Below are 72,089 nucleotides of genomic sequence, written 5' to 3'. Positions count from 1 at the left end.
AATACAAAAATAACAGACTTAATATATAGTTTCTAGAGCTGGACTATCCCCATGGTATCTAAAATCAAGGGAGTAAATCATTTGAAACTAATTGTAGATAGTATATAAATAATACAATGCCATTTATTTTTTATTTTTTTAATTTCCCTGTCATCTATCCAATATAGACAATATATAAAAAAAAAACTTAAAAACAACCCAACACAATATTATATTTAACAATTAGTGATGGGTGTAAAAGTCCGGATCCACGCGGTTTCAAACTTACCCAAGTGCCAGGCCCAGGAATCTGGGTGTTGATGTGAATCCAGTACTCTGGTAATAAAAAAAATAAAAAAATGGAAAAATATAGAAAACAAGAAGGAAGTAAGCACATCATATTTACCAAGGCTCAGGAATCGCTATACACTGCTCCCGCAACCTCTCCTTCACTTTCTGGGTCGCTCATTAGGCTCATCCATATGCACTGATTTCCCCGCCCACCGACAGTCCAGGCGTCTGTCATTGGTTGCAGTCAGATGTGTGTGCCCCCAGCCTGTGTCAGCGTCTGACTGCAACTAATCTCAGGTGCTGTCTGTATTGTGGTGTAAAAATAAATAAAACAATTGGTGCTGCGACCCCTCATATTATGATACCCAGCACAGATAAAGCCATGCACTTATCTTGGCTGTGTATTAAAATATGAGGAACCGCATGCGGCTTTTCTTTTCAATTATTTAAATAAATCATTTTAAAAACTGGCATGCGGTCCCCCCAATTTTGGTACCCAGCCAAGATAAAGCCAAACAGTTGGAGGCTGGTATGCTCAGACTGAGGAGGTCTATGGTTATTAGGCTGCCCCCAACCTAAACATAGCAGCCTACAGCTGTCTGGGAATTAGTTACATAGTTACATAGTTACTTAGGTTGAAAAAGACCTAGGTCCAACTAGTTCAACCTTCCTTTATTAGATGCGACAAGCCTGACACCCCGCTCTTTTCGATTCCCCTGGTGGGGTGGCAATTGGTGTAATGAGGGGTTAACAACAGCCCACAGCTGCCTCTAAGACCTAGATTAGTGACAGGGAGGGTCTATGAGACCCCCCCCCCATCACTAATCTGTAACTTAAAGTAAATAAACACAAACACCAAAAAAATCCCTTAATTTGTAAAAAAATATAAGAAAACACCTCTTTCTCCACTTTATTAACCCCTAAAACACCCCTGCAGGTCCGAAATAATACACACGAGATCCCACAACAATTCAGATGTGCTACATATCTGAAGTCAGAGCGTGTGATCATGGAACATGTTCGCAAGTTGTAACTGCAGACAGAGACTGAGCCGCTATCAGTGGTGACATCACTCAGGTTAGTTGCAGTCATAACAGAAGGAGGACTGTGGGAACCTGTCTGCTGTGACTGCAACTTACCTAAGTAACATCATCACTGATCTCAGTTTAGTGTCTACCTCCAGTTACAGCATGCAGACATTTTCCGTGATCACGAGCTGTGATTTCCGATGTAGCAGGGCTGAATCGTCGTTGGACCTCGTGTGGATTGTGTCGGACTTTCAGGGGTGTTTTAGGGGTAAATGAATTGGTGAAAGAGAGTGTTTTTTTGTATTTTTTTCCAAATAAACGATTCTTTCAGTGTTTCTTTTTATTTACTTTTACTTTCCCAGCATTTTACTCAGCTCTTCCTGATTGCCCTGGTGCGGTGGCAATCAGAGTAATATAACAGGGTAATGGCAGCCCACAGCTACCACTAAGCCCTAGATTAGAAATGCACAAAAATGATTTTTCAGCCGTTTGGATGCAGTTTTTTACCAGGAGATGAAAATTTGGTGCTGAAATTTGGTGCAGACATTTCAGCACCAAATATGCACCTCCTAAAAGAAAACAGTTTTTGTGCACTTTTTGCCAAGAAATGCAGATTTGGTGCTGTAATTTGTACACCATATTCCTGCACCCAATCTACACCTCCTCACAAAAAACACATTAGTACTGCATCATAACAAATACGATAGTGATGCATTTTTTTTGCCAGGAGTTGTAGATTGGGTGAAAGGATATGAAGTTAAAATTTCAGTCCCACATCTGCATCTCTTTGCAAAAAAAAATGGCAGTTTTCTGCCACGAGATGCAGGTCTGTGAACTCAGTGAGAGTTCATTGAGGTTACCTAGGGTCAGGATATGTGCGATCACAGGTGGAGGACCATGGAAACCTCCAGCTGTGACCGCAACCAACCTAAGTGATGTCACCGCTTATCGCGGCTCAGTCTCTGCTTGAACCTCACAGCGTTTAGTCATGTTCAATGAATAAGCACTGTACTTTCAGTAATGTACAAAGCTGGAATTGTCGTGGGACTTCATGTGGATTACGTCGGACCTGCAGAGGTGTTTTGGGGGTTAATAAAGTGATGAAAGAGGGTGGCTTTTTGTCTTTTAGTTCAAAGAAATGATTTTTTCAGTTTATGTGTTTATGTCTTTTCACGTACAGATTAGTAATTGAGGTGTCTCATAGACACATCCCATTACTAATCAAGGTCTCAGTGACAGCTGTGGGCTGTAATTAACCTCTTATAGTACCCCGATTGCTACTGCACTAGCAATCGAGAAGAGCCAGGTAAAGTGCTGGGATTGTTGCATCTAATGGATGCAACAATCCTGGGCAGCTGCAGGCTGCTATTTTTAGGCTGGAGGTGGCCCAATAAGCATGAACCAACCCAGCCTGAGAATACCAGCCCCCATCTGTTAGGCTTTGTCATGGCTGGGTATCTTAATTGGAGGGAACCCACGCTGTTTTATAAAATTATTTATTTAAATAATTAAATCTACAAATCCACATGTGATTCCTCATATTTTGATACACAGCCAAGATAAGCGCACGGCTGGGGGCTGGTAGCCATATGCTTTATCTGTGCTGGCTATGATAATATGGGGGGACCCTATGAAAATTTTTTAATTTATTTATTTTTACTTTATGCTATAGAGCCGCAGATCAGGTCTGTTTTTGGAAGCATCAGACAGGGTGTCACACAGGCTGGGAGCACATCTGATTGCAACCAGTCATAGATTGTAATACTATTGTATGTTTTGAGGATTTCGATAGCGTTAGGGCAATGACAGCCAGAGACGAGTTTGTGGTACAAGATGTTTATGATATGTAACCACGGTAGATACACAACGGAAATACACAGTATAACAAACACATGAAAATACCTTTCCGAAACGGAGCGAAGGGGATTCCCGGGGCCACGCACCGGACTCCCCCAGGGAGACCACCAGAGCGAACCCCTATACAGGGACTGTCCGGCAATCAACCCCGGAAGGCCTAAATGCGCCGCAGCCGGGACACAAGGGGCAAGCGGTAAAGTCCAGAAGTGTCCGTACGGGATGAAAGTCCAGAATGGTTATGAACCGGAAGAAACCGGGCAGACGTGCTGACCAAAGACGGCAGACGGAGTCCGGGCACAGTTTGAAGAAACCGGGTATGGTCCAGAGTCGGTCGGTAGATTTTCAGGAGGATCCAAAGGTAATCAAGTAGCAGCAGCAGCAAAGCAGGAGCACACAGCAAGCAGTATACTCAGGCACTGGACTAGGCTTAGAGGCGGCCTTTTAAGCAGCTGGACAGGAAGTAGGGCAACAGAACATAAAACTCCATGTTAACCGAGGGCAAGCTCTTTCAAAAGAGGACTGGAAAACCCGGAAACCTGACATTACTCCCCCCCCAGAAACGGCCTCAGGACGGGTCAGGGCCCGACTTGTCCGGGTACCGTCGATGAAACTGAGCGATCTTCCGGGGTGCTCGAATGTTACCCACCGGTTCCCAGGAATCGCCCTCGGGGGCGTACCCCTGCCAACGTACCAGATACTGAAGCCGACGACGATGGAGCCGGGAGTCAATAATGTCCTCAACCACGAACTGCTCCTCGCCGTCGACCATCACAGGCGGAGGAGGAGGCACGACACGACCATGAAACGTATTGGGAGAGACGGATTTGAGGAGAGAAACATGAAAGACCGGGTGTACCTTCAGATGGTGCGGTAACCGCAGCCGACAGGCCACAGGGCTCACGATCCCGGTGATCTTGAACGGACCGATGAATTTTTGTCCCAGCTTCTGCGAAGGGACACCCAATCTCAGGTTCTTGGTGGACAACCATACAGAGTCCCCTACCTTATACATGGGTGCCGGTTTCCGGTGAGCGTCTGCCGACCTCTTGTAACGCTCCTGAGCTGTAGCCACAGTGTCCTTCAGAACCTCCAGATTTTGTCATAGCTCTGTCAATCGGTCCTCCACCGCAGGCACTGAGACCGCAACCGGTGACCTAGGCAAAATAGTCGGATGGTAACCCAAGTTAGCAAAGAAGGGCGTTACCTTAGTGGAGCTGCTCTGAGTGTTGTTATACGATAACTCCGCCAACGGAAGCATCTTCAACCAATCGTCCTGCAGATGGCTGACATAACAGCGAAGGTATTGTTCCAGGGTTTGATTGGTTCGTTCGGTTTGCCCATTTGTCTGAGGATGGTATGCAGAAGACAAACAGACATCAATCTGGAGTGCCGTACAAAACCCCTTCCAGAACCTAGACGTGAACTGCACGCCCCGGTCAGAGATGATCTCGTCTGGTACCCCATGCAATCGGAATACGTTCTGGATAACCAGATCCACTGTCTCTGCGGCTGAGGGAAGACCGGCACACGGAATAAAGTGAGCAGCTTTAGTCAACTGATCCACCACCACTAAAATGGTATTGTGACCGTCTGAGACGGGCAACTCCACAATAAAATCCATTGAGATAGACCCCCAAGGGCGAGATGGCACGGGTAACGGTTGGAGGAGTCCTGTAGGAGCCACACGAGGGACCTTGCACCGGGCACAAACCACACATGAGTGGACATAGTCCTTTACATCCTTTAAACAGGTAGGCCACCAGAAAAAACGGTTCAGAAATTCCTGCGTCTTCTGTACCCCCCTATGACCAGCCAACACGGAGTCATGGACCAACTTGAGAACCCGAAGTCTTACGGCCTCCGGGACATAAATGCGTCGCTCTCTCAACCACACACCATTCCGAAGAACAAGAGTTACATCATTCGGGGGGGCAGCAAGAAATACGTCACCATCATAGGCCAGCTTGATGTCCTTCCACAAGTCCTGGTCCTGGATTACTCCAACGAAATTGGCATCCGATAACACGGTCTGAGACGGGGTTCCAGGCACGGAGTCCACGGCGTGGATTCGGGACAAGGCATTGGCTTTCCCATTACGTGAACCTGGACGGTATGTAACGACAAAATTGAACTGGTTAAGGAATAGGCTCCAACGGGCTTGCCGTGGAGACAGGCACCTGGCAGACTTAAGAAATTCCAGATTACGATGATCTGTGAGTACTATCACTTGCTGCGCGGCTCCCTGTAAGTGGTGTCTCCATTCCTTGAAAGCGGAAATAATCGCTAACAATTCCTTGTCCGCAATGTCATAGTTCCTTTCTGCAGGGGACAACCGGCGGGAAAAGAAAGCACACGGATGTAAGAGACTCTTGTCCCCAGTCCTTTGAGAAAGGATGGCCCCTAATGCGTAGTCGGAAGCGTCGACTTCCACGATAAAGGGAAGTGCGGGATTCGGATGTACTAATATAGGCGCTGAGGTAAAACAAACCTTGAGACGATGGAAAGCTTCCTGGGCCTGGGCGGACCACACAAACTTCTGTCCTTTCTTGGTTAACAGAGTGATGGGACGAACGATCTCTGAAAAATTACGGATAAAACGTCGGTAAAAGTTGGCAAAACCGACAAAGCGTTGTACCTCTTTGATGTTCCCCGGTTCCGGCCAGTCTAGAATTGCTTGTATCTTGCCAGACTCCATGTTCAGTCCCTGAGGAGAGATGACATAACCTAAGAATTGTATTTGTGAGCAATGGAATTTGCATTTCTCCAGTTTGATGTACAGGTGGTTTTCCCTCAGCCGGGTAAGTACGGTCTTGACGTGTTCCTGGTGTTCCTGTAGGGAATCAGAAAAGATTAGGATATCGTCCAGATAAATCACCATGAATTGGTCCATGATATCCCTAAAAATATCATTAACTAGATGTTGGAAAGTCGCGGGAGCGTTACAAAGTCCAAAAGGCATCACTAGGTACTCAAAATGTCCATACCGACATCGGAACGCGGTCTTCCACTCGTCTCCGGGACGTATACGGAGTAGATTGTATGCCCCACGGAGATCCAATTTGGTGAATATTTTTGCCTGTTGGACCCTCTCTAATAGCTCAGGAATCAACGGTAACGGATACCGGTTCCGGATAGTTATTTTATTCAGTTCCCGGTAGTCAATACAGGGTCTCAGAGTCCCCTCTTGCTTTTTCACGAAAAAGATGGGTGCCCCTGCTGGTGAGGTAGACGGACGAATAAATCCCTTAGCTAGACTTTCATCAATGTATTCTTTTAGTGCTTCTAGCTCAGGTGCCGCCAACGGGTAGACATGACCAAACGGGATCTCCGCCCCTGGGAGTAAGTCTATGGGGCAATCATACGGTCTATGCGGGGGAAGCCGATCGGCTTTTTTTTTGTCGCATATATCCGCAAAGTCGTTATACACCGGGGGTAGAACAGGTACCTGTACAGTGCCTTCCGCATTCGGTGTTACTGGAACCGGAACAGTTGGATTAATGGTCGGAATACTCTGCGGTGGGAAGGATATTTCCTTAGTTTCCCAATCGATGACCGGATTTGTAGACCGTAGCCACGGAATACCTAGAATAATCGGAAAATGAGGAGAAGAAATTAACATGAAAACAAGGGTCTCCTGCTGACCTGGCTTCATGACGCATTCTAGCGGTACGGTTTCCCGATCAACTGGTCCAGAGATTAACGGAGATCCGTCAACCGTCTCCATGGTAACAGGTGAGGATCTTTGCTGAGTCCGGATACCGTGTTTCCTGGCAAAATTTCCCCCTGCCCCAGAATCTATCATTGCAGAGGTAGGCATTAGCTGTCCCTCCCACCGGATCTGAATGGGGAGCGAGCAATGGGTATATTTCCCTTCCGAGTCCTTCGGTGAGGTTGACATTACAGTCAAGGGAAATACCGCATCCAAGTGTCCGCTTGCCTCAGAGATATCGGACTCTGCGTCCGTGTTGTCACACTCTGCCATGGCTGCCAATACCTTATTTGGGCGATTCGGACGTTTCGGGCAGTCGATCAAGAAATGGTCTGATTGACCGCAATAGAAACACAAACGCTTACGGAGTCGGTGTTCGCGACGTTCATTGGTCTCTCGCTTTTGCAGAGAGTCCACTTGCATAGGAACGTCCTCGGCCTCCCGTGGCGTCCTGAGAGCGGGTTCTCTGGAAGGAAATGCAAAGTTGTTCACACGGTTTACAGCTGCCCATTTTTCCTGTCTACGTTCCGTCAAGCGGGTATCAATACGCACACAGTGCTGGAGAAACAGTTCAAAATCCCCTGGAGATTCGGAACGGGCTAACTCGTCTTTGATGGTACCGGACAAACCCTTTCTGAAAACAGACAATAATGCATTGTTTCCCCAGTCGGTGTCTACCACTAACCTCTTAAATTCAGTGGCGTATTCAACGACAGAACGCTTTCCCTGACGTAAGGAAAGGAGAGCCGATTCAGCGGTAGCACGGCGATTCGGATCATCAAACATCTGCGCCATTGCGGTCAGAAAGTCCTCCAGGTGATTTAAACGGATGTCCCGGTTCTCTATCATAGGATTAGCCCAAGCCAGTGCTCGTGAGGTTAATAACATAATTATACATAACACCTTGGACCGGTCAGAACGGTAATAATCAGCATGTACATCAAAAAACAGTATACATTGGTTCACAAATCCACGAAACTGACTACGGTCACCATTGAAACGGAATGGGGGTAACCTAGGCATACCGGCAGCTGATACGGACGTAGTGGGGCCGGCTTCCTGAGCCTCCACTCTGACTTGCAAATCCTGTATAGCCGGACCCAGTACCTGGTGATCATGGCCCAGCTGTGTCTCCACATCTCTAAGTTTAGTCTGCACCACCTCCATCTCCTGCTGCAAGGAGTTAATCATAGAAAAGAGCTGATCTACTCGTGTCTCAGTCATTGCCCCAGCGAAATCCTCTTAGTGGCCTGAGTATAATGTAATACTATTGTATGTTTTGAGGATTTCGATAGCGTTAGGGCAATGACAGCCAGAGACGAGTTTGTGGTACAAGATGTTTATGATATGTAACCATGGTAGATACACAACGGAAATACACAGTATAACAAACACATGAAAATACCTTTCCGAAACGGAGCGAAGGGGATTCCCGGGGCCACGCACCGGACTCCCCCAGGGAGACCACCAGAGCGAACCCCTATACAGGGACTGTCCGGCAATCAACCCCGGAAGGCCTAAATGCGCCGCAGCCGGGACACAAGGGGCAAGCGGTAAAGTCCAGAAGTGTCCGTACGGGATGAAAGTCCAGAATGGTTATGAACCGGAAGAAACCGGGCAGACGTGCTGACCAAAGAAGGCAGACGGAGTCCGGGCACAGTTTGAAGAAACCGGGTATGGTCCAGAGTCGGTCGGTAGATTTTCAGGAGGATCCAAAGGTAATCAAGTAGCAGCAGCAGCAAAGCAGGAGCACACAGCAAGCAGTATACTCAGGCACTGGACTAGGCTTAGAGGCGGCCTTTTAAGCAGCTGGACAGGAAGTAGGGCAACAGAACATAAAACTCCATGTTAACCGAGGGCAAGCTCTTTCAAAAGAGGACTGGAAAACCCGGAAACCTGACATAGATGCTGCCAGTGGGTGGAGGAAGCAGTGCATATGCATGAGCCTAATGCATGGCCCTGGAAGGGAATGGGCGGCTGTGGCAGCAGTGTACAGCCACACCGTAGCCTCGGAAAGTATGAAGTGCTTTCTCCTGTCCCCATATCCCTTCTGCCACCATTTTTAATCGCTGAATTCTGGTCCCCTTAGACTTATATGGGGACCGGGGTCCAGCCAGATATCTGGGATCAATTCTGGGTTGAACCAGATTTTTTTTCAAAGTGTGGTTAGTCCTGCCGATCCCGGATATCTGAGAATTTGCCCATCACTACTTCCTACTGATTGGGGACAGTTGTTACCTTCAGAAAATTTAGTTATAAGCTTTCTCTGTGCTACAGTCATTGTGGTTCTTTAACCTCTTCACGCTACATGACGCACTGGGTATGCCATGGATTGTGTCACTATGATCGCCGCGGGCTGCTATAGGCAGGCCGTGGCGATCGGCACACATATCAGCTGATTTAAATAGCTGATGGGTGCCTGCTATCGTGTTCCACCCACAACTATTAAACCCTTACATCTCGCTGCCAAAATCTGGCAGCAAGATGTATATGCGTGCAGCCATAACGGTAACTGACCCGCCCACATCGGAAGTCACGTGACATGATCACGTGACTTCTGGTGGTTGCCATGGTAGCACAGGGTCATGTGATGATGCATGTAACCTTTATAAGTCACTTTCTCTCACTGCCGGCAGAGAGCAGTGTGTGAGAGGAGAGCTGATTTTCTCCAGATCTCAGCTGTGTAGCTGTGATCTGGCGAAATGGAAGAGCGATCAGATTGCTGATCATTATAGTCCCCTAAGGGACCTAGTAAAATAAAAAAAAAGTTAAAATAAAGTTTAAAAAATAAAAAAAAGTAAAAGACCTAAAAGTTCAAATCACCCTTCATTCGCCCCATTAAAAATTAAAGGGTTAAAAAATAAAAAATATTCACATATTTGGTATCGCCGCGTTCAGAAATGCATGATCTATAAAAATATAAAATCAATTAATCTGATCAGTAAACTGCATAGCAGCAAAAAATTCCAAACACCAAAATTACGTTTTTTGGTTGCCGCAAATTCTGCGCAAAATGCAATAACAGGCGAACAAAATGTAGCATTTGCGCAAAAATTGTAAGATTAAAAACGTCAACTTAAGATGCAAAAAATAAGCTATCAATGAGTTATAGATCCCAAAAAATGAGAACGCTACGGGCGTTGGAAAATGGCGCAAAACGTGCACCACTTTTTTTGGACAAAATTGTGAATTTTTTTTAATCCCTTAGATAAAAGTAAACTTATACATGTTTGGTGTCTACAAACTCGCACTGACCTCAGTCATCCCAACAAAACATCAGTTGTACCACATAATAAACATGGTGAATAAAATATCTCAAAAACTATTGTGCAATTGCACTTTTTTTGCAGTTTTTCCACACTTAAATTTTTTTTGCTGTTTTTAGTACTCTATATGGTAAAACTTATGGTTTCATTTAAAAGTAAAACTTGTCCCACAAAAAACAAGCCCTCATATGGGAAGATAAACAGAAGAATAAAAAAGTTATGGCTCTCGGAAAAAGGGGAGCAAAAAAACCCCTGGAAAAACGCCCGGTGGTGAAGGGGTTAATTATAATCATCATATTTTGGGCATGATGAATAAGAACATTTGTAATTTCATACATCGAATCATTTTTTATTATTAATTATTAAATTTCTCTTTAACTGTTCGTCAACACAACACTTTCATTTTATTTCATTTGACAAATTAGCCTAGTTTTTTATGTGTATCAAGATATAGGTTGATATCTCATTTGTTTCACTCTTAAGGCCACTTTATGTCAATGTCTCTAGCGAAAGCACCCGCCCCCGTCATTTGTGCGTCATGGGCAAATCATTGCCTGTGGCGAACAATATCGCTGGTACGCGTCACACATACTTACCTTCCTAGCGACGTCGCTGTGGGCGGCGAACAACCTTTTTTTAAGTGGGAGGTTCATGCACCGTCACAGCGACGTCACACAGTGGCCCGCCAATAGAAGCGGAGGGGCGGAGACCAGCCGCATTAACGACACGCCCACCTTGTTGCCGGAGGACGCAGGAACGCTGTTGTTCGTCGTTCCCGGGGTGTCACACGTAGCGATGTGTGCTGCCTCAGGAATGACGAACAACCTGCGTCCACACCAGCAACGATATTTGGGAAAGGAACGACGTGTCAACCATCATCGATTAGGTATTTTTGATTGTTAGCAGTCGCTCGTAGGTGTCACACGCAACGACGTCGCTAATGAGGCCGGATGTGCGTCATCAATTCCGTGACCCCAGCGATATCTCGTTAGCGATGTTGTTGCGTGTAAAGCGGCCTTTAGACTCTTGAGGTGGCTCTTTGGGTTTGTTTGCCTTGTTGATCCTATCGAGTCTAGTCCATTCTGTTTTCTTATTTTTGAGTTCGAACCCTACAGAGTATAATTTTAAAAACAGATGATTTCAAGTAAATACCATATTTTTACTATTTCATTTTCCTTACAGATTTGATGTATGACATTACAAATGTTCTTATACCTTATTGTATAAATAATGTTTTTTTAAATGTCCTTTTATTGCCTTTTTTTTGTGATCTGAGTCACACCTGAAAGATACTGACGAGCCTTTCTTGAATGATCTAGCCTGTCCCTCTCTCCTCCTATATATACCCCGTTATATGTCTGATGTTTGTATATGATTTGTCTTGAGGGAGAACCCATAAGGCTTTGAAACGCGTAGACAAATAAAATCATTCCTTCTACATAGATCCTCCTGTCTACAGCAGTGCGGATTATTAACCCTTTTATCTCCATATTCGAACTGCATCTCCACGTGGGTTCTGCTGCAGCCGTATTTACGCCATTACAGTGGTTGTGACTCTCATAACCACACCAGGTGAGTCTACCCTTACAGCACTTTTGCTATCAGTGTTTTAGGATAAGACCCTATTTGTGCTTACTGTCTCTTCCAGCACTTATACAGTAAGTCTAAGTTCACACACTGCGTTTTTTTGACGCTGCGTTTTTTGTGCGATTTTTAAGGCAAAAAATGCACAAAAACGTACCCGCGGCAAAAACACATGCGTTTTTACTGCGTTTTGGTGCGTTTCTGACTGCGATTTCATGCGTTTTTTTTATCAGTGAACAATGTCATTAAAGATTGTTGAAAAAAAAAGGTCTGATGTCATTTCCTTCTTCAATATGTTCTTCATTCTCCACTAGTGTATGCAGGAGAGCAGACAGCTGCAGAACTACAAGGCTTAGCATGCTCCATCCAGGAGTGTATGCTGGAGGGAGAGGCAGGGGGAGCAGAACTACAAGGCTCAGCATACTCCATCCAATAGTGTATGCAGGAGACAGACAACAGCTGCAGAACTGCAAGGCTCAGCATCCTCCATCCAGGACTGTATGCAGGAGTTTTTTGCCCCCCCCCCAAAAAATGATGTGGGCTTCGCCATATTTTTGTATGCTAGCCAGATACAACAGGCAGGTACGGGCTGCCCCCAACCCCCAGCTGCCCATTTGTACCCAGCTGGGTAACAAAAATATAGGGAAGCCCATTTTTTTTTAATTATTTCATGAATTTCATGAAATAATTTAAAAAAAAAAATGACATGGGTTTCGCCCAATTTTTGAGTCCAGCCAGGTACAACTAGGCAGCTGGGGATTGGAGTCCATAGTGCAGTGTGCCCAAGCTTTCTGGGCACCCCTGCTGCGAATTGCAGTCCGCAGCCACCCCAGAAAATGGCGCTTTCATAGAAGCGCGATCCTCTGGCGCTGTATCCAACTTTTCCAGCTGCCCTGGTGACGGGTGGCTAGCTGGGTAATGATGAGGTTAGGGCTAGCTGTATATTATCAGCTGGCCCTAAGCCTGATATTCATGGTGTCATGCCAATATTAGACATGGCCACCATGAATATCTAGTAAAAATAAAAAAAAAACACAATACACAGAAAAATATTTTTATTAGAAATAAAACACAACACAATTAGTGACTCCATCTTTATTGAAATAAGGAACCCCACCTCCGCAGTAATCCTGGGTCAAGGTCTCGCGATGTCCAATCCAGATCCAATATCATCTGATCGGTTTGCTGTAAGGCAAAACGATCAGATGATGTCAGGTTCTAGGATGTGAATCACATCACAGATCAGCTGATTATATAAACGGCTTTTATATAATCAACTGATGAATCAGTGCAAAAAAAAAAAAAAATACACACTTCCGTGCTGACTCCCGTCTGATCGCTGCAGGAGCTGCCGGTAATCAGCTGAGGAAGTCTCCTGACGGCATCAGCTGATTGGTTAAGCCGGTGGGGCGGTAAAAAAACACCGCGAGACGTCTGATCAGCTGATGCATGAGATCCTGCAGCTATCAGAAGTCTGCACACAGCCGGAGCGGCGGTACCGGGAAGAGGAGCTGGGAGCGGACATGGCACCGGGAGTCTGCAGACAGGTGAGTATGACATTTTTTTTTCTACTGTTCACTTTGATTTAACAGGTGCTTCCACCTCCCGCCCGGCCATGGCACCGTACGGGAGCAGACATGGCGCCGCATGGGAGGTGGAAGCAGGGGTGGCGATACCGGGAGGATTCACGCTTCTGTGTTTACCAACAGAAGGAATCCTCTTCCTGTGCATGTCACTTTACTACCCACCCCTTGCGTTTATAGCTGTGTTTTAGTCATAGAAACGCACTAAAATGCAGCTATATTTGCAATTTGCATTTTTCATTGCATTTTTGAACATCTCATTGAACTCAATGGGTGGAAAATGCAGTGAAAAACACAAAAATAATTCACATGCTGCGTTTTTGTGGGCACCACAAAAACGCAGCTTAAAATAAACACTGTGCAGACAGCTAAAATGAAAACTCATAGACTTTGCTGGGGAACCAAAGTCATGTAGTTTTATGAGCAAAAACGCACCCGAAAAATGCGCAAAAACGCAGCGAAAAACCCACTTTGTGAACTTACCCTAAAGTATCGTTCCTGTTTCCACAATATTTAGGGTTTCACAGCCTGACTTGTGCTGTCTGTCCACAGCAAGCCACATTCATATGTTGCTAGTGGCTTTTGCAAATACAAAGCAGGACTCTACCATTTTGTGCTGTCTGGTACAAAGTACTCACTTGTACTTTTTTCACAATATTATTGAGGTCAAAGTTTTCTTGGCTTCGGCTATCAACATCTGCAAATATGTCAGCAAAACCCAAAATGACAAAAAAGGGAGTTGTTAAGAAACATGGGCGTGGTGTTGTCAGTGGTGGGAGACAAGGCACTGAGTCTGTGTCAGGTCAGAAGAAGCTTGATGCATTCTCTATGTTCCTTGCCAAATTTCCTGGTCTGGAACCTAAAAGTGTGTGGAAGCCAGAAGAGGTAGAGCAGATTATGTCTTGGATGGCAGACAAGGCCTTTTCGCATTTGTCAAGCAACAACCAATCTTCCATGACAACACAGTCTACTGTGGATACACAAAAGGCTGGCCCAACCAATCCTTAACCTGTTCCTCCTTCGTCCCCCCTTCATCAGTCACAGGAGACATATGACCCTAATCTTGGCCACTCTGAGGATCTGTTTTGCACAGACCCATTGGTTGGCTTTGGCCTTTCGCCATGCAGCATGGAAGAGCGACATGAGGAAGTGGCATGCGTTAATGAGCAAGTATTTGAGGACCTACGGCCAGAAGAAAGCCCTTTTGAGGAACCTAATTTACTTTCTCCTGAAGTGGAGGCTGATGATGACAAGACACAGTTGCCATCGGGTCAGCCTACAAATTTAGGTGGGAAGGAGGATGAGATGGAAGGCGAGGTGGTTGATGATGAGTCCACTGATCTGACCTGGACTGTTGACATGCATAGCCAGCACAGCAACACAGAGGAAGATGGATATGTAGCCCCAACACAGGAACGAAGGGGTAGTAGTTTGCCCAGCGTGAGAACTGGGTCACCTGTTCCCAAGAGCCCAAGTCATTGCAAGGGGGCGTTAAGCCGCTGTCTGGAATTTTTTCTGAAAGTCCTTCAGAGAAAAACATTGTAATCTGTAGCATCTGCCATACCAAGTTGAGCAGAGGTCAGGGGAAGGCAACCTGAGCACCACCAGTATGCGGAATCACATGACAGCCAAGCACCCCAGTAGGTGGGCCAAACACCAGGTTACCAAATTTGTGTCTGCAGGTCAAACCACTGCCATGTCGCCTGTGCTACGTTCTTTACAATCTGCTGTCCAGGAAGCAGTCATTTATACATCCTGCCCACAAGGTGCAATTGCACAGACACAGAAAACATCAACCACATCCACTGTCTTGTCCCAGGGAAGCATTCAGTTGTCCGTGCCTGAGATCTTGGAAAGGAAGCAGAGCTGTGGCAAGGTATAAAAGAGCAAGCCAATCAGTGGCTCTTCCCGCTGCATCTCCAACCCGGCCTGGTCATTTGCAACAATGGTCGTAACTAGAAATGAGCCACCCCCCTAGTGTTCGAGTTCGGTTCGGTTCATCGAACAAAGGCTCCGTTCGACGAACCAATTCGAACCCCATTGAAAACAATGGCAGGCAAACACAAACACATACAAACACATAGAAAACACCTTCTAAGGTGTCCAAAAGGTGACAAACAACTCACAAGACACCACAAACACATGGAAAAATGACAAGTACATATACTCATGTTGAAAGAAAAGAGCTGGACGAGAAAAAGGAGGAGGAGACACAGATGTAGTAGTATCTCCAAATGAACATCAATGCCATGACTGTTCAACTGGAGCCTTGCTCATTATGGGCTTCCAATCTAGAAAAATGGCCTGAGCTCGCCACTTACGCTTGGAGATCTTATCGTGTCCCGCAGCCAGCGTTCTCTCAGAATGTTTAATCAGTGCTGCTGGGGGAGTGCTGACAGATTACTTCACGCGTCTGTCCAGTGACAATGTGGACAAACTAACGTTCGTCAAGATGAATAAGTCATGGATCAGAGAGGACTTTTCTACCCCTGTGTCATCCTAGGGAGGCAAAAGGCTGATGGATTTTTGATAGTGGTTCATGCAAATCATCTTTTTAAGTTTGCAACTGGGGGACAATTGATGCCAGTGAAGTGGTGTGTGTGTGGCCCAATTTTTGGAAAAGAAGGAGACTCTGTTTGGAGTCCCCTTTTTTTTGAAAAATGAACCAAGATGAAGAAGTCATGGATCAGAGAGGACTTTTCTACCCCTGTGTCATCCTGGGGAGACGAAAGGCTGGTGGATTTTTGATAGTGCTTCATGCAAATCAACATGTCAAGTTTACAACTGGGGGACAACTAGATGCCAGAGAAGTGGTGTGTGTGGCCCAATTTTTGGAAAAGAGGGAGACTTTGGTTGGAGTCCCCTTTTTTTGGAAAAATGAACCAAGATGAAGAAGTCATGGATCAGAGAGGACTTTTCTACCCCTGTGTCATCCTGGGGAGACAAAAGGCTGGTGGATTTTTGAATATGCTTCATGCAAATCAACCTTTTAAGTTTGCAACTGTGGGACAATTGATGCCACTAAAGTGGTGTGTGGTCCAATTTTTGGAAAAGAGGGAAACTGTGGTTGGAGTCCCCTTGCTGTGTTTTACATGATTTTAGAAGGGCATGACATGCCTAAGAGGTTGACTTTCAGCATCTGCAAGCTGTTGGCTACACAAAAGCTGCCTTTTCACCCGGTGGACACAGAGGATTTTCGAGACCTTATGCCCATCGCAGTGCCCCAAGAGCAGATGCCCAGTCGCCACTCCTTCTCCAAGAAAGGCGTGCCTGCGCTACACCAGCATGTAGCACACAACATCACCGCTTCCTTGAGAAACTCTGTGTGTGACAGGGTGCATTTCACTACAGATACTTGGACCAGTAAGCATGGACAGGGGCGTTACATGTCGCTGACTGCTCACTGGGTAACTATGGTGAGAGATGGAGAAGGGTCTGCTCTACAAGTCTTTCCATCTCCACGAGTTGTGTCAATCCTTCCTTTGTATGTAGAAGTTCCTCCACTGCTTCTGCCTCCTCAACCTCCTGTGGGTCCTCAACCTACACTCAAAACATGTCTGGTAAGGCCACCCGTGTTGTAACTGTGCACAAGGAATCCCGCACACCTCCTTACTAGAGATGAGCGAACCGGTCCCGGTTCGGCTCGAGGTTGGTTCGCCGAACGGAGCTCCCGTTCGAGTTCGGCTCGTCGAACGTTCGACGAACCGAACTCGAACTGCATAGGAAACAATGGCAGGCAATCACAAACACAGAAAAACACCTAGAAAACACCCTCAAAGGTGTCCAAAAGGTGACAAACAACTCACAACACAACACAAACACATGGGAAAGTGACAAGGACATATACTCATGCGAAAACAAAAGAGCTGGACAAGGAAAAAGAGGAGGACACAAAGATATATGAGTATATGCAAGGAAACATCGATTCCATTATTGTGCAACTTGAGCCCTGCTCATTTTAGGCTTCCAATCTTGATAAATTGCCTGAGCTCGCCACGTACGCCTTGGGGATCTTGTCGTGTCCTGCAGCCAGCGTTCTCTCGGAACCTGTCTTCAGTGCTGCTGGGGGTCTGCTGGCAGATAAGCACACGTGTCTGTCCACTGACAATGTGGACATGGCTCTCAGAGGACTTTTTTTCCCCTGGGTCAGCCAGGGGACGGGAAAGGCACGCGTATTTTTGAGAGTGCTTCATGCAAAGCATCTTTTTCATCTTGAAAATTGGGTCAACCAATGCCAGTCAAGTGGGGTGTGTGTGGCCCAGTTAGTGGAAACGAGGGAGACTGTGGTTAGAGTCCCCTCGCTGTGTTTCTAAAAGAACCAAGATGAACAAGTCATGGCTCTCAGAGGACTTTTCTTCCCCTGGGTCAGCCAGGGGACGGGAAAGGCACGCGTATTTTTGAGAGTGCTTCATGCAAAGCATCTTTTTCTTTTTCAAAAGGGGGCTCAACCGATGCCAGTCAAGTGGGGTGTGTGGCCCAGTTAGTGGAAACGAGGGAGACTGTGGTTGGAGTCACCTCGCTGTGTTTCTAAAAGAACCAAGATGAACAAGTCATGGCTCTCAGAGGACTTTTCTTCCCCTGGGTCATCCAGGGGACGGGAAAGGCACGCGTATTTTTGAGAGTGCTTCATGCCAAGCATCTTTTTCTTTTTCAAAAGGGGGGGTCAACTGATGCCAGTCAAGTGGGGTGTGTGTGGCCCAGTTAGTGGAAACGAGGGAGACTGTGGTTGGAGTCCCCTCGCTGTGTTTCTAAAAGAACCAAGATGAACAAGTCATGGCTCTCAGAGGACTTTTCTTCCCCTGGGTGATCCAGGGGACGGGAAAGGCACGCGTATTTTTGAGAGTGCTTCATGCAAAGCATCTTTTTCATCTTGAAAATTGGGTCAACCGATGCCAGTCAATTGGGGTGTGTGTGGCCCAGTTAGTGGAAACGAGGGAGACTGTGGTTGGAGTCCCCTCGCTGTGTTTCTAAAAGAACCAAGATGAACAAGTCATGGCTCTCAGAGGACTTTTCTTCCCCTGGGTAAGCCAGGGGACGGGAAAGGCACGCGTATTTTTGAGAGTGCTTCATGCAAAGCATCTTTTTCTTTTTCAAAAGGGGGGGTCAACTGATGCCAGTCAAGTGGGGTGTGTGTGGCCCAATTAGTGGCAACGAGGGAGACTGTGGTTGGAGTCCCCTCGCTGTGTTTCTAATAGAACCAAGATGAACAAGTCATGGCTCTCAGAGGACTTTTCTTCCCCTGGGTCATCCAGGGGACGGGAAGGCACGCGTATTTTTGAGAGTGCTTCATGCAAAGCATCTTTTTCATCTTGAAAATTGGGTCAACTGATGCCAGTCAAGTGGGGTGTGTGTGGCCCAGTTAGTGGAAACGAGGGAGACTGTGGTTGGAGTCCCCTCGCTGTGTTTCTAAAAGAACCAAGATGAACAAGTCATGGCTCCCAGAGGACTTTTCTTCCCCTGGGTCATCCAGGGGACGGGAAAGGCACGCGTATTTTTGAGAGTGCTTCATGCAAAGCATCTTTTTCATCTTGAAAATTGGGTCAACTGATGCCAGTCAAGTGGGGTGTGTGTGGCCCAGTTAGTGGAAACGAGGGAGACTGTGGTTGGAGTCCCCTCGCTGTGTTTCTAAAAGAACCAAGATGAACAAGTCATGGCTCTCAGAGGACTTTTCTTCCCCTGGGTAAGCCAGGGGACGGGAAAGGCACGCGTATTTTTGAGAGTGCTTCATGCAAAGCATCTTTTTCTTTTTCAAAAGGGGGCTCAACCGATGCCAGTCAAGTGGGGTCTGTGTGGCCCAGTTAGTGGCAACGAGGGAGACTGTGGTTGGAGTCCCCTCGCTGTGTTTCTAAAAGAACCAAGATGAACAAGTCATGGCTCTCAGAGGACTTTTCTTCCCCTGGGTCATCCAGGGGACGGGAAAGGCACGCGTATTTTTGAGAGTGCTTCATGCAAAGCATCTTTTTCATCTTGAAAATTGGGTCAACTGATGCCAGTCAAGTGGGGTGTGTGTGGCCCAGTTAGTGGAAACGAGGAAGACTGTGGTTGGAGTCCCCTCGCTGTGTTTCTAAAAGAACCAAGATGAACAAGTCATGGCTCTCAGAGGACTTTTCTTCCCCTGGGTAAGCCAGGGGACGGGAAAGGCACGCGTATTTTTGAGAGTGCTTCATGCAAAGCATCTTTTTCTTTTTCAAAAGGGGGGGTCAACTGATGCCAGTCAAGTGGGGTGTGTGTGGCCCAATTAGTGGCAACGAGGGAGACTGTGGTTGGAGTCCCCTCGCTGTGTTTCTAAAAGAACCAAGATGAACAAGTCATGGCTCTCAGAGGACTTTTCTTCCCCTGGGTCATCCAGGGGACGGGAAGGCACGCGTATTTTTGAGAGTGCTTCATGCAAAGCATCTTTTTCATCTTGAAAATTGGGTCAACTGATGCCAGTCAAGTGGGGTGTGTGTGGCCCAGTTAGTGGAAATGAGGGAGACTGTGGTTGGAGTCCCCTCGCTGTGTTTCTAAAAGAACCAAGATGAACAAGTCATGGCTCTCAGAGGACTTTTCTTCCCCTGGGTCATCCAGGTGACGGGAAAGGCACGCGTATTTTTGAGAGTGCTTCATGCAAAGCATCTTTTTCATCTTGAAAATTGGGTCAACCGATGCCAGTCAAGTGGGGTGTGTGTGGCCCAGTTAGTGGAAACGAGGGAGACTGTGGTTGGAGTCCCCTCGCTGTGTTTCTAAAAGAACCAAGATGAACAAGTCATGGCTCTCAGAGGACTTTTTTCCCCTGGGTCATCCAGGGGACGGGAAAGGCACGCGTATTTTTGAGAGTGCTTCATGCAAAGCATCTTTTTCATCTTGAAAATTGGGTCAACCGATGCCAGTCAAGTGGGGTGTGTGTGGCCCAGTTAGTGGAAACGAGGGAGACTGTGGTTGGAGTCCCCTCGCTGTGTTTCTAAAAGAACCAAGATGAACAAGTCATGGCTCTCAGAGGACTTTTCTTCCCCTGGGTCATCCAGGGGACGGGAAAGGCACGCGTATTTTTGAGAGTGCTTCATGCCAAGCATCTTTTTTTTTTTTCAAAAGGGGGGGTCAACTGATGCCAGTCAAGTGGGGTGTGTGTGGCCCAATTAGTGGCAACGAGGGAGACTGTGGTTGGAGTTCCCTCGCTGTGTTTCTAAAAGAACCAAGATGAACAAGTCATGGCTCTCAGAGGACTTTTCTTCCCCTGGGTCAGCCAGGGGACGGGAAAGGCACGCGTATTTTTGAGAGTGCTTCATGCAAAGCATCTTTTTCTTTTTCAAAAGGTGGCTCAACCGATGCCAGTCAAGTGGAGTGTGTGTGGCCCAGTTAGTGGAAACGAAGGAGACTGTGGTTGGAGTCCCCTCGCTGTGTTTCTAAAAGAACCAAGATGAACAAGTCATGGCTCTCAGAGGACTTTTCTTCCCCTGGGTCATCCAGGGGACGGGAAAGGCACGCGTATTTTTGAGAGTGCTTCATGCCAAGCATCTTTTTCTTTTTCAAAAGGGGGGGTCAACTGATGCCAGTCAAGTGGGGTGTGTGTGGCCCAATTAGTGGCAACGAGGGAGACTGTGGTTGGAGTCCCCTCGCTGTGTTTCTAAAAGAACCAAGATAAATAAGGCATGGCTCTCAGAGGACTTTTCTTCCCCTGGGTCATCCAGGGGACGGGAAAGGCACGCGTATTTTTGAGAGTGTTTCATGCAAAGCATCTTTTTCATCTTGAAAATTGGGTCAACTGATGCCAGTCAAGTGGGGTGTGTGTGGCCCAGTTAGTGGAAACGAGGGAGACTGTGGTTGGAGTCCCCTCGCTGTGTTTCTAAAAGAACCAAGATGAACAAGTCATGGCTCTCAGAGGACTTTTCTTCCCCTGGGTAAGCCAGGGGACGGGAAAGGCACGCGTATTTTTGAGAGTGCTTCATGCAAAGCATCTTTTTCTTTTTCAAAAGGGGGGGTCAACTGATGCCAGTTAAGTGGGGTGTGTGTGGCCCAATTAGTGGCAACGAGGGAGACTGTGGTTGGAGTCCCCTCGCTGTGTTTCTAATAGAACCAAGATGAACAAGTCATGGCTCTCAGAGGACTTTTCTTCCCCTGGGTCATCCAGGGGACAGGAAGGCACGCGTATTTTTGAGAGTGCTTCATGCAAAGCATCTTTTTCATCTTGAAAATTGGGTCAACTGATGCCAGTCAAGTGGGGTGTGTGTGGCCCAGTTAGTGGAAACGAGGGAGACTGTGGTTGGAGTCCCCTCGCTGTGTTTCTAAAAGAACCAAGATGAACAAGTCATGGCTCTCAGAGGACTTTTCTTCCCCTGGGTCATCCAGGGGACGGGAAAGGCACGCGTATTTTTGAGAGTGCTTCATGCAAAGCATCTTTTTCATCTTGAAAATTGGGTCAACTGATGCCAGTCAAGTGGGGTGTGTGTGGCCCAGTTAGTGGAAACGAGGGAGACTGTGGTTGGAGTCCCCTCGCTGTGTTTCTAAAAGAACCAAGATGAACAAGTAATGGTTCTCAGAAGACTTTTCTTCCCCTGGGTCAGCCAGGGGACGGGAAAGGCACGCGTATTTTTGAGAGTGCTTCATGCAAAGCATCTTTTTCTTTTTCAAAAGGGGGCTCAACCGATGCCAGTCAAGTGGGGTGTGTGTGGCCCAGTTAGTGGCAACGAGGGAGACTGTGGTTGGAGTCCCCTCGCTGTGTTTTTAAAAGAACCAAGATGAACAAGTCATGGCTCTCAGAGGACTTTTCTTCCCCTGGGTCATCCAGGGGACGGGAAGGCACGCGTATTTTTGAGAGTGCTTCATGCAAAGCATCTTTTTCATCTTGAAAATTGGGTCAACTGATGCCAGTCAAGTGAGGTGTGTGTGGCCCAGTTAGTGGAAACGAGGAAGACTGTGGTTGGAGTCCCCTCGCTGTGTTTCTAAAAGAACCAAGATGAACAAGTCATGGCTCTCAGAGGACTTTTCTTCCCCTGGGTCATCCAGGGGACGGGAAAGGCACGCGTATTTTTGAGAGTGCTTCATGCAAAGCATCTTTTTCATCTTGAAAATTGGGTCAACCGATGCCAGTCAAGTGGGGTGTGTGTGGCCCAGTTAGTGGAAACGAGGGAGACTGTGGTTGGAGTCCCCTCGCTGTGTTTCTAAAAGAACCAAGATGAACAAGTCATGGCTCTCAGAGGACTTTTCTTCCCCTGGGTCATCCAGGGGACGGGAAAGGCACGCGTATTTTTGAGAGTGCTTCATGCAAAGCATCTTTTTCATCTTGAAAATTGGGTCAACTGATGCCAGTCAAGTGGGGTGTGTGTGGCACAGTTAGTGGAAACGAGGGAGACTGTGGTTGGAGTCCCCTCGCTATGTTTCTAAAAGAACCAAGATGAACAAGTCATGGCTCTCAGAGGACTTTTCTTCCCCTGGGTCAGCCAGGGGACGGGAAAGGCACGCGTATTTTTGAGAGTGCTTCATGCAAAGCATCTTTTTCTTTTTCAAAAGGGGGCTCAACCGATGCCAGTCAAGTGGGGTGTGTGTGGCCCAGTTAGTGGCAACGAGGGAGACTGTGGTTGGAGTCCCCTCGCTGTGTTTCTAAAAGAACCAAGATGAACAAGTCATGGCTCTCAGAGGACTTTTCTTCCCCTGGGTCATCCAGGGGACGGGAAAGGCACGCGTATTTTTGAGAGTGCTTCATGCAAAGCATCTTTTTCATCTTGAAAATTGGGTCAACTGATGCCAGTCAAGTGGGGTGTGTGTGGCCCAGTTAGTGGAAACGAGGAAGACTGTGGTTGGAGTCCCCTCGCTGTGTTTCTAAAAGAACCAAGATGAACAAGTCATGGCTCTCAGAGGACTTTTCTTCCCCTGGGTCATCCAGGGGACGGGAAAGGCACGCGTATTTTTGAGAGTGCTTCATGCAAAGCATCTTTTTCATCTTGAAAATTGGGTCAACCGATGCCAGTCAAGTGGGGTGTGTGTGGCCCAGTTAGTGGAAACGAGGGAGACTGTGGTTGGAGTCCCCTCGCTGTGTTTCTAAAAGAACCAAGATGAACAAGTCATGGCTCTCAGAGGACTTTTCTTCCCCTGGGTAAGCCAGGGGACGGGAAAGGCACGCGTATTTTTGAGAGTGCTTCATGCAAAGCATCTTTTTCTTTTTCAAAAGGGGGGGTCAACTGATGCCAGTCAAGTGGGGTGTGTGTGGCCCAATTAGTGGCAACGAGGGAGACTGTGGTTGGAGTCCCCTCGCTGTGTTTCTAAAAGAACCAAGATGAACAAGTCATGGCTCTCAGAGGACTTTTCTTCCCCTGGGTCATCCAGGGGACGGGAAGGCACGCGTATTTTTGAGAGGGCTTCATGCAAAGCATCTTTTTCATCTTGAAAATTGGGTCAACTGATGCCAGTCAAGTGGGGTGTGTGTGGCCCAGTTAGTGGAAATGAGGGAGACTGTGGTTGGAGTCCCCTCGCTGTGTTTCTAAAAGAACCAAGATGAACAAGTCATGGCTCTCAGAGGACTTTTCTTCCCCTGGGTCATCCAGGGGACGGGAAAGGCACGCGTATTTTTGAGAGTGCTTCATGCAAAGCATCTTTTTCATCTTGAAAATTGGGTCAACCGATGCCAGTCAAGTGGGGTGTGTGTGGCCCAGTTAGTGGAAACGAGGGAGACTGTGGTTGGAGTCCCCTCGCTGTGTTTCTAAAAGAACCAAGATGAACAAGTCATGGCTCTCAGAGGACTTTTCTTCCCCTGGGTCATCCAGGGGACGGGAAAGGCACGCGTATTTTTGAGAGTACTTCATGCAAAGCATCTTTTTCATCTTGAAAATTGGGTCAACCGATGCCAGTCAAGTGGGGTGTGTGTGGCCCAGTTAGTGGAAACGAGGGAGACTGTGGTTGGAGTCCCCACGCTGTGTTTCTAAAAGAACCAAGATGAACAAGTCATGGCTCTCAGAGGACTTTTCTTCCCCTGGGTCATCCAGGGGACGGGAAAGGCACGCGTATTTTTGAGAGTGCTTCATGCCAAGCATCTTTTTCTTTTTCAAAAGGGGGGGTCAACTGATGCCAGTCAAGTGGGGTGTGTGTGGCCCAATTAGTGGCAACGAGGGAGACTGTGGTTGGAGTCCGCTCGCTGTGTTTCTAAAAGAACCAAGATGAACAAGTCATGGCTCTCAGAGGACTTTTCTTCCCCTGGGTCATCCAGGGGACGGGAAGGCACGCGTATTTTTGAGAGTGCTTCATGCAAAGCATCTTTTTCATCTTGAAAAAAGGGGCAACTGATGCCAGTCAAGTGGGGTGTGTGTGGCCCAGTTAGTGGAAACGAGGGAGACTGTGGTTGGAGTCCCCTCGCTGTGTTTCTAAAAGAACCAAGATGAACAAGTCATGGCTCTCAGAGGACTTTTCTTCCCCTGGGTCAGCCAGGGGACGGGAAAGGCACGCGTATTTTTGAGAGTGCTTCATGCAAAGCATCTTTTTCTTTTTCAAAAGGTGGCTCAACCGATGCCAGTCAAGTGGAGTGTGTGTGGCCCAGTTAGTGGAAACGAAGGAGACTGTGGTTGGAGTCCCCTCGCTGTGTTTCTAAAAGAACCAAGATGAACAAGTCATGGCTCTCAGAGGACTTTTCTTCCCCTGGGTCAGCCAGGGGACGGGAAAGGCACGCGTATTTTTGAGAGTGCTTCATGCAAAGCATCTTTTTCTTTTTCAAAAGGGGGCTCAACCGATGCCAGTCAAGTGGGGTGTGTGTGGCCCAGTTAGTGGCAACGAGGGAGACTGTGGTTGGAGTCCCCTCGCTGTGTTTCTAAAAGAACCAAGATGAACAAGTCATGGCTCTCAGAGGACTTTTCTTCCCCTGGGTCATCCAGGGGACGGGAAAGGCACGCGTATTTTTGAGAGTGCTTCATGCAAAGCATCTTTTTCATCTTGAAAATTGGGTCAACTGATGCCAGTCAAGTGGGGTGTGTGTGGCCCAGTTAGTGGAAACGAGGAAGACTGTGGTTGGAGTCCCCTCGCTGTGTTTCTAAAAGAACCAAGATGAACAAGTCATGGCTCTCAGAGGACTTTTCTTCCCCTGGGTCATCCAGGGGACGGGAAAGGCACGCGTATTTTTGAGAGTGCTTCATGCAAAGCATCTTTTTCATCTTGAAAATTGGGTCAACCGATGCCAGTCAAGTGGGGTGTGTGTGGCCCAGTTAGTGGAAACGAGGGAGACTGTGGTTGGAGTCCCCTCGCTGTGTTTCTAAAAGAACCAAGATGAACAAGTCATGGCTCTCAGAGGACTTTTCTTCCCCTGGGTAAGCCAGGGGACGGGAAAGGCACGCGTATTTTTGAGAGTGCTTCATGCAAAGCATCTTTTTCTTTTTCAAAAGGGGGGGTCAACTGATGCCAGTCAAGTGGGGTGTGTGTGGCCCAATTAGTGGCAACGAGGGAGACTGTGGTTGGAGTCCCCTCGCTGTGTTTCTAAAAGAACCAAGATGAACAAGTCATGGCTCTCAGAGGACTTTTCTTCCCCTGGGTCATCCAGGGGACGGGAAGGCACGCGTATTTTTGAGAGTGCTTCATGCAAAGCATCTTTTTCATCTTGAAAATTGGGTCAACTGATGCCAGTCAAGTGGGGTGTGTGTGGCCCAGTTAGTGGAAATGAGGGAGACTGTGGTTGGAGTCCCCTCGCTGTGTTTCTAAAAGAACCAAGATGAACAAGTCATGGCTCTCAGAGGACTTTTCTTCCCCTGGGTCATCCAGGGGACGGGAAAGGCACGCGTATTTTTGAGAGTGCTTCATGCAAAGCATCTTTTTCATCTTGAAAATTGGGTCAACCGATGCCAGTCAAGTGGGGTGTGTGTGGCCCAGTTAGTGGAAACGAGGGAGACTGTGGTTGGAGTCCCCTCGCTGTGTTTCTAAAAGAACCAAGATGAACAAGTCATGGCTCTCAGAGGACTTTTCTTCCCCTGGGTCATCCAGGGGACGGGAAAGGCACGCGTATTTTTGAGAGTGCTTCATGCAAAGCATCTTTTTCATCTTGAAAATTGGGTCAACCGATGCCAGTCAAGTGGGGTGTGTGTGGCCCAGTTAGTGGAAACGAGGGAGACTGTGGTTGGAGTCCCCTCGCTGTGTTTCTAAAAGAACCAAGATGAACAAGTCATGGCTCTCAGAGGACTTTTCTTCCCCTGGGTCATCCAGGGGACGGGAAAGGCACGCGTATTTTTGAGAGTACTTCATGCAAAGCATCTTTTTCATCTTGAAAATTGGGTCAACCGATGCCAGTCAAGTGGGGTGTGTGTGGCCCAGTTAGTGGAAACGAGGGAGACTGTGGTTGGAGTCCCCACGCTGTGTTTCTAAAAGAACCAAGATGAACAAGTCATGGCTCTCAGAGGACTTTTCTTCCCCTGGGTCATCCAGGGGACGGGAAAGGCACGCGTATTTTTGAGAGTGCTTCATGCCAAGCATCTTTTTCTTTTTCAAAAGGGGGGGTCAACTGATGCCAGTCAAGTGGGGTGTGTGTGGCCCAATTAGTGGCAACGAGGGAGACTGTGGTTGGAGTCCGCTCGCTGTGTTTCTAAAAGAACCAAGATGAACAAGTCATGGCTCTCAGAGGACTTTTCTTCCCCTGGGTCATCCAGGGGACGGGAAGGCACGCGTATTTTTGAGAGTGCTTCATGCAAAGCATCTTTTTCATCTTGAAAATTGGGTCAACTGATGCCAGTCAAGTGGGGTGTGTGTGGCCCAGTTAGTGGAAACGAGGGAGACTGTGGTTGGAGTCCCCTCGCTGTGTTTCTAAAAGAACCAAGATGAACAAGTCATGGCTCTCAGAGGACTTTTCTTCCCCTGGGTCAGCCAGGGGACGGGAAAGGCACGCGTATTTTTGAGAGTGCTTCATGCAAAGCATCTTTTTCTTTTTCAAAAGGTGGCTCAACCGATGCCAGTCAAGTGGAGTGTGTGTGGCCCAGTTAGTGGAAACGAAGGAGACTGTGGTTGGAGTCCCCTCGCTGTGTTTCTAAAAGAACCAAGATGAACAAGTCATGGCTCTCAGAGGACTTTTCTTCCCCTGGGTCAGCCAGGGGACGGGAAAGGCACGCGTATTTTTGAGAGTGCTTCATGCAAAGCATCTTTTTCTTTTTCAAAAGGGGGCTCAACCGATGCCAGTCAAGTGGGGTGTGTGTGGCCCAGTTAGTGGCAACGAGGGAGACTGTGGTTGGAGTCCCCTCGCTGTGTTTCTAAAAGAACCAAGATGAACAAGTCATGGCTCTCAGAGGACTTTTCTTCCCCTGGGTCATCCAGGGGACGGGAAAGGCACGCGTATTTTTGAGAGTGCTTCATGCAAAGCATCTTTTTCATCTTGAAAATTGGGTCAACTGATGCCAGTCAAGTGGGGTGTGTGTGGCCCAGTTAGTGGAAACGAGGAAGACTGTGGTTGGAGTCCCCTCGCTGTGTTTCTAAAAGAACCAAGATGAACAAGTCATGGCTCTCAGAGGACTTTTCTTCCCCTGGGTCATCCAGGGGACGGGAAAGGCACGCGTATTTTTGAGAGTGCTTCATGCAAAGCATCTTTTTCATCTTGAAAATTGGGTCAACCGATGCCAGTCAAGTGGGGTGTGTGTGGCCCAGTTAGTGGAAACGAGGGAGACTGTGGTTGGAGTCCCCTCGCTGTGTTTCTAAAAGAACCAAGATGAACAAGTCATGGCTCTCAGAGGACTTTTCTTCCCCTGGGTAAGCCAGGGGACGGGAAAGGCACGCGTATTTTTGAGAGTGCTTCATGCAAAGCATCTTTTTCTTTTTCAAAAGGGGGGGTCAACTGATGCCAGTCAAGTGGGGTGTGTGTGGCCCAATTAGTGGCAACGAGGGAGACTGTGGTTGGAGTCCCCTCGCTGTGTTTCTAAAAGAACCAAGATGAACAAGTCATGGCTCTCAGAGGACTTTTCTTCCCCTGGGTCATCCAGGGGACGGGAAGGCACGCGTATTTTTGAGAGTGCTTCATGCAAAGCATCTTTTTCATCTTGAAAATTGGGTCAACTGATGCCAGTCAAGTGGGGTGTGTGTGGCCCAGTTAGTGGAAATGAGGGAGACTGTGGTTGGAGTCCCCTCGCTGTGTTTCTAAAAGAACCAAGATGAACAAGTCATGGCTCTCAGAGGACTTTTCTTCCCCTGGGTCATCCAGGGGACGGGAAAGGCACGCGTATTTTTGAGAGTGCTTCATGCAAAGCATCTTTTTCATCTTGAAAATTGGGTCAACCGATGCCAGTCAAGTGGGGTGTGTGTGGCCCAGTTAGTGGAAACGAGGGAGACTGTGGTTGGAGTCCCCTCGCTGTGTTTCTAAAAGAACCAAGATGAACAAGTCATGGCTCTCAGAGGACTTTTCTTCCCCTGGGTCATCCAGGGGACGGGAAAGGCACGCGTATTTTTGAGAGTGCTTCATGCAAAGCATCTTTTTCATCTTGAAAATTGGGTCAACCGATGCCAGTCAAGTGGGGTGTGTGTGGCCCAGTTAGTGGAAACGAGGGAGACTGTGGTTGGAGTCCCCTCGCTGTGTTTCTAAAAAAACCAAGATGAACAAGTCATGGCTCTCAGAGGACTTTTCTTCCCCTGGGTCATCCAGGGGACGGGAAAGGCACGCGTATTTTTGAGAGTGCTTCATGCCAAGCATCTTTTTCTTTTTCAAAAGGGGGGGTCAACTGATGCCAGTCAAGTGGGGTGTGTGTGGCCCAATTAGTGGCAACGAGGGAGACTGTGGTTGGAGTCCGCTCGCTGTGTTTCTAAAAGAACCAAGATGAACAAGTCATGGCTCTCAGAGGACTTTTCTTCCCCTGGGTCATCCAGGGGACGGGAAGGCACGCGTATTTTTGAGAGTGCTTCATGCAAAGCATCTTTTTCATCTTGAAAATTGGGTCAACTGATGCCAGTCAAGTGGGGTGTGTGTGGCCCAGTTAGTGGAAACGAGGGAGACTGTGGTTGGAGTCCCCTTGCTGTGTTTCTAAAAGAACCAAGATGAACAAGTCATGGCTCTCAGAGGACTTTTCTTCCCCTGGGTCAGCCAGGGGACGGGAAAGGCACGCGTATTTTTGAGAGTGCTTCATGCAAAGCATCTTTTTCTTTTTCAAAAGGTGGCTCAACCGATGCCAGTCAAGTGGAGTGTGTGTGGCCCAGTTAGTGGAAACGAAGGAGACTGTGGTTGGAGTCCCCTCGCTGTGTTTCTAAAAGAACCAAGATGAACAAGTCATGGCTCTCAGAGGACTTTTCTTCCCCTGGGTCATCCAGGGGACGGGAAAGGCACGCGTATTTTTGAGAGTGCTTCATGCCAAGCATCTTTTTCTTTTTCAAAAGGGGGGGTCAACTGATGCCAGTCAAGTGGGGTGTGTGTGGCCCAATTAGTGGCAACGAGGGAGACTGTGGTTGGAGTCCCCTCGCTGTGTTTCTAAAAGAACCAAGATAAATAAGTCATGGCTCTCAGAGGACTTTTCTTCCCCTGGGTCATCCAGGGGACGGGAAAGGCACGCGTATTTTTGAGAGTGCTTCATGCAAAGCATCTTTTTCATCTTGAAAATTGGGTCAACTGATGCCAGTCAAGTGGGGTGTGTGTGGCCCAGTTAGTGGAAACGAGGGAGACTGTGGTTGGAGTCCCCTCGCTGTGTTTCTAAAAGAACCAGATGAACAAGTCATGGCTCTCAGAGGACTTTTCTTCCCTTGTGTCAGCCAGGGGACGGGAAAGGCACGCGTTTTTTTGAGAGTGCTTCATGCAAAGCATCTTTTTCTTTTTCAAAAGGGGGCTCAACCGATGCCAGTCAAGTGGGGTGTGTGTGGCCCAGTTAGTGGAAACGAGGGAGACTGTGCTTGGAGTCCCCTCGCTGTGTTTCTAAAAGAACCAAGATGAACAAGTCATGGCTCTCAGAGGACTTTTCTTCCCCTGGGTCATCCAGGGGATGGGAAAGGCACGCGTATTTTTGAGAGTGCTTCATGCCAAGCATCTTTTTCTTTTTCAAAAGGGGGGGTCAACTGATGCCAGTCATGTGGGGTGTGTGTGGCCCAATTAGTTGCAACGAGGGAGACTGTGGTTGGAGTCCGCTCGCTGTGTTTCTAAAAGAACCAAGATGAACAAGTCATGGCTCTCAGAGGACTTTTCTTCCCCTGGGTCATCCAGGGGACGGGAAGGCACGCGTATTTTTGAGAGTGCTTCATGCAAAGCATCTTTTTCTTTTTCAAAAGGGGGGGTCAACTGATGCCAGTCAAGTGGGGTGTGTGTGGCCCAATTAGTGGCAACGAGGGAGACTGTGGTTGGAGTCCCCTCGCTGTGTTTCTAAAAGAACCAAGATGAACAAGTCATGGCTCTCAGAGGACTTTTCTTCCCCTGGGTCATCCAGGGGACGGGAAGGCACGCGTATTTTTGAGAGTGCTTCATGCAAAGCATCTTTTTCATCTTGAAAATTGGGTCAACTGATGCCAGTCAAGTGGGGTGTGTGTGGCCCAGTTAGTGGAAATGAGGGAGACTGTGGTTGGAGTCCCCTCGCTGTGTTTCTAAAAGAACCAAGATGAACAAGTCATGGCTCTCAGAGGACTTTTCTTCCCCTGGGTCATCCAGGGGACGGGAAAGGCACGCGTATTTTTGAGAGTGCTTCATGCAAAGCATCTTTTTCATCTTGAAAATTGGGTCAACCGATGCCAGTCAAGTGGGGTGTGTGTGGCCCAGTTAGTGGAAACGAGGGAGACTGTGGTTGGAGTCCCCTCGCTGTGTTTCTAAAAGAACCAAGATGAACAAGTCATGGCTCTCAGAGGACTTTTCTTCCCCTGGGTCATCCAGGGGACGGGAAAGGCACGCGTATTTTTGAGAGTACTTCATGCAAAGCATCTTTTTCATCTTGAAAATTGGGTCAACCGATGCCAGTCAAGTGGGGTGTGTGTGGCCCAGTTAGTGGAAACGAGGGAGACTGTGGTTGGAGTCCCCACGCTGTGTTTCTAAAAGAACCAAGATGAACAAGTCATGGCTCTCAGAGGACTTTTCTTCCCCTGGGTCATCCAGGGGACGGGAAAGGCACGCGTATTTTTGAGAGTGCTTCATGCCAAGCATCTTTTTCTTTTTCAAAAGGGGGGGTCAACTGATGCCAGTCAAGTGGGGTGTGTGTGGCCCAATTAGTGGCAACGAGGGAGACTGTGGTTGGAGTCCGCTCGCTGTGTTTCTAAAAGAACCAAGATGAACAAGTCATGGCTCTCAGAGGACTTTTCTTCCCCTGGGTCATCCAGGGGACGGGAAGGCACGCGTATTTTTGAGAGTGCTTCATGCAAAGCATCTTTTTCATCTTGAAAATTGGGTCAACTGATGCCAGTCAAGTGGGGTGTGTGTGGCCCAGTTAGTGGAAACGAGGGAGACTGTGGTTGGAGTCCCCTCGCTGTGTTTCTAAAAGAACCAAGATGAACAAGTCATGGCTCTCAGAGGACTTTTCTTCCCCTGGGTCAGCCAGGGGACGGGAAAGGCACGCGTATTTTTGAGAGTGCTTCATGCAAAGCATCTTTTTCTTTTTCAAAAGGTGGCTCAACCGATGCCAGTCAAGTGGAGTGTGTGTGGCCCAGTTAGTGGAAACGAAGGAGACTGTGGTTGGAGTCCCCTCGCTGTGTTTCTAAAAGAACCAAGATGAACAAGTCATGGCTCTCAGAGGACTTTTCTTCCCCTGGGTCAGCCAGGGGACGGGAAAGGCACGCGTATTTTTGAGAGTGCTTCATGCAAAGCATCTTTTTCTTTTTCAAAAGGGGGCTCAACCGATGCCAGTCAAGTGGGGTGTGTGTGGCCCAGTTAGTGGCAACGAGGGAGACTGTGGTTGGAGTCCCCTCGCTGTGTTTCTAAAAGAACCAAGATGAACAAGTCATGGCTCTCAGAGGACTTTTCTTCCCCTGGGTCATCCAGGGGACGGGAAAGGCACGCGTATTTTTGAGAGTGCTTCATGCAAAGCATCTTTTTCATCTTGAAAATTGGGTCAACTGATGCCAGTCAAGTGGGGTGTGTGTGGCCCAGTTAGTGGAAACGAGGAAGACTGTGGTTGGAGTCCCCTCGCTGTGTTTCTAAAAGAACCAAGATGAACAAGTCATGGCTCTCAGAGGACTTTTCTTCCCCTGGGTCATCCAGGGGACGGGAAAGGCACGCGTATTTTTGAGAGTGCTTCATGCAAAGCATCTTTTTCATCTTGAAAATTGGGTCAACCGATGCCAGTCAAGTGGGGTGTGTGTGGCCCAGTTAGTGGAAACGAGGGAGACTGTGGTTGGAGTCCCCTCGCTGTGTTTCTAAAAGAACCAAGATGAACAAGTCATGGCTCTCAGAGGACTTTTCTTCCCCTGGGTCATCCAGGGGACGGGAAAGGCACGCGTATTTTTGAGAGTGCTTCATGCAAAGCATCTTTTTCATCTTGAAAATTGGGTCAACCGATGCCAGTCAAGTGGGGTGTGTGTGGCCCAGTTAGTGGAAACGAGGGAGACTGTGGTTGGAGTCCCCTCGCTGTGTTTCTAAAAGAACCAAGATGAACAAGTCATGGCTCTCAGAGGACTTTTCTTCCCCTGGGTCATCCAGGGGACGGGAAAGGCACGCGTATTTTTGAGAGTGCTTCATGCAAAGCATCTTTTTCATCTTGAAAATTGGGTCAACCGATGCCAGTCAAGTGGGGTGTGTGTGGCCCAGTTAGTGGAAACGAGGGAGACTGTGGTTGGAGTCCCCTCGCTGTGTTTCTAAAAAAACCAAGATGAACAAGTCATGGCTCTCAGAGGACTTTTCTTCCCCTGGGTCATCCAGGGGACGGGAAAGGCACGCGTATTTTTGAGAGTGCTTCATGCCAAGCATCTTTTTCTTTTTCAAAAGGGGGGGTCAACTGATGCCAGTCAAGTGGGGTGTGTGTGGCCCAATTAGTGGCAACGAGGGAGACTGTGGTTGGAGTCCGCTCGCTGTGTTTCTAAAAGAACCAAGATGAACAAGTCATGGCTCTCAGAGGACTTTTCTTCCCCTGGGTCATCCAGGGGACGGGAAGGCACGCGTATTTTTGAGAGTGCTTCATGCAAAGCATCTTTTTCATCTTGAAAATTGGGTCAACTGATGCCAGTCAAGTGGGGTGTGTGTGGCCCAGTTAGTGGAAACGAGGGAGACTGTGGTTGGAGTCCCCTCGCTGTGTTTCTAAAAGAACCAAGATGAACAAGTCATGGCTCTCAGAGGACTTTTCTTCCCCTGGGTCAGCCAGGGGACGGGAAAGGCACGCGTATTTTTGAGAGTGCTTCATGCAAAGCATCTTTTTCTTTTTCAAAAGGTGGCTCAACCGATGCCAGTCAAGTGGAGTGTGTGTGGCCCAGTTAGTGGAAACGAAGGAGACTGTGGTTGGAGTCCCCTCGCTGTGTTTCTAAAAGAACCAAGATGAACAAGTCATGGCTCTCAGAGGACTTTTCTTCCCCTGGGTCATCCAGGGGACGGGAAAGGCACGCGTATTTTTGAGAGTGCTTCATGCCAAGCATCTTTTTCTTTTTCAAAAGGGGGGGTCAACTGATGCCAGTCAAGTGGGGTGTGTGTGGCCCAATTAGTGGCAACGAGGGAGACTGTGGTTGGAGTCCCCTCGCTGTGTTTCTAAAAGAACCAAGATAAATAAGTCATGGCTCTCAGAGGACTTTTCTTCCCCTGGGTCATCCAGGGGACGGGAAAGGCACGCGTATTTTTGAGAGTGCTTCATGCAAAGCATCTTTTTCATCTTGAAAATTGGGTCAACTGATGCCAGTCAAGTGGGGTGTGTGTGGCCCAGTTAGTGGAAACGAGGGAGACTGTGGTTGGAGTCCCCTCGCTGTGTTTCTAAAAGAACCAAGATGAACAAGTCATGGCTCTCAGAGGACTTTTCTTCCCTTGTGTCAGCCAGGGGACGGGAAAGGCACGCGTATTTTTGAGAGTGCTTCATGCAAAGCATCTTTTTCTTTTTCAAAAGGGGGCTCAACCGATGCCAGTCAAGTGGGGTGTGTGTGGCCCAGTTAGTGGAAACGAGGGAGACTGTGCTTGGAGTCCCCTCGCTGTGTTTCTAAAAGAACCAAGATGAACAAGTCATGGCTCTCAGAGGACTTTTCTTCCCCTGGGTCATCCAGGGGATGGGAAAGGCACGCGTATTTTTGAGAGTGCTTCATGCCAAGCATCTTTTTCTTTTTCAAAAGGGGGGGTCAACTGATGCCAGTCATGTGGGGTGTGTGTGGCCCAATTAGTTGCAACGAGGGAGACTGTGGTTGGAGTCCCCTCGCTGTGTTTCTAAAAGAACCAAGATGAACAAATCATGGCTCTCAGAGGACTTTTATTCCCCTGGGTCAGCCAAGGGACGGGAAAGGCACACGTACTTTTGAGAGTGCTTCATGCAAAGCATCTTTTTCATCTTGAAAATTGGGTCAACTGATGCCAGTAAAGTGGGGTGTGTGTGGCCCAATTAGTGGCAACGAGGGAGACTGTGGTTGTAGTTCCCTCGCTGTCTTTCTAAAAGAACCAAGATGAACAAGTCATGGCTCTCAGAGGACTTTTCTTCCCCTGGGTCATCCAGGGGACGGGAAAGGCACGCGTATTTTTGAGAGTGCTTCATGCCAAGCATCTTTTTCTTTTTCAAAAGGGGGGGTCAACTGATGCCAGTCAAGTGGGGTGTGTGTGGCCCAATTAGTGGCAACGAGGGAGACTGTGGTTGGAGTCCGCTCGCTGTGTTTCTAAAAGAACCAAGATGAACAAGTCATGGCTCTCAGAGGACTTTTCTTCCCCTGGGTCATCCAGGGGACGGGAAGGCACGCAAATTTTTGAGAGTGCTTCATGCAAAGCATCTTTTTCATCTTGAAAATTGGGTCAACTGATGCCAGTCAAGTGGGGTGTGTGTGGCCCAGTTAGTGGAAACGAGGGAGACTGTGGTTGGAGTCCCCTCGCTGTGTTTCTAAAAGAACCAAGATGAACAAGTCATGGCTCTCAGAGGACTTTTCTTCCCCTGGGTCAGCCAGGGGACGGGAAAGGCACGCGTATTTTTGAGAGTGCTTCATGCAAAGCATCTTTTTCTTTTTTAAAAGGTGGCTCAACCGATGCCAGTCAAGTGGAGTGTGTGTGGCCCAGTTAGTGGAAACGAAGGAGACTGTGGTTGGAGTCCCCTCGCTGTGTTTCTAAAAGAACCAAGATGAACAAGTCATGGCTCTCAGAGGACTTTTCTTCCCCTGGGTCATCCAGGGGACGGGAAAGGCACGCGTATTTTTGAGAGTGCTTCATGCCAAGCATCTTTTTCTTTTTCAAAAGGGGGGGTCAACTGATGCCAGTCAAGTGGGGTGTGTGTGGCCCAATTAGTGGCAACGAGGGAGACTGTGGTTGGAGTCCCCTCGCTGTGTTTCTAAAAGAACCAAGATAAATAAGTCATGGCTCTCAGAGGACTTTTCTTCCCCTGGGTCATCCAGGGGACGGGAAAGGCACGCGTATTTTTGAGAGTGCTTCATGCAAAGCATCTTTTTCATCTTGAAAATTGGGTCAACTGATGCCAGTCAAGTGGGGTGTGTGTGGACCAGTTAGTGGAAACGAGGGAGACTGTGGTTGGAGTCCCCTCGCTGTGTTTCTAAAAGAACCAAGATGAACAAGTCATGGCTCTCAGAGGACTTTTCTTCCCTTGTGTCAGCCAGGGGACGGGAAAGGCACGCGTATTTTTGAGAGTGCTTCATGCAAAGCATCTTTTTCTTTTTCAAAAGGTGGCTCAACCGATGCCAGTCAAGTGGGGTGTGTGTGGCCCAGTTAGTGGAAACGAGGGAGACTGTGCTTGGAGTCCCCTCGCTGTGTTTCTAAAAGAACCAAGATGAACAAGTCATGGCTCTCAGAGGACTTTTCTTCCCCTGGGTCATCCAGGGGATGGGAAAGGCACGCGTATTTTTGAGAGTGCTTCATGCCAAGCATCTTTTTCTTTTTCAAAAGGGGGGGTCAACTGATGCCAGTCATGTGGGGTGTGTGTGGCCCAATTAGTGGCAACGAGGGAGACTGTGGTTGGAGTCCCCTCGCTGTGTTTCTAAAAGAACCAAGATGAACAAATCATGGCTCTCAGAGGACTTTTATTCCCCTGGGTCAGCCAAGGGACGGGAAAGGCACGCGTACTTTTGAGAGTGCTTCATGCAAAGCATCTTTTTCATCTTGAAAATTGGGTCAACTGATGCCAGTAAAGTGGGGTGTGTGTGGCCCAATTAGTGGCAACGAGGGAGACTGTGGTTGTAGTCCCATCGCTGTCTTTCTAAAAGAACCAAGATGAACAAGTCATGGCTCTCAAAGGACTTTTCTTCCCCTGGGTCATCCAGGGGACGGGAAGGCACGCGTATTTTTGAGAGTGCTTCATGCAAAGCATCTTTTTCATCTTGAAAATTGGGTCAACTGATGCCAGTCAAGTGGGGTGTGTGTGGCCCAGTTAGTGGAAACGAGGGAGACTGTGGTTGGAGTCCCCTCGCTGTGTTTCTAAAAGAACCAAGATGAACAAGTCATGGCTCTCAGAGGACTTTTCTTCCCCTGGGTCATCCAGGGGACGGGAAAGGCACGCGTATTTTTGAGAGTGCTTCATGCAAAGCATCTTTTTCATCTTGAAAATTGGGTCGACCGATGCCAGTCAAGTGGGGTGTGTGTGGCCCAGTTAGTGGAAACGAGGGACACTGTGGTTGGAGTCCCCTCGCTGTGTTTCTAAAAGAACCAAGATGAACAAGTCATGGCTCTCAGAGGACTTTTCTTCCCCTGGGTCATCTAGGGGACGGGAAAGGCACGCGTATTTTTGAGAGTGCTTCATGCAAAGCATCTTTTTCATCTTGAAAATTGGGTCAACCGATGCCAGTCAAGTGGGGTGTGTGTGGCCCAGTTAGTGGAAACGAGGGAGACTGTGGTTGGAGTCCCCTCGCTGTGTTTCTAAAAGAACCAAGATGAACAAGTCATTGCTCTCAGAGGACTTTTCTTCCCCTGGGTCATCCAGGGGACGGGAAAGGCGTGCGTATTTTTGAGAGTGCTTCATGCCAAGCATCTTTTTCTTTTTCAAAAGGGGGGGTCAACTGATGCCAGTCAAGTGGGGTGTGTGTGGCCCAATTAGTGGCAACGAGGGAGACTGTGGTTGGAGTCCCCTCGCTGTGTTTCTAAAAGAACCAAGATGAACAAATCATGGCTCTCAGAGGACTTTTATTCCCCTGGGTCAGCCAAGGGACGGGAAAGGCACGCGTACTTTTGAGAGTGCTTCATGCAAAGCATCTTTTTCATCTTGAAAATTGGGTCAACTGATGCCAGTAAAGTGGGGTGTGTGTGGCCCAATTAGTGGCAACGAGGGAGACTGTGGTTGTAGTCCCCTCGCTGTCTTTCTAAAAGAACCAAGATGAACAAGTCATGGCTCTCAGAGGACTTTTCTTCCCCTGGGTCATCCAGGGGACGGGAAAGGCACGCGTATTTTTGAGAGTGTTTCATGCCAAGCATCTTTTTCTTTTTCAAAAGGGGGGGTCAACTGATGCCAGTCAAGTGGGGTGTGTGTGGCCCAATTAGTGGCAACGAGGGAGACTGTGGTTGGAGTCCGCTCGCTGTGTTTCTAAAAGAACCAAGATGAACAAGTCATGGCTCTCAGAGGACTTTTCTTCCCCTGGGTCATCCAGGGGACGGGAAGGCACGCGTATTTTTGAGAGTGCTTCATGCAAAGCATCTTTTTCATCTTGAAACTTGGGTCAACTGATGCCAGTCAAGTGGGGTGTGTGTGGCCCAGTTAGTGGAAACGAGGGAGGCTGTGGTTGGAGTCCCCTCGCTGTGTTTCTAAAAGAACCAAGATGAACAAGTCATGGCTCTCAGAGGACTTTTCTTCCCCTGGGTCAGCCAGGGGACGGGAAAGGCACGCGTATTTTTGAGAGTGCTTCATGCAAAGCATCTTTTTCTTTTTCAAAAGGTGGCTCAACCGATGCCAGTCAAGTGGAGTGTGTGTGGCCCAGTTAGTGGAAACGAAGGAGACTGTGGTTGGAGTCCCCTCGCTGTGTTTCTAAAAGAACCAAGATGAACAAGTCATGGCTCTCAGAGGACTTTTCTTCCCCTGGGTCATCCAGGGGACGGGAAAGGCACGCGTATTTTTGAGATTGCTTCATGCCAAGCATCTTTTTCTTTTTCAAAAGGGGGGGTCAACTGATGCCAGTCAAGTGGGGTGTGTGTGGCCCAATTAGTGGCAACGAGGGAGACTGTGGTTGGAGTCCCCTCACTGTGTTTCTAAAAGAACCAAGATAAATAAGTCATGGCTCTCAGAGGACTTTTCTTCCCCTGGGTCATCCAGGGGACGGGAAAGGCACGCGTATTTTTGAGAGTGCTTCATGCAAAGCATCTTTTTCATCTTGAAAATTGGGTCAACTGATGCCAGTCAAGTGGGGTGTGTGTGGCCCAGTTAGTGGAAACGAGGGAGACTGTGGTTGGAGTCCCCTCGCTGTGTTTCTAAAAGAACCAAGATGAACAAGTCATGGCTCTCAGAGGACTTTTCTTCCCTTGTGTCAGCCAGGGGACGGGAAAGGCACGCGTATTTTTGAGAGTGCTTCATGCAAAGCATCTTTTTCTTTTTCAAAAGGGGGCTCAACCGATGCCAGTCAAGTGGGGTGTGTGTGGCCCAGTTAGTGGAAACGAGGGAGACTGTGCTTGGAGTCCCCTCGCTGTGTTTCTAAAAGAACCAAGATGAACAAGTCATGGCTCTCAGAGGACTTTTCTTCCCTTGTGTCAGCCAGGGGACGGGAAAGGCACGCGTATTTTTGAGAGTGCTTCATGCAAAGCATCTTTTTCTTTTTCAAAAGGGGGCTCAACCGATGCCAGTCAAGTGGGGTGTGTGTGGCCCAGTTAGTGGAAACGAGGGAGACTGTGCTTGGAGTCCCCTCGCTGTGTTTCTAAAAGAACCAAGATGAACAAGTCATGGCTCTCAGAGGACTTTTCTTCCCCTGGGTCATCCAGGGGATGGGAAAGGCACGTGTATTTTTGAGAGCGCTTCATGCCAAGCATCTTTTTCTTTTTCAAAAGGGGGGGTCAACTGATGCCAGTCATGTGGGGTGTGTGTGGCCCAATTAGTGGCAACGAGGGAGACTGTGGTTGGAGTCCCCTCGCTGTGTTTCTAAAAGAACCAAGATGAACAAATCATGGCTCTCAGAGGACTTTTATTCCCCTGGGTCAGCCAAGGGACGGGAAAGGCACGCGTACTTTTGAGAGTGCTTCATGCAAAGCATCTTTTTCATCTTGAAAATTGGGTCAACTGATGCCAGTAAAGTGGGGTGTGTGTGGCCCAATTAGTGGCAACGAGGGAGACTGTGGTTGTAGTCCCCTCGCTGTCTTTCTAAAAGAACCAAGATGAACAAGTCATGGCTCTCAGAGGACTTTTCTTCCCCTGGGTCATCCAGGGGACGGGAAAGGCACGCGTATTTTTGAGAGTGTTTCATGCCAAGCATCTTTTTCTTTTTCAAAAGTGGGGGTCAACTGATGCCAGTCAAGTGGGGTGTGTGTGGCCCAATTAGTGGCAACGAGGGAGACTGTGGTTGGAGTCCGCTCGCTGTGTTTCTAAAAGAACCAAGATGAACAAGTCATGGCTCTCAGAGGACTTTTCTTCCCCTGGGTCATCCAGGGGACGGGAAGGCACGCGTATTTTTGAGAGTGCTTCATGCAAAGCATCTTTTTCATCTTGAAAATTGGGTCAACTGATGCCAGTCAAGTGGGGTGTGTGTGGCCCAGTTAGTGGAAACGAGGGAGACTGTGGTTGGAGTCCCCTCGCTGTGTTTCTAAAAGAACCAAGATGAACAAGTCATGGCTCTCAGAGGACTTTTCTTCCCCTGGGTCAGCCAGGGGACGGGAAAGGCACACGTATTTTTGAGAGTGCTTCATGCAAAGCATCTTTTTCTTTTTCAAAAGGTGGCTCAACCGATGCCAGTCAAGTGGAGTGTGTGTGGCCCAGTTAGTGGAAACGAAGGAGACTGTGGTTGGAGTCCCCTCGCTGTGTTTCTAAAAGAACCAAGATGAACAAGTCATGGCTCTCAGAGGACTTTTCTTCCCCTGGGTCATCCAGGGGACGGGAAAGGCACGCGTATTTTTGAGAGTGCTTCATGCCAAGCATCTTTTTCTTTTTCAAAAGGGGGGGTCAACTGATGCCAGTCAAGTGGGGTGTGTGTGGCCCAATTAGTGGCAACGAGGGAGACTGTGGTTGGAGTCCCCTCGCTGTGTTTCTAAAAGAACCAAGATAAATAAGTCATGGCTCTCAGAGGACTTTTCTTCCCCTGGGTCATCCAGGGGACGGGAAAGGCACGCGTATTTTTGAGAGTGCTTCATGCAAAGCATCTTTTTCATCTTGAAAATTGGGTCAACTGATGCCAGTCAAGTGGGGTGTGTGTGGCCCAGTTAGTGGAAACGAGGGAGACTGTGGTTGGAGTCCCCTCGCTGTGTTTCTAAAAGAACCAAGATGAACAAGTCATGGCTCTCAGAGGACTTTTCTTCCCTTGTGTCAGCCAGGGGACGGGAAAGGCACGCGTATTTTTGAGAGTGCTTCATGCAAAGCATCTTTTTCTTTTTCAAAAGGGGGCTCAACCGATGCCAGTCAAGTGGGGTGTGTGTGGCCCAGTTAGTGGAAACGAGGGAGACTGTGCTTGGAGTCCCCTCGCTGTGTTTCTAAAAGAACCAAGATGAACAAGTCATGGCTCTCAGAGGACTTTTCTTCCCTTGTGTCAGCCAGGGGACGGGAAAGGCACGCGTATTTTTGAGAGTGCTTCATGCAAAGCATCTTTTTCTTTTTCAAAAGGGGGCTCAACCGATGCCAGTCAAGTGGGGTGTGTGTGGCCCAGTTAGTGGAAACGAGGGAGACTGTGCTTGGAGTCCCCTCGCTGTGTTTCTAAAAGAACCAAGATGAACAAGTCATGGCTCTCAGAGGACTTTTCTTCCCCTGGGTCATCCAGGGGATGGGAAAGGCACGTGTATTTTTGAGAGCGCTTCATGCCAAGCATCTTTTTCTTTTTCAAAAGGGGGGGTCAACTGATGCCAGTCATGTGGGGTGTGTGTGGCCCAATTAGTGGCAACGAGGGAGACTGTGGTTGGAGTCCCCTCGCTGTGTTTCTAAAAGAACCAAGATGAACAAATCATGGCTCTCAGAGGACTTTTATTCCCCTGGGTCAGCCAAGGGACGGGAAAGGCACGCGTACTTTTGAGAGTGCTTCATGCAAAGCATCTTTTTCTTTTTCAAAAGGGGGCTCAACCGATGCCAGTCAAGTGGGGTGTGTGTGGCCCAGTTAGTGGAAACGAGGGAGACTGTGGTTGGAGTCCCCTCGCTGTGTTTCTAAAAGAACCAAGATGAACAAGTCATGGCTCTCAGAGGACTTTTCTTCCCCTGGGTCAGCCAGGGGACGGGAAAGGCACGCGTATTTTTGAGAGTGCTTCATGCAAAGCATCTTTTTCTTTTTTAAAAGGTGGCTCAACCGATGCCAGTCAAGTGGAGTGTGTGTGGCCCAGTTAGTGGAAACGAAGGAGACTGTGGTTGGAGTCCCCTCGCTGTGTTTCTAAAAGAACCAAGATGAACAAGTCATGGCTCTCAGAGGACTTTTCTTCCCCTGGGTCATCCAGGGGACGGGAAAGGCACGCGTATTTTTGAGAGTGCTTCATGCCAAGCATCTTTTTCTTTTTCAAAAGGGGGGGTCAACTGATGCCAGTCAAGTGGGGTGTGTGTGGCCCAATTAGTGGCAACGAGGGAGACTGTGGTTGGAGTCCCCTCGCTGTGTTTCTAAAAGAACCAAGATAAATAAGTCATGGCTCTCAGAGGACTTTTCTTCCCCTGGGTCATCCAGGGGACGGGAAAGGCACGCGTATTTTTGAGAGTGCTTCATGCAAAGCATCTTTTTCATCTTGAAAATTGGGTCAACTGATGCCAGTCAAGTGGGGTGTGTGTGGACCAGTTAGTGGAAACGAGGGAGACTGTGGTTGGAGTCCCCTCGCTGTGTTTCTAAAAGAACCAAGATGAACAAGTCATGGCTCTCAGAGGACTTTTCTTCCCTTGTGTCAGCCAGGGGACGGGAAAGGCACGCGTATTTTTGAGAGTGCTTCATGCAAAGCATCTTTTTCTTTTTCAAAAGGTGGCTCAACCGATGCCAGTCAAGTGGGGTGTGTGTGGCCCAGTTAGTGGAAACGAGGGAGACTGTGCTTGGAGTCCCCTCGCTGTGTTTCTAAAAGAACCAAGATGAACAAGTCATGGCTCTCAGAGGACTTTTCTTCCCCTGGGTCATCCAGGGGATGGGAAAGGCACGCGTATTTTTGAGAGTGCTTCATGCCAAGCATCTTTTTCTTTTTCAAAAGGGGGGGTCAACTGATGCCAGTCATGTGGGGTGTGTGTGGCCCAATTAGTGGCAACGAGGGAGACTGTGGTTGGAGTCCCCTCGCTGTGTTTCTAAAAGAACCAAGAGGAACAAATCATGGCTCTCAGAGGACTTTTATTCCCCTGGGTCAGCCAAGGGACGGGAAAGGCACGCGTACTTTTGAGAGTGCTTCATGCAAAGCATCTTTTTCATCTTGAAAATTGGGTCAACTGATGCCAGTAAAGTGGGGTGTGTGTGGCCCAATTAGTGGCAACGAGGGAGACTGTGGTTGTAGTCCCCTCGCTGTCTTTCTAAAAGAACCAAGATGAACAAGTCATGGCTCTCAAAGGACTTTTCTTCCCCTGGGTCATCCAGGGGACGGGAAAGGCACGCGTATTTTTGAGAGTGCTTCATGCAAAGCATCTTTTTCATCTTGAAAATTGGGTCGACCGATGCCAGTCAAGTGGGGTGTGTGTGGCCCAGTTAGTGGAAACGAGGGAGACTGTGGTTGGAGTCCCCTCGCTGTGTTTCTAAAAGAACCAAGATGAACAAGTCATGGCTCTCAGAGGACTTTTCTTCCCCTGGGTCATCTAGGGGACGGGAAAGGCACGCGTATTTTTGAGAGTGCTTCATGCAAAGCATCTTTTTCATCTTGAAAATTGGGTCAACCGATGCCAGTCAAGTGGGGTGTGTGTGGCCCAGTTAGTGGAAACGAGGGAGACTGTGGTTGGAGTCCCCTCGCTGTGTTTCTAAAAGAACCAAGATGAACAAGTCATTGCTCTCAGAGGACTTTTCTTCCCCTGGGTCATCCAGGGGACGGGAAAGGCATGCGTATTTTTGAGAGTGCTTCATGCCAAGCATCTTTTTCTTTTTCAAAAGGGGGGGTCAACTGATGCCAGTCAAGTGGGGTGTGTGTGGCCCAATTAGTGGCAACGAGGGAGACTGTGGTTGGAGTCCCCTCGCTGTGTTTCTAAAAGAACCAAGATGAACAAATCATGGCTCTCAGAGGACTTTTATTCCCCTGGGTCAGCCAAGGGACGGGAAAGGCACGCGTACTTTTGAGAGTGCTTCATGCAAAGCATCTTTTTCATCTTGAAAATTGGGTCAACTGATGCCAGTAAAGTGGGGTGTGTGTGGCCCAATTAGTGGCAACGAGGGAGACTGTGGTTGTAGTCCCCTCGCTGTCTTTCTAAAAGAACCAAGATGAACAAGTCATGGCTCTCAGAGGACTTTTCTTCCCCTGGGTCATCCAGGGGACGGGAAAGGCACGCGTATTTTTGAGAGTGTTTCATGCCAAGCATCTTTTTCTTTTTCAAAAGGGGGGGTCAACTGATGCCAGTCAAGTGGGGTGTGTGTGGCCCAATTAGTGGCAACGAGGGAGACTGTGGTTGGAGTCCGCTCGCTGTGTTTCTAAAAGAACCAAGATGAACAAGTCATGGCTCTCAGAGGACTTTTCTTCCCCTGGGTCATCCAGGGGACGGGAAGGCACGCGTATTTTTGAGAGTGCTTCATGCAAAGCATCTTTTTCATCTTGAAAATTGGGTCAACTGATGCCAGTCAAGTGGGGTGTGTGTGGCCCAGTTAGTGGAAACGAGGGAGACTGTGGTTGGAGTCCCCTCGCTGTGTTTCTAAAAGAACCAAGATGAACAAGTCATGGCTCTCAGAGGACTTTTCTTCCCTTGTGTCAGCCAGGGGACGGGAAAGGCACGCGTATTTTTGAGAGTGCTTCATGCAAAGCATCTTTTTCTTTTTCAAAAGGGGGCTCAACCGATGCCAGTCAAGTGGGGTGTGTGTGGCCCAGTTAGTGGAAACGAGGGAGACTGTGCTTGGAGTCCCCTCGCTGTGTTTCTAAAAGAACCAAGATGAACAAGTCATGGCTCTCAGAGGACTTTTCTTCCCCTGGGTCATCCAGGGGATGGGAAAGGCACGTGTATTTTTGAGAGCGCTTCATGCCAAGCATCTTTTTCTTTTTCAAAAGGGGGGGTCAACTGATGCCAGTCATGTGGGGTGTGTGTGGCCCAATTAGTGGCAACGAGGGAGACTGTGGTTGGAGTCCCCTCGCTGTGTTTCTAAAAGAACCAAGATGAACAAATCATGGCTCTCAGAGGACTTTTATTCCCCTGGGTCAGCCAAGGGACGGGAAAGGCACGCGTACTTTTGAGAGTGCTTCATGCAAAGCATCTTTTTCATCTTGAAAATTGGGTCAACTGATGCCAGTAAAGTGGGGTGTGTGTGGCCCAATTAGTGGCAACGAGGGAGACTGTGGTTGTAGTCCCCTCGCTGTCTTTCTAAAAGAACCAAGATGAACAAGTCATGGCTCTCAGAGGACTTTTCTTCCCCTGGGTCATCCAGGGGACGGGAAAGGCACGCGTATTTTTGAGAGTGCTTCATGCAAAGCATCTTTTTCATCTTGAAAATTGGGTCGACCGATGCCAGTCAAGTGGGGTGTGTGTGGCCCAGTTAGTGGAAACGAGGGAGACTGTGGTTGGAGTCCCCTCGCTGTGTTTCTAAAAGAACCAAGATGAACAAGTCATGGCTCTCAGAGGACTTTTCTTCCCCTGGGTCATCTAGGGGACGGGAAAGGCACGCGTATTTTTGAGAGTGCTTCATGCAAAGCATCTTTTTCATCTTGAAAATTGGGTCAACCGATGCCAGTCAAGTGGGGTGTGTGTGGCCCAGTTAGTGGAAACGAGGGAGACTGTGGTTGGAGTCCCCTCGCTGTGTTTCTAAAAGAACCAAGATGAACAAGTCATTGCTCTCAGAGGACTTTTCTTCCCCTGGGTCATCCAGGGGACGGGAAAGGCATGCGTATTTTTGAGAGTGCTTCATGCCAAGCATCTTTTTCTTTTTCAAAAGGGGGGGTCAACTGATGCCAGTCAAGTGGGGTGTGTGTGGCCCAATTAGTGGCAACGAGGGAGACTGTGGTTGGAGTCCCCTCGCTGTGTTTCTAAAAGAACCAAGATGAACAAGTCATGGCTCTCAGAGGACTTTTCTTCCCCTGGGTCATCCAGGGGACGGGAAGGCACGCGTATTTTTGAGAGTGCTTCATGCAAAGCATCTTTTTCATCTTGAAAATTGGGTCAACTGATGCCAGTCAAGTGGGGTGTGTGTGGCCCAGTTAGTGGAAACGAGGGAGACTGTGGTTGGAGTCCCCTCGCTGTGTTTCTAAAAGAACCAAGATGAACAAGTCATGGCTCTCAGAGGACTTTTCTTCCCCTGGGTCAGCCAGGGGACGGGAAAGGCACGCGTATTTTTGAGAGTGCTTCATGCAAAGCATCTTTTTCTTTTTCAAAAGGTGGCTCAACCGATGCCAGTCAAGTGGAGTGTGTGTGGCCCAGTTAGTGGAAACGAGGGAGACTGTGGTTGGAGTCCCCTCGCTGTGTTTCTAAAAGAACCAAGATGAACAAGTCATGGCTCTCAGAGGACTTTTCTTCCCCTGGGTCATCCAGGGGACGGGAAAGGCACGCATATTTTTGAGAGTGCTTCATGCCAAGCATCTTTTTCTTTTTCAAAAGGGGGGGTCAACTGATGCCAGTCAAGTGGGGTGTGTGTGGCCCAATTAGTGGCAACGAGGGAGACTGTGGTTGGAGTCCCCTCGCTGTGTTTCTAAAAGAACCAAGATGAACAAGTCATGGCTCTCAGAGGACTTTTCTTCCCCTGGGTCATCCAGGGGACGGGAAAGGCACGCGTATTTTTGAGAGTGCTTCATGCAAAGCATCTTTTTCATCTTGAAAATTGGGTCAACCGATGCCAGTCAAGTGGGGTGTGTGTGGCCCAATTAGTGGCAACGAGGGAGACTGTGGTTGTAGTCCCCTCGCTGTCTTTCTAAAAGAACCAAGATGAACAAGTCATGGCTCTCAGAGGACTTTTCTTCCCCTGGGTCATCCAGGGGACGGGAAGGCATGCGTATTTTTGAGAGTGCTTCATGCAAAGCATCTTTTTCATCTTGAAAATTGGGTCAACTGATGCCAGTCAAGTGGGGTGTGTGTGGCCCAGTTAGTGGAAACGAGGGAGACTGTGGTTGGAGTCCCCTCGCTGTGTTTCTAAAAGAACCAAGATGAACAAGTCATGGCTCTCAGAGGACTTTTCTTCCCCTGGGTCAGCCAGGGGACGGGAAAGGCACGCGTATTTTTGAGAGTGCTTCATGCAAAGCATCTTTTTCTTTTTCAAAAGGTGGCTCAACCGATGCCAGTCAAGTGGAGTGTGTGTGGCCCAGTTAGTGGAAACGAGGGAGACTGTGGTTGGAGTCCCCTCGCTGTGTTTCTAAAAGAACCAAGATGAACAAGTCATGGCTCTCAGAGGACTTTTCTTCCCCTGGGTCATCCAGGGGACGGGAAAGGCACGCGTATTTTTGAGAGTGCTTCATGCCAAGCATCTTTTTCTTTTTCAAAAGGGGGGGTCAACTGATGCCAGTCAAGTGGGGTGTGTGTGGCCCAATTAGTGGCAACGAGGGAGACTGTGGTTGGAGTCCCCTCGCTGTGTTTCTAAAAGAACCAAGATGAACAAGTCATGGCTCTCAGAGGACTTTTCTTCCCCTGGGTCATCCAGGGGACGGGAAAGGCACGCGTATTTTTGAGAGTGCTTCATGCAAAGCATCTTTTTCATCTTGAAAATTGGGTCAACTGATGCCAGTCAAGTGGGGTGTGTGTGGCCCAGTTAGTGGAAACGAGGGAGACTGTGGTTGGAGTCCCCTCGCTGTGTTTTTAAAAGAACCAAGATGAACAAGTCATGGCTCTCAGAGGACTTTTCTTCCCTTGTGTCAGCCAGGGGACGGGAAAGGCACGCGTATTTTTGAGAGTGCTTCATGCAAAGCATCTTTTTCTTTTTCAAAAGGGGGCTCAACCGATGCCAGTCAATTGGGGTGTGTGTGGCCCAGTTAGTGGAAACGAGGGAGACTGTGCTTGGAGTCCCCTCGCTGTGTTTCTAAAAGAACCAAGATGAACAAGTCATGGCTCTCAGAGGACTTTTCTTCCCCTGGGTCATCCAGGGGACGGGAAAGGCACGCGTATTTTTGAGAGTGCTTCATGCCAAGCATCTTTTTCTTTTTCAAAAGGGGGGGTCAACTGATGCCAGTCAAGTGGGGTGTGTGTGGCCCAATTAGTGGCAACGAGGGAGACTGTGGTTGGAGTCCCCTCGCTGTGTTTCTAAAAGAACCAAGATGAACAAATCATGGCTCTCAGAGGACTTTTCTTCCCCTGGGTAAGCCAGGGGACGGGAAAGGCACGCGTATTTTTGAGAGTGCTTCATGCAAAGCATCTTTTTCATCTTGAAAATTGGGTCAACCGATGCCAGTCAAGTGGGGTGTGTGTGGCCCAATTAGTGGCAACGAGGGAGACTGTGGTTGTAGTCCCCTCGCTGTCTTTCTAAAAGAACCAAGACGAACAAGTCATGGCTCTCAGAGGACTTTTCTTCCCCTGGGTCATCCAGGGGACGGGAAGGCACGCGTATTTTTGAGAGTGCTTCATGCAAAGCATCTTTTTCATCTTGAAAATTGGGTCAACTGATGCCAGTCAAGTGGGGTGTGTGTGGCCCAGTTAGTGGAAACGAGGGAGACTGTGGTTGGAGTCCCCTCGCTGTGTTTCTAAAAGAACCAAGATGAACAAGTCATGGCTCTCAGAGGACTTTTCTTCCCCTGGGTCATCCAGGGGACGGGAAAGGCACGCGTATTTTTGAGAGTGCTTCATGCCAAGCATCTTTTTCTTTTTCAAAAGGGGGGGTCAACTGATGCTAGTCAAGTGGGGTGTGTGTGGCCCAATTAGTGGCAACGAGGGAGACTGTGGTTGGAGTCCCCTCGCTGTGTTTCTAAAAGAACCAAGATGAACAAGTCATGGCTCTCAGAGGACTTTTCTTCCCCTTGGTCATCCAGGGGACGGGAAGGCACGCGTATTTTTGAGAGTGCTTCATGCAAAGCATCTTTTTCATCTTGAAAATTGGGTCAACTGATGCCAGTCAAGTGGGGTGTGTGTGGCCCAGTTAGTGGAAACGAGGGAGACTGTGGTTGGAGTCCCCTCGCTGTGTTTCTAAAAGAACCAAGATGAACAAGTCATGGCTCTCAGAGGACTTTTCTTCCCCTGGGTCAGCCAGGGGACGGGAAAGGCACGCGTATTTTTGAGAGTGCTTCATGCAAAGCATCTTTTTCTTTTTCAAAAGGTGGCTCAACCGATGCCAGTCACGTGGAGTGTGTGTGGCCCAGTTAGTGGAAATGAGGGAGACTGTGGTTGGAGTCCCCTCGCTGTGTTTCTAAAAGAACCAAGATGAACAAGTCATGGCTCTCAGAGGACTTTTCTTCCCCTGGGTCATCCAGGGGACGGGAAAGGCACGCGTATTTTTGAGAGTGCTTCATGCCAAGCATCTTTTTCTTTTTCAAAAGGGGGGGTCACCTGATGCCAGTCAAGTGGGGTGTGTGTGGCCCAATTAGTGGCAACGAGGGAGACTGTGGTTGGAGTCCCCTCGCTGTGTTTCTAAAAGAACCAAGATGAACAAGTCATGGCTCTCAGAGGACTTTTCTTCCCCTGGGTCATCCAGGGGACGGGAAAGGCACGCGTATTTTTGAGAGTGCTTCATGCAAAGCATCTTTTTCATCTTGAAAATTGGGTCAACTGATGCCAGTCAAGTGGGGTGTGTGTGGCCCAGTTAGTGGAAACGAGGGAGACTGTGGTTGGAGTCCCCTTACTGTGTTTTACATGCTTTTAGAAGGGCATGACATGGCTTAGAGGTTGACTTTCAGCATCTGGAAACTGTTGGCTACCAAAATGCTGCCTTTCCAACCTTTTTAACCGAGGATTTTCGAGACCTTATGCCCATCGCAGTGCCCCAAGAGCCGATGCCCAGGCGCCACTCCTTCTCCAACAAAGGCGTGCATGCGCTACACCAGCATGTCGCACTAAACATCACTGATTCCTTGAGAAACTCTGTGTGACAGGGTGCATTTCACCACAGATAATTGGCCCAGTAAGCATGGACAGGGGCGTTACATGTCGCTGACTGGGCAATGGGTTACTGTGGGGAGAGATGGAGAAGGGTCTGCTGTACAAGTCTTGCCGTCCCCACGAGTTGTGTCAATCCTTCTTCTGTATGTAGAAGTTAATACACTGCTTATGCCTCTTCAACCTCGTGTGGGTCCTCCACCTTGGCGCAAACCCTGTGTGGTCAGGCCACCCTTCCTTGTAACTGCGCACAAGGACTACCACACACCTCCTTACTATGCTGGCAGCAGAGCTCAATGCCATCAGGCGGTCAAAGGTTTACTTTGAAATGTATGGGAAATGTGAGTCACACCGCTGAGAAGTTGTGGACGGTTAGCTCTGGAGATCGAGTTTCATCAATGGTTGTCTCCACTCAACCAGCAGCCAGGGAAGGCCGGGTGCGACAATGATGCAAACATGGGTGCGGCCCTTCGCTGTGACAATGTGACACACGTGCCTTGTGTGGTTCACGTGTTGAACCTGGTTGTCCAGCAATTTTTAAAGCACTATCCTGGCACACATGGCCTTCTGCAGAGAGCACGGTGTAACGCCTTCCTTGATCCACACACTCAGATGGGCTGTAAATGATAGGCTAGAGGGAAGCCACTCACCAAGCAGGACCCCTAGAACCCTGAAACCCTTTAACCCCTATACAGGGATTAGGAATTACACAGGGCCCAAGGTGATTAATACCTGTGGAAGGCTGCAGTTCCAGAGAATAGTAGTCAGGCAGGGTCAAAACATTAATTGAGGAACAGGAACAGAATGGGACGGCCAGGACTTAATCAGAAAACAAGCAGAGGTGAAATGCGGATCGGCCAACAAGGTACATAAACAGCAAGCAGGAAAAGTAGTCCGGTAACAAGCACACAAAATCATAAAACTGAACTGGGGGTAAAATTAACCAGAGGTTCATAGCTATGTCTGGCAGTGGTCTGCAGACAGGATGGCCATAAAAAAGGGTGTGGTGTCTTCACATTGGTTGTAGCTGAATGATGGTATTTCATCTGTGAGATACCCACCAGCTACATTCAGCCAGAGATTCTGCATCTGTCAAGGTAATGCAGCCCAGTGGGTGAGCATAACCTGCGTTCACCTGCGCCGCTGGCATCGACTCCTCTCCCATCATCAGCACTATGCATGAAAGGAACACGTTGTCACCTGGCAACCGGAGTACAAATTGACGGAGCGTACTCCGTTGGTGACTTAACAGCCGTGTGCGGCAATGATGCAAACCTGGCTGCGGGCCATCGTCAGGGCAATGTGACACACGTGCCTTGTATGGCTCACGTGTTGAACCTAATTCTCCAGCAATTTTTAAAACACCATCCTGGCCTACATGGCCTTGTGCAGCGGGCACGCTCGCTATGTGCTCACTTCCATCGTGCGCACACAGCAGCTCAACAACTTTCATCACTCCGGAAGTCTTAGGGTCTGGCAGTTAAATGCCGGAAATGCGATGTTCCGACACGCAGGAATTGGAATTGGAATCTGCACATGTTGCAGCGTGTGTGGCAGCACCGCAGAGCCCTGCTGAAATACGGTATGACATATAGCCTGGGATAACTTGATCCAGAGGTGGTGCAGATCACGCTGCTGGAGTGGTGTCAGATCAAGGACCTATGCACCCTGCTACACAGTTTACAAATGTCGACGAAGATGTTTAGCACTGGCAATGTCATTCTCAGCGTGACAATTCTGGTCATCTACATGATGGAGCACACTGTAATTATTATTCGGAGTCAGGTGTTGGGACAAGAGGAAGGGGAGGAAGTACAGGAGGAGTCATATGCGGAAGGGATAACAAGATCTACGAGGTCCAGATGGTCAGCGGCACCTATGCGGCAGTCATGGTGAGGGAGAGGGATTAACAAGGGCGCATAGTATCAGCAAAAAGTGTTGAGGAAGGTGCAGGAGCCCATGAAGAAATGGAGGACAAACTGGCGATGGGCATGGAAGACTCAGCAGATGAGTGAGAGCTTGCTCACATTTCGGTTGTGCGAGGTTGTGGGGAGAGGGCAGAGGAAGGAGGCACGATTCTCACCTCTCTGCCACCAACACACCAAGGACTTGGTCCTCCTGGATGCACAAGACACATGAGCGCCTTCTTGCTGCACTACCTACATGACCCTCGGATTGTATGAATTTGAAGTAATCCTGAATACTGGGTTGCCACACTGTTAGATCCCCGGTACAAGACAAAATTTGGCGAAATAATTCCTGCCATAGAAATGGACGCACGTATACAGGAGTATCTGCAGAATGTGGTACGCAATCTTAGATCTGCTTTTCCACTAAACACCAGTGCTGCACAGAGTGAATCTCAACGCTTTGTCATGGATAGGAGGAAATGGTCTTTTCCTTGTCCACATCTGAGGGACCGAGGGATTGCTGCTGTGCTGAGATGGCGTTGAGTACGGTGTCCCTGCAGAGTTGCACTTTTGGTCATATACTAAAATGAGTTGAAAAAGGACAGATGCTGGTGGAAAGGGGAACAGGTGTGTTGGAAAGGGGAAAAAAGTTTTGGTCCGTGGATTTGGTGGTTAAGCAAAAGTAACATTTGATGAAGAAACACCATCTGTTACAGTGGGACTGGCAGATTTGGATAAGGTGGTATATACTATGTTACCACTATATAACGAAAATTAATAAGAAAAGAAAGAGAAAGGTATATATCCCCATCAGCAGTCAGTGTCCACCGTGCTCCCAGTTGGAAAAGGAGAGGTTGGCAACTGGAAGGCTTGGTGGAGGATACAGAGCTGTGTGGCTATGAAACTAATAGTAGCCTGAACCGAGTTAGACACCATTCGGATCTGGAGACTGGGAGCCCTGTTAGCGTCACAGGGTCCACATGCCCACCCAGCCCAGGAACTCCCTGTTAACAACACAGGGGCCATTGAGTACGCTGAACGTGTGCGTAGGGGCCACACCTGTGGACAGCAGGCCCATCAGCAGCAGCAGGCCTGTTAATGCCACTGGGCTGCACAAGCAGGACTGGTAGGAAAGGAGCTGGTCTTAACCGTTCTGCGTTACCAACTGTGGTGGTGGCCTGCATCGACACCCTATCCCTGCCTACCTCTGGCCTAAAGCCGCAATGGGTTCAACACATGGAGGTGTGCTCTTTCGGAGCATAATAGAAGAATGCGCACCTCCTTGTTGGCTCCAGCCCCTTTTATAACCTGGGTCCGCCCCAAACCAGTGTGTACCACAATGAACCTCCTGGAGACAAAAGTAGAGTGACACGTCATGAGTGGCATAACTAGCGTCCTATTTGGAACCGCAACTTCAATGATGACCTCATGGCTGCCATGACCCAAACACCTCACCAGTCATCATCTGACCATCAATAATGCGGTGACAAGTCATAGGGGTGGGCCTCTGCAAGCCATTTGGGAGGACACCTGATGCCCTGTGGTCTATATGGGACCCCCACATCAGGGGCAGGGCCAAAGAGTTCATTACCGGACCTAGTCTCTGATGCAGTAAGTGCCTGAGCATGCTCAGTAGCATGAAATAAAGTCTCTGAAAAAAGACTATCAGCTTTAGCATGGTGTCTAGGCACAAAACAGGACTTAGACCCGGCACGCAATGCAAGTACCTGTGCAAAGAGGCTTTTGACACTTAGTGTGGGAGCATGCGCTGTATCCCGAAATGAAGACTTAGCGTCAGGAATGGCACAGTCAGGCTGAGCATACTCACTAGGCGAAACACTGTAGTTAGGCTCCAGCTGGGGTAAATCGGCACACGCATGCGCACTAGCTGCCTCTCCACACTTAGACGTGGAGGAGAAATTGCTCTTCGGGTGTGAACTTGGAGATGCTGTCTATGAACAGAAGGAAAAGCTAAAGGAAGCCTCACTTTCTATCCCTCCGAATTATCAAATGCAGCAAAAAATTCCCTGAGTTTGCTATAACATTAGCGTAGCAAAATGTGCATGAGGGTGTCATGTAGAGGTGCTAGAAATAGCTTGGCACCAGTGGAAAAATAATGGAATACAACAGCCAGTTCTATGATGCCACTAAATGGCAGTATTTTTTGCTATCATTATAGCTTATTAAAAACAGAGCAGGAGGGTGTCATGCAGAGGTGCTGCACGTAGGTTTGCACTAGTGTGACTACACAAAAGTCCAATAGCCACGTTTAGGATGCCACTATGTACACTGACTGTTTGCTAGTATAATTGCTTAGTTAAAAAGAGTTGGAGTGTGCAATGCAGGCAGATGTGCTGCAAATATCTTTCCACTAGTGTGACTACACAAAAGTACAATAGCCACGTTTAGGATGCCACTAGGTACACTGACTGTTTGCTAGTATAATGGCTTAGTTAAAAAGAGTTGGAGTGTGCAATGCAGGCAGACGTGCTGCAAATATCTTTCCACTAGTGTGACTACATAAAAGTACAATAGCCACGTTTAGGATGCCACTAGGTACACTGACTGTTTGCTAGTATAATGGCTTAGTTAAAAAGAGTTGGAGTGTGCAATGCAGGCAGACATGCTGCAAATATCTTTCCACTAGTTTGACTACAGAAAAGTAGAATAGTCACGTTTAGGATGCCACTAGGTACACTGACTGTTTGCTAGTATAATGGCTTAGTTAAAAAGAGTTTGAGTGTGCAATGCAGGCAGACGTGCTGCAAATATCTTTCCACTAGTGTGACTACACAAAAGTACAATAGTCACGTTTAGGATGCCACTAGGTACACTGACTGTTTGCTAGTATAATGGCTTAGTTAAAAAGAGTTGGAGTGTGCAATGCAGGCAGACATGCTGCAAATATCTTTCCACTAGTTTGACTACACAAAAGTACAATAGCCACGTTTAGGATGCCACTAGGTACACTGACTGTTTGCTAGTATAATGGCTTAGTTAAAAAGAGTTGGAGTGTGCAATGCAGGCAGACATGCTGCAAATATCTTTCCACTAGTTTGACTACACAAAAGTACAATAGCCACGTTTAGGATGCCACTAGGTACACTGACTGTTTGCTAGTATAATGGTTTAGTTAAAAAGAGTTTGAGTGTGCAATGCAGGCAGACGTGCTGCAAATATCTTTCCACTAGTGTAACTACACAAAAGTACAATAGCCAAGTTTAGGATGCCACTAGGTACACTGACTGTTTGCTAGTATAATGTCTTAGTTAAAAAGAGTTGGAGTGTGCAATGCAGGCAGACGTGCTGCAAATATCTTTCCACTAGTGTGACTACATAAAAGTACAATAGTCATGTTTAGGATGCCACTAGGTCCCCCTGACTGTTTGCTAGTATAATGGCTTAGTTAAAAAGAGTTGGAGTGTGTAATGCAGGCAGATGTGCTGCAAATATTTTTCCACTAGTGTGACTACACAAAAGTACAATAGCCACAATTAGGATGCCACTAGGTACACTGACTGTTTGCTAGTATAATGGCTTAGTTAAAAAGAGTTGGAGTGTGCAATGCAGGCAGACGTGCTGCAAATATCTTTCCACTAGTGTGACTACACAAAAGTACAATAGTCATGTTTAGGATGCCACTAGGTACACTGAGTGTTTGCTAGTATAATGGCTTAGTTATAATGAGTTGGAGTGTGCAATGCAGGCAGACGTGCTGCAAATATCTTTCCACTAGTTTGACTACACAAAAGTACAATAGCCACGTTTAGGATGCCACTAGGTACACTGACTGTTTGCTAGTATAATGGCTTAGTTAAAAAGAGTTTGAGTGTGCAATGCAGGCAGACGTGCTGCAAATATCTTTCCACTAGTGTGACTACACAAAAGTACAATAGTCACGTTTAGGATGCCACTAGGTACACTGACTGTTTGCTAGTATAATGGCTTAGTTAAAAAGAGTTGGAGTGTGCAATGCAGGCAGACATGCTGCAAATATCTTTCCACTAGTTTGACTACACAAAAGTACAATAGCCACGTTTAGGATGCCACTAGGTACACTGACTGTTTGCTAGTATAATGGCTTAGTTAAAAAGAGTTTGAGTGTGCAATGCAGGCAGACGTGCTGCAAATATCTTTCCACTAGTGTGACTACACAAAAGTACAATAGCCACGTTTATGATGCCACTAGGTACACTGACTGTTTGCTAGTATAATGTCTTAGTTAAAAAGAGTTGGAGTGTGCAATGCAGGCAGACGTACTGCAAATATCTTTCCACTAGTGTGACTACACAAAAGTACAATAGTCACGTTTAGGATGCCACTAGGTACACTGAGTGTTTGCTAGTATAATGGCTTAGTTATAATGAGTTGGAGTGTGCAATGCAGGCAGACGTGCTGCAAATATCTTTCCACTAGTTTGACTACACAAAAGTACAATAGCCACGTTTAGGATGCCACTAGGTACACTGACTGTTTGCTAGTATAATGGCTTAGTTAAAAAAAGTTTGAGTGTGCAATGCAGGCAGACATGCTGGAAATATTCTTTCCACTAGTGTGACTACACAAAAGTACAATAGCCACGTTTAGGATGCCACTAGGCACACTGACTGTTTGCTAGTATAATGTCTTAGTTAAAAAGAGTTGGAGTGTGCAATGCAGGCAGACGTGCTGCACATATCTTTCCACTAGTGTGACTACACAAAAGTAGAATAGTCACGTTTAGGATGCCACTAGGTACACTGACTGTTTGCTAGTATAATGGCTTAGTTAAAAAGAGTTGGAGTGTGCAATGCAGGCAGACATGCTGCAAATATCTTTCCACTAGTGTGACTACACAAAAGTACAATAGCCACGTTTAGGATGCCACTAGGTACACTGACTGTTTGCTAGTATAATGGCTTAGTTAAAAAGAGTTTGAGTGTGCAATGCAGGCAGACGTGCTGCAAATATCTTTCCACTAGTGTGACTACACAAAAGTACAATAGTCACGTTTAGGATGCCACTAGGTACACTGACTGTTTGCTAGTATAATGGCTTAGTTAAAAAGAGTTGGAGTGTGCAATGCAGGCAGACATGCTGCAAATATCTTTCCACTAGTTTGACTACACAAAAGTACAATAGCCACGTTTAGGATGCCACTAGGTACACTGACTGTTTGCTAGTATAATGGCTTAGTTAAAAAGAGTTGGAGTGTGCAATGCAGGCAGACATGCTGCAAATATCTTTCCACTAGTTTGACTACACAAAAGTACAATAGCCACGTTTAGGATGCCACTAGGTACACTGACTGTTTGCTAGTATAATGGTTTAGTTAAAAAGAGTTTGAGTGTGCAATGCATGCAGACGTGCTGCAAATATCTTTCCACTAGTGTGACTACACAAAAGTACAATAGCCACGTTTAGGATGCCACTAGGTACACTGACTGTTTGCTAGTATAATGTCTTAGTTAAAAAGAGTTGGAGTGTGCAATGCAGGCAGACGTGCTGCAAATATCTTTCCACTAGTGTGACTACAAAAAAGTACAATAGTCATGTTTAGGATGCCACTAGGTACACTGACTGTTTGCTAGTATAATGGCTTAGTTAAAAAAAGTTGGAGTGTGCAATGCAGGCAGACGTGCTGCAAATATCTTTCCACTAGTGTGACTACACAAAAGTACAATAGCCACGTTTAGGATGCCACTAGGTACACTGACTGTTTGCTAGTGTAATGGCTTAGTTAAAAAGAGTTGGAGTGTGCAATGCAGGCAGACGTGCTGCAAATATCTTTCCACTAGTGTGACTACACAAAAGTACAATAGTCACGTTTAGGATGCCACTAGGTACACTGAGTGTTTGCTAGTATAATGGCTTAGTTATAGTGAGTTGGAGTGTGCAATGCAGGCAGACGTGCTGCAAATATCTTTCCACTAGTTTGACTACACAAAAGTACAATAGCCACGTTTAGGATGCCACTAGGTACACTGACTGTTTGCTAGTATAATGGCTTAGTTAAAAAGAGTTTGAGTGTGCAATGCAGGCAGACGTGCTGCAAATATCTTTCCACTAGTGTGACTACACAAAAGTACAATAGTCACGTTTAGGATGCCACTAGGTACACTGACTGTTTGCTAGTATAATGGCTTAGTTAAAAAGAGTTGGAGTGTGCAATGCAGGCAGACATGCTGCAAATATCTTTCCACTAGTTTGACTACACAAAAGTACAATAGCCACGTTTAGGATGCCACTAGGTACACTGACTGTTTGCTAGTATAATGGCTTAGTTAAAAAGAGTTTGAGTGTGCAATGCAGGCAGACGTGCTGCAAATATCTTTCCACTAGTGTGACTACACAAAAGTACAATAGCCACATTTATGATGCCACTAGGTACACTGACTGTTTGCTAGTATAATGTCTTAGTTAAAAAGAGTTGGAGTGTGCAATGCAGGCAGACGTGCTGCAAATATCTTTCCACTAGTGTGACTACACAAAAGTACAATAGTCACGTTTAGGATGCCACTAGGTACACTGAGTGTTTGCTAGTATAATGGCTTAGTTATAATGAGTTGGAGTGTGCAATGCAGGCAGACGTGCTGCAAATATCTTTCCACTAGTTTGACTACACAAAAGTACAATAGCCACGTTTAGGATGCCACTAGGTACACTGACTGTTTGCTAGTATAATGGCTTAGTTAAAAAGAGTTTGAGTGTGCAATGCAGGCAGACATGCTGGAAATATCTTTCCACTAGTGTGACTACACAAAAGTACAATAGACACGTTTAGGATGCCACTAGGTACACTGACTGTTTGCTAGTATAATGTCTTAGTTAAAAAGAGTTGGAGTGTGCAATGCAGGCAGACGTGCTGCACATATCTTTCCACTAGTGTGACTACACAAAAGTAGAATAGTCACGTTTAGGATGCCACTAGGTACACTGACTGTTTGCTAGTATAATGGCTTAGTTAAAAAGAGTTGGAGTGTGCAATGCAGGCAGACATGCTGCAAATATCTTTCCACTAGTGTGACTACACAAAAGTACAATAGCCACGTTTAGGATGCCACTAGGTACACTGACTGTTTGCTAGTATAATGGCTTAGTTAAAAAGAGTTTGAGTGTGCAATGCAGGCAGACGTGCTGCAAATATCTTTCCACTAGTGTGACTACACAAAAGTACAATAGTCACGTTTAGGATGCCACTAGGTACACTGACTGTTTGCTAGTATAATGGCTTAGTTAAAAAGAGTTGGAGTGTGCAATGCAGGCAGACATGCTGCAAATATCTTTCCACTAGTTTGACTACACAAAAGTACAATAGCCACGTTTAGGATGCCACTAGGTACACTGAGTGTTTGCTAGTATAATGGCTTAGTTATAATGAGTTGGAGTGTGCAATGCAGGCAGACGTGCTGCAAATATCTTTCCACTAGTTTGACTACACAAAAGTACAATAGCCACGTTTAGGATGCCACTAGGTACACTGACTGTTTGCTAGTATAATGGCTTAGTTAAAAAGAGTTTGAGTGTGCAATGCAGGCAGACATGCTGGAAATATCTTTCCACTAGTGTGACTACACAAAAGTACAATAGCCACGTTTAGGATGCCACTAGGTACACTGACTGTTTGCTAGTATAATGTCTTAGTTAAAAAGAGTTGGAGTGTGCAATGCAGGCAGACGTGCTGCACATATCTTTCCACTAGTGTGACTACACAAAAGTAGAATAGTCACGTTTAGGATGCCACTAGGTACACTGACTGTTTGCTAGTATAATGGCTTAGTTAAAAAGAGTTGGAGTGTGCAATGCAGGCAGACATGCTGCAAATATCTTTCCACTAGTGTGACTACACAAAAGTACAATAGCCACGTTTAGGATGCCACTAGGTACACTGACTGTTTGCTAGTATAATGGCTTAGTTAAAAAGAGTTTGAGTGTGCAATGCAGGCAGACGTACTGCAAATATCTTTCCACTAGTGTGACTACACAAAAGTACAATAGTCACGTTTAGGATGCCACTAGGTACACTGACTGTTTGCTAGTATAATGGCTTAGTTAAAAAGAGTTGGAGTGTGCAATGCAGGCAGACATGCTGCAAATATCTTTCCACTAGTTTGACTACACAAAAGTACAATAGCCACGTTTAGGATGCCACTAGGTACACTGACTGTTTGCTAGTATAATGGCTTAGTTAAAAAGAGTTGGAGTGTGCAATGCAGGCAGACATGCTGCAAATATCTTTCCACTAGTTTGACTACACAAAAGTACAATAGCCACGTTTAGGATGCCACTAGGTACACTGACTGTTTGCTAGTATAATGGTTTAGTTAAAAAGAGTTTGAGTGTGCAATGCATGCAGACGTGCTGCAAATATCTTTCCACTAGTGTGACTACACAAAAGTACAATAGCCACGTTTAGGATGCCACTAGGTACACTGACTGTTTGCTAGTATAATGTCTTAGTTAAAAAGAGTTGGAGTGTGCAATGCAGGCAGACGTGCTGCAAATATCTTTCCACTAGTGTGACTACAAAAAAGTACAATAGTCATGTTTAGGATGCCACTAGGTACACTGACTGTTTGCTAGTATAATGGCTTAGTTAAAAAAAGTTGGAGTGTGCAATGCAGGCAGACGTGCTGCAAATATCTTTCCACTAGTGTGACTACACAAAAGTACAATAGCCACGTTTAGGATGCCACTAGGTACACTGACTGTTTGCTAGTGTAATGGCTTAGTTAAAAAGAGTTGGAGTGTGCAATGCAGGCAGACGTGCTGCAAATATCTTTCCACTAGTGTGACTACACAAAAGTACAATAGTCACGTTTAGGATGCCACTAGGTACACTGAGTGTTTGCTAGTATAATGGCTTAGTTATAATGTGTTGGAGTGTGCAATGCAGGCAGACGTGCTGCAAATATCTTTCCACTAGTTTGACTACACAAAAGTACAATAGCCACGTTTAGGATGCCACTAGGTACACTGACTGTTTGCTAGTATAATTGCTTAGTTAAAAAGAGTTTGAGTGTGCAATGCAGGCAGACATGCTGCAAATATCTTTCCACTAGTGTGACTACACAAAAGTACAATAGCCACGTTTAGGATGCCACTAGGTACACTGACTGTTTGCTAGTATAATGTCTTAGTTAAAAAGAGTTGGAGTGTGCAATGCAGGCAGACGTGCTGCAAATATCTTTCCACTAGTGTGACTACACAAAAGTAGAATAGTCACGTTTAGGATGCCACTAGGTACACTGACTGTTTGCTAGTATAATGGCTTAGTTAAAAAGAGTTGGAGTGTGCAATGCAGGCAGACATGCTGCAAATATCTTTCCACTAGTGTGACTACACAAAAGTACAATAGTCACGTTTAGGATGCCACTAGGTACACTGACTGTTTGCTAGTATAATGGCTTAGTTAAAAAGAGTTGGAGTGTGCAATGCAGGCAGACATGCTGCAAATATCTTTCCACTAGTTTGACTACACAAAAGTACAATAGCCACGTTTAGGATGCCACTAGGTACACTGACTGTTTGCTAGTATAATGGCTTAGTTAAAAAGAGTTGGAGTGTGCAATGCAGGCAGACATGCTGCAAATATCTTTCCACTAGTGTGACTACACAAAAGTACAATAGCCACGTTTAGGATGCCACTAGGTACACTGACTGTTTGCTAGTATAATGGCTTAGTTAAAAAGAGTTTGAGTGTGCAATGCAGGCAGACGTGCTGCAAATATCTTTCCACTAGTGTGACTACACAAAAGTACAATAGTCACGTTTAGGATGCCACTAGGTACACTGACTGTTTGCTAGTATAATGGCTTAGTTAAAAAGAGTTGGAGTGTGCAATGCAGGCAGACATGCTGCAAATATCTTTCCACTAGTTTGACTACACAAAAGTACAATAGCCACGTTTAGGATGCCACTAGGTACACTGAGTGTTTGCTAGTATAATGGCTTAGTTATAATGAGTTGGAGTGTGCAATGCAGGCAGACGTGCTGCAAATATCTTTCCACTAGTTTGACTACACAAAAGTACAATAGCCACGTTTAGGATGCCACTAGGTACACTGACTGTTTGCTAGTATAATGGCTTAGTTAAAAAGAGTTTGAGTGTGCAATGCAGGCAGACATGCTGGAAATATCTTTCCACTAGTGTGACTACACAAAAGTACAATAGCCACGTTTAGGATGCCACTAGGTACACTGACTGTTTGCTAGTATAATGTCTTAGTTAAAAAGAGTTGGAGTGTGCAATGCAGGCAGACGTGCTGCACATATCTTTCCACTAGTGTGACTACACAAAAGTAGAATAGTCACGTTTAGGATGCCACTAGGTACACTGACTGTTTGCTAGTATAATGGCTTAGTTAAAAAGAGTTGGAGTGTGCAATGCAGGCAGACATGCTGCAAATATCTTTCCACTAGTGTGACTACACAAAAGTACAATAGCCACGTTTAGGATGCCACTAGGTACACTGACTGTTTGCTAGTATAATGGCTTAGTTAAAAAGAGTTTGAGTGTGCAATGCAGGCAGACGTACTGCAAATATCTTTCCACTAGTGTGACTACACAAAAGTACAATAGTCACGTTTAGGATGCCACTAGGTACACTGACTGTTTGCTAGTATAATGGCTTAGTTAAAAAGAGTTGGAGTGTGCAATGCAGGCAGACATGCTGCAAATATCTTTCCACTAGTTTGACTACACAAAAGTACAATAGCCACGTTTAGGATGCCACTAGGTACACTGACTGTTTGCTAGTATAATGGCTTAGTTAAAAAGAGTTGGAGTGTGCAATGCAGGCAGACATGCTGCAAATATCTTTCCACTAGTTTGACTACACAAAAGTACAATAGCCACGTTTAGGATGCCACTAGGTACACTGACTGTTTGCTAGTATAATGGTTTAGTTAAAAAGAGTTTGAGTGTGCAATGCATGCAGACGTGCTGCAAATATCTTTCCACTAGTGTGACTACACAAAAGTACAATAGCCACGTTTAGGATGCCACTAGGTACACTGACTGTTTGCTAGTATAATGTCTTAGTTAAAAAGAGTTGGAGTGTGCAATGCAGGCAGACGTGCTGCAAATATCTTTCCACTAGTGTGACTACAAAAAAGTACAATAGTCATGTTTAGGATGCCACTAGGTACACTGACTGTTTGCTAGTATAATGGCTTAGTTAAAAAAAGTTGGAGTGTGCAATGCAGGCAGACGTGCTGCAAATATCTTTCCACTAGTGTGACTACACAAAAGTACAATAGCCACGTTTAGGATGCCACTAGGTACACTGACTGTTTGCTAGTGTAATGGCTTAGTTAAAAAGAGTTGGAGTGTGCAATGCAGGCAGACGTGCTGCAAATATCTTTCCACTAGTGTGACTACACAAAAGTACAATAGTCACGTTTAGGATGCCACTAGGTACACTGAGTGTTTGCTAGTATAATGGCTTAGTTATAATGTGTTGGAGTGTGCAATGCAGGCAGACGTGCTGCAAATATCTTTCCACTAGTTTGACTACACAAAAGTACAATAGCCACGTTTAGGATGCCACTAGGTACACTGACTGTTTGCTAGTATAATTGCTTAGTTAAAAAGAGTTTGAGTGTGCAATGCAGGCAGACATGCTGCAAATATCTTTCCACTAGTGTGACTACACAAAAGTACAATAGCCACGTTTAGGATGCCACTAGGTACACTGACTGTTTGCTAGTATAATGTCTTAGTTAAAAAGAGTTGGAGTGTGCAATGCAGGCAGACGTGCTGCAAATATCTTTCCACTAGTGTGACTACACAAAAGTAGAATAGTCACGTTTAGGATGCCACTAGGTACACTGACTGTTTGCTAGTATAATGGCTTAGTTAAAAAGAGTTGGAGTGTGCAATGCAGGCAGACATGCTGCAAATATCTTTCCACTAGTGTGACTACACAAAAGTACAATAGTCACGTTTAGGATGCCACTAGGTACACTGACTGTTTGCTAGTATAATGGCTTAGTTAAAAAGAGTTGGAGTGTGCAATGCAGGCAGACATGCTGCAAATATCTTTCCACTAGTTTGACTACACAAAAGTACAATAGCCACGTTTAGGATGCCACTAGGTACACTGACTGTTTGCTAGTATAATGGCTTAGTTAAAAAGAGTTGGAGTGTGCAATGCAGGCAGACGTGCTGCAAATATCTTTCCACTAGTGTGACTACACAAAAGTACAATAGTCATGTTTAGGATGCCACTAGGTACACTGAGTGTTTGCTAGTATAATGGCTTAGTTATAATGAGTTGGAGTGTGCAATGCAGGCAGACGTGCTGCAAATATCTTTCCACTAGTTTGACTACACAAAAGTACAATAGCCACGTTTAGGATGCCACTAGGTACACTGACTGTTTGCTAGTATAATGGCTTAGTTAAAAAGAGTTTGAGTGTGCAATGCAGGCAGACATGCTGCAAATATCTTTCCACTAGTGTGACTACACAAAAGTAGAATAGTCACGTTTAGGATGCCACTAGGTACACTGACTGTTTGCTAGTATAATTGCTTAGTTAAAAAGAGTTGGAGTGTGCAATGCAGGCAGACATGCTGCAAATATCTTTCCACTAGTTTGACTACACAAAAGTACAATAGCCACGTTTAGGATGCCACTAGGTACACTGACTGTTTGCTAGTATAATGGCTTAGTTAAAAAGAGTTTGAGTGTGCAATGCAGGCAGACGTGCTGCAAATATCTTTCCACTAGTGTGACTACACAAAAGTACAATAGTCACGTTTAGGATGCCACTAGGTACACTGACTCTTTGCTAGTATAATGGCTTAGTTAAAAAGAGTTGGAGTGTGCAATGCAGGCAGACATGCTGCAAATATCTTTCCACTAGTTTGACTACACAAAAGTACAATAGCCACGTTTAGGATGCCACTAGGTACACTGACTGTTTGCTAGTATAATGGCTTAGTTAAAAAGAGTTTGAGTGTGCAATGCAGGCAGACGTGCTGCAAATATCTTTCCACTAGTGTGACTACACAAAAGTACAATAGCCACGTTTATGATGCCACTAGGTACACTGACTGTTTGCTAGTATAATGTCTTAGTTAAAAAGAGTTGGAGTGTGCAATGCAGGCAGACGTGCTGCAAATATCTTTCCACTAGTGTGACTACACAAAAGTACAATAGTCACGTTTAGGATGCCACTAGGTACACTGAGTGTTTGCTAGTATAATGGCTTAGTTATAATGAGTTGGAGTGTGCAATGCAGGCAGACGTGCTGCAAATATCTTTCCACTAGTTTGACTACACAAAAGTACAATAGCCACGTTTAGGATGCCACTAGGTACACTGACTGTTTGCTAGTATAATGGCTTAGTTAAAAAGAGTTTGAGTGTGCAATGCAGGCAGACATGCTGGAAATATCTTTCCACTAGTGTGACTACACAAAAGTACAATAGCCACGTTTAGGATGCCACTAGGTACACTGACTGTTTGCTAGTATAATGTCTTAGTTAAAAAGAGTTGGAGTGTGCAATGCAGGCAGACGTGCTGCACATATCTTTCCACTAGTGTGACTACACAAAAGTAGAATAGTCACGTTTAGGATGCCACTAGGTACACTGACTGTTTGCTAGTATAATGGCTTAGTTAAAAAGAGTTGGAGTGTGCAATGCAGGCAGACATGCTGCAAATATCTTTCCAATAGTGTGACTACACAAAAGTACAATAGCCACGTTTAGGATGCCACTAGGTACACTGACTGTTTGCTAGTATAATGGCTTAGTTAAAAAGAGTTTGAGTGTGCAATGCAGGCAGACGTGCTGCAAATATCTTTCCACTAGTGTGACTACACAAAAGTACAATAGTCACGTTTAGGATGCCACTAGGTACACTGACTGTTTGCTAGTATAATGGCTTAGTTAAAAAGAGTTGGAGTGTGCAATGCAGGCAGACATGCTGCAAATATCTTTCCACTAGTTTGACTACACAAAAGTACAATAGCCACGTTTAGGATGCCACTAGGTACACTGACTGTTTGCTAGTATAATGGCTTAGTTAAAAAGAGTTGGAGTGTGCAATGCAGGCAGACATGCTGCAAATATCTTTCCACTAGTTTGACTACACAAAAGTACAATAGCCACGTTTAGGATGCCACTAGGTACACTGACTGTTTGCTAGTATAATGGTTTAGTTAAAAAGAGTTTGAGTGTGCAATGCATGCAGACGTGCTGCAAATATCTTTCCACTAGTGTGACTACACAAAAGTACAATAGCCACGTTTAGGATGCCACTAGGTACACTGACTGTTTGCTAGTATAATGTCTTAGTTAAAAAGAGTTGGAGTGTGCAATGCAGGCAGACGTGCTGCAAATATCTTTCCACTAGTGTGACTACAAAAAAGTACAATAGTCATGTTTAGGATGCCACTAGGTACACTGACTGTTTGCTAGTATAATGGCTTAGTTAAAAAAAGTTGGAGTGTGCAATGCAGGCAGACGTGCTGCAAATATCTTTCCACTAGTGTGACTACACAAAAGTACAATAGCCACGTTTAGGATGCCACTAGGTACACTGACTGTTTGCTAGTGTAATGGCTTAGTTAAAAAGAGTTGGAGTGTGCAATGCAGGCAGACGTGCTGCAAATATCTTTCCACTAGTGTGACTACACAAAAGTACAATAGTCACGTTTAGGATGCCACTAGGTACACTGAGTGTTTGCTAGTATAATGGCTTAGTTATAATGAGTTGGAGTGTGCAATGCAGGCAGACGTGCTGCAAATATCTTTCCACTAGTTTGACTACACAAAAGTACAATAGCCACGTTTAGGATGCCACTAGGTACACTGACTGTTTGCTAGTATAATGGCTTAGTTAAAAAGAGTTTGAGTGTGCAATGCAGGCAGACGTGCTGCAAATATTTTTCCACTAGTGTGACTACACAAAAGTACAATAGTCACGTTTAGGATGCCACTAGGTACACTGACTGTTTGCTAGTATAATGGCTTAGTTAAAAAGAGTTGGAGTGTGCAATGCAGGCAGACATGCTGCAAATATCTTTCCACTAGTTTGACTACACAAAAGTACAATAGCCACGTTTAGGATGCCACTAGGTACACTGACTGTTTGCTAGTATAATGGCTTAGTTAAAAAGAGTTTGAGTGTGCAATGCAGGCAGACGTGCTGCAAATATCTTTCCACTAGTGTGACTACACAAAAGTACAATAGCCACATTTATGATGCCACTAGGTACACTGACTGTTTGCTAGTATAATGTCTTAGTTAAAAAGAGTTGGAGTGTGCAATGCAGGCAGACGTGCTGCAAATATCTTTCCACTAGTGTGACTACACAAAAGTACAATAGTCACGTTTAGGATGCCACTAGGTACACTGACTGTTTGCTAGTATAATGGCTTAGTTAAAAAGAGTTGGAGTGTGCAATGCAGGCAGACATGCTGCAAATATCTTTCCACTAGTTTGACTACACAAAAGTACAATAGCCACGTTTAGGATGCCACTAGGTACACTGACTGTTTGCTAGTATAATGGCTTAGTTAAAAAGAGTTGGAGTGTGCAATGCAGGCAGACGTGCTGCAAATATCTTTCCACTAGTGTGACTACAAAAAAGTACAATAGTCATGTTTAGGATGCCACTAGGTACACTGACTGTTTGCTAGTATAATGGCTTAGTTAAAAAATGTTGGAGTGTGCAATGCAGGCAGACGTGCTGCAAATATCTTTCCACTAGTGTGACTACACAAAAGTACAATAGCCACGTTTAGGATGCCACTAGGTACACTGACTGTTTGCTAGTGTAATGGCTTAGTTAAAAAGAGTTGGAGTGTGCAATGCAGGCAGACGTGCTGCAAATATCTTTCCACTAGTGTGACTACACAAAAGTACAATAGTCACGTTTAGGATGCCACTAGGTACACTGAGTGTTTGCTAGTATAATGGCTTAGTTATAATGAGTTGGAGTGTGCAATGCAGGCAGACGTGCTGCAAATATCTTTCCACTAGTTTGACTACACAAAAGTACAATAGCCACGTTTAGGATGCCACTAGGTACACTGACTTTTTGCTAGTATACTGGCTTAGTTAAAAAGAGTTTGAGTGTGCAATGCAGGCAGACGTGCTGCAAATATCTTTCCACTAGTGTGACTACACAAAAGTACAATAGCCACGTTTATGATGCCACTAGGTACACTGACTGTTTGCTAGTATAATGTCTTAGTTAAAAAGAGTTGGAGTGTGCAATGCAGGCAGACGTGCTGCAAATATCTTTCCACTAGTGTGACTACACAAAAGTACAATAGTCACGTTTAGGATGCCACTAGGTACACTGAGTGTTTGCTAGTATAATGGCTTAGTTATAATGAGTTGGAGTGTGCAATGCAGGCAGACGTGCTGCAAATATCTTTCCACTAGTTTGACTACACAAAAGTACAATAGCCACGTTTAGGATGCCACTAGGTACACTGACTGTTTGCTAGTATAATGGCTTAGTTAAAAAGAGTTTGAGTGTGCAATGCAGGCAGACATGCTGGAAATATCTTTCCACTAGTGTGACTACACAAAAGTACAATAGCCACGTTTAGGATGCCACTAGGTACACTGACTGTTTGCTAGTATAATGTCTTAGTTAAAAAGAGTTGGAGTGTGCAATGCAGGCAGACGTGCTGCACATATCTTTCCACTAGTGTGACTACACAAAAGTAGAATAGTCACGTTTAGGATGCCACTAGGTACACTGACTGTTTGCTAGTATAATGGCTTAGTTAAAAAGAGTTGGAGTGTGCAATGCAGGCAGACATGCTGCAAATATCTTTCCAATAGTGTGACTACACAAAAGTACAATAGCCACGTTTAGGATGCCACTAGGTACACTGACTGTTTGCTAGTATAATGGCTTAGTTAAAAAGAGTTTGAGTGTGCAATGCAGGCAGACGTGCTGCAAATATCTTTCCACTAGTGTGACTACACAAAAGTACAATAGTCACGTTTAGGATGCCACTAGGTACACTGACTGTTTGCTAGTATAATGGCTTAGTTAAAAAGAGTTGGAGTGTGCAATGCAGGCAGACATGCTGCAAATATCTTTCCACTAGTTTGACTACACAAAAGTACAATAGCCACGTTTAGGATGCCACTAGGTACACTGACTGTTTGCTAGTATAATGGCTTAGTTAAAAAGAGTTGGAGTGTGCAATGCAGGCAGACATGCTGCAAATATCTTTCCACTAGTTTGACTACACAAAAGTACAATAGCCACGTTTAGGATGCCACTAGGTACACTGACTGTTTGCTAGTATAATGGTTTAGTTAAAAAGAGTTTGAGTGTGCAATGCATGCAGACGTGCTGCAAATATCTTTCCACTAGTGTGACTACACAAAAGTACAATAGCCACGTTTAGGATGCCACTAGGTACACTGACTGTTTGCTAGTATAATGTCTTAGTTAAAAAGAGTTGGAGTGTGCAATGCAGGCAGACGTGCTGCAAATATCTTTCCACTAGTGTGACTACAAAAAAGTACAATAGTCATGTTTAGGATGCCACTAGGTACACTGACTGTTTGCTAGTATAATGGCTTAGTTAAAAAAAGTTGGAGTGTGCAATGCAGGCAGACGTGCTGCAAATATCTTTCCACTAGTGTGACTACACAAAAGTACAATAGCCACGTTTAGGATGCCACTAGGTACACTGACTGTTTGCTAGTGTAATGGCTTAGTTAAAAAGAGTTGGAGTGTGCAATGCAGGCAGACGTGCTGCAAATATCTTTCCACTAGTGTGACTACACAAAAGTACAATAGTCACGTTTAGGATGCCACTAGGTACACTGAGTGTTTGCTAGTATAATGGCTTAGTTATAATGAGTTGGAGTGTGCAATGCAGGCAGACGTGCTGCAAATATCTTTCCACTAGTTTGACTACACAAAAGTACAATAGCCACGTTTAGGATGCCACTAGGTACACTGACTGTTTGCTAGTATAATGGCTTAGTTAAAAAGAGTTTGAGTGTGCAATGCAGGCAGACGTGCTGCAAATATTTTTCCACTAGTGTGACTACACAAAAGTACAATAGTCACGTTTAGGATGCCACTAGGTACACTGACTGTTTGCTAGTATAATGGCTTAGTTAAAAAGAGTTGGAGTGTGCAATGCAGGCAGACATGCTGCAAATATCTTTCCACTAGTTTGACTACACAAAAGTACAATAGCCACGTTTAGGATGCCACTAGGTACACTGACTGTTTGCTAGTATAATGGCTTAGTTAAAAAGAGTTTGAGTGTGCAATGCAGGCAGACGTGCTGCAAATATCTTTCCACTAGTGTGACTACACAAAAGTACAATAGCCACATTTATGATGCCACTAGGTACACTGACTGTTTGCTAGTATAATGGCTTAGTTAAAAAGAGTTGGAGTGTGCAATGCAGGCAGACATGCTGCAAATATCTTTCCACTAGTTTGACTACACAAAAGTACAATAGCCACGTTTAGGATGCCACTAGGTACACTGACTGTTTGCTAGTATAATGGCTTAGTTAAAAAGAGTTGGAGTGTGCAATGCAGGCAGACGTGCTGCAAATATCTTTCCACTAGTGTGACTACAAAAAAGTACAATAGTCATGTTTAGGATGCCACTAGGTACACTGACTGTTTGCTAGTATAATGGCTTAGTTAAAAAATGTTGGAGTGTGCAATGCAGGCAGACGTGCTGCAAATATCTTTCCACTAGTGTGACTACACAAAAGTACAATAGCCACGTTTAGGATGCCACTAGGTACACTGACTGTTTGCTAGTGTAATGGCTTAGTTAAAAAGAGTTGGAGTGTGCAATGCAGGCAGACGTGCTGCAAATATCTTTCCACTAGTGTGACTACACAAAAGTACAATAGTCACGTTTAGGATGCCACTAGGTACACTGAGTGTTTGCTAGTATAATGGCTTAGTTATAATGAGTTGGAGTGTGCAATGCAGGCAGACGTGCTGCAAATATCTTTCCACTAGTTTGACTACACAAAAGTACAATAGCCACGTTTAGGATGCCACTAGGTACACTGACTGTTTGCTAGTATACTGGCTTAGTTAAAAAGAGTTTGAGTGTGCAATGCAGGCAGACGTGCTGCAAATATCTTTCCACTAGTGTGACTACACAAAAGTACAATAGTCACGTTTAGGATGCCACTAGGTACACTGACTGTTTGCTAGTATAATGGCTTAGTTAAAAAGAGTTGGAGTGTGCAATGCAGGCAGACATGCTGCAAATATCTTTCCACTAGTTTGACTACACAAAAGTACAATAGCCACGTTTAGGATGCCACTAGGTACACTGACTGTTTGCTAGTATAATGGCTTAGTTAAAAAGAGTTTGAGTGTGCAATGCAGGCAGACGTGCTGCAAATATCTTTCCACTAGTGTGACTACACAAAAGTACAATAGCCACATTTATGATGCCACTAGGTACTCTGACTGTTTGCTAGTATAATGTCTTAGTTAAAAAGAGTTGGAGTGTGCAATGCAGGCAGACGTGCTGCAAATATCTTTCCACTAGTGTGACTACACAAAAGTACAATAGTCACGTTTAGGATGCCACTAGGTACACTGACTGTTTGCTAGTATAATGGCTTAGTTAAAAAGAGTTGGAGTGTGCAATGCAGGCAGACATGCTGCAAATATCTTTCCACTAGTTTGACTACACAAAAGTACAATAGCCACGTTTAGGATGCCACTAGGTACACTGACTGTTTGCTAGTATAATGGCTTAGTTAAAAAGAGTTGGAGTGTGCAATGCAGGCAGACGTGCTGCAAATATCTTTCCACTAGTGTGACTACAAAAAAGTACAATAGTCATGTTTAGGATGCCACTAGGTACACTGACTGTTTGCTAGTATAATGGCTTAGTTAAAAAATGTTGGAGTGTGCAATGCAGGCAGACGTGCTGCAAATATCTTTCCACTAGTGTGACTACACAAAAGTACAATAGCCACGTTTAGGATGCCACTAGGTACACTGACTGTTTGCTAGTGTAATGGCTTAGTTAAAAAGAGTTGGAGTGTGCAATGCAGGCAGACGTGCTGCAAATATCTTTCCACTAGTGTGACTACACAAAAGTACAATAGTCACGTTTAGGATGCCACTAGGTACACTGAGTGTTTGCTAGTATAATGGCTTAGTTATAATGAGTTGGAGTGTGCAATGCAGGCAGACGTGCTGCAAATATCTTTCCACTAGTTTGACTACACAAAAGTACAATAGCCACTTTTAGGATGCCACTAGGTACACTGACTGTTTGCTAGTATAATGGCTTAGTTAAAAAGAGTTTGAGTGTGCAATGCAGGCAGATGTGCTGCAAATATCTTTCCACTAGTGTGACTACACAAAAGTACAATAGTCACGTTTAGGATGCCACTAGGTACACTGAGTGTTTGCTAGTATAATGGCTTAGTTATAATGAGTTGGAGTGTGCAATGCAGGCAGACGTGCTGCAAATATCTTTCCACTAGTGTGACTACACAAAAGTACAATAGTCACGTTTAGGATGCCACTAGGTACACTGAGTGTTTGCTAGTATAATGGCTTAGTTATAATGAGTTGGAGTGTGCATTGCAGGCAGACGTGCTGCAAATATCTTTCCACTAGTTTGACTACACAAAAGTACAATAGCCACGTTTACGATGCCACTAGGTACACTGACTGTTTGCTAGTATAATGGCTTAGTTAAAAAGAGTTTGAGTGTGCAATGCA

This window comes from Anomaloglossus baeobatrachus, chromosome 1 (assembly GCF_048569485.1).
Source record: "Anomaloglossus baeobatrachus isolate aAnoBae1 chromosome 1, aAnoBae1.hap1, whole genome shotgun sequence".
In the NCBI taxonomy this organism is placed as follows: domain Eukaryota; kingdom Metazoa; phylum Chordata; class Amphibia; order Anura; family Aromobatidae; genus Anomaloglossus; species Anomaloglossus baeobatrachus.
The sequence above is the reverse complement of the archived record's forward strand: the minus strand, read 5'-3'. Positions refer to the sequence as shown.